Source organism: Populus nigra, chromosome 7 (assembly GCF_951802175.1).
Source record: "Populus nigra chromosome 7, ddPopNigr1.1, whole genome shotgun sequence".
Classification (NCBI taxonomy): domain Eukaryota; kingdom Viridiplantae; phylum Streptophyta; class Magnoliopsida; order Malpighiales; family Salicaceae; genus Populus; species Populus nigra.
Window position 1 is genome coordinate 4,064,119 of NC_084858.1, and position 61,390 is coordinate 4,125,508.

Consider the following 61,390-nt stretch of genomic DNA (forward strand, 5'->3'; position numbering starts at 1 on the left):
AACATAGTCATCAACATAGTCATGGCCTCGTCGGATAGAAACAAGGGCGGTCTGATATCTCCCCACTCATTTCATTGAATATTCAAACCCTTTATTAATCGATCCCTCTACTTGCTATTAAAGTTGATTTCAAGTCATGAACACATTCCACGTTAAATAATTTTAAAAAATATATATTAATATATAAGTTTGAAAATAATTACCATTTTAAAACTTAAATCATTAAGACGAAAGTAAGATTTAATTACTAAATCTAGCTAATTCTCCCATCAAATTACGTTATGATATATGATCTTCATCTTCTTCTTGTTTAATGGATCGAATTAAACGAAAGAATGGGTTAATTTAAACCAATTTCAAGTAATTTTTTCATCAAATTATGTTACAATACATGACATTCGTTTCTTTAATGGATCGGATCAAATGGAAGAAAGGATGGGTTAATTTCAACCAATGTAAAGCATTTTGAAAGTGATGCAGATCATAATATTTTATGCATGTAACCTGACAATAAAATCGTCAATCAGGTTACTTATCCAAATGGGGTGTCTGATTAGGTAAATATACAGTATAGTTTGGAAAAAGAAACACGAAATCCAATGACCTACAAGACAAGAAAGAAATTATTTTACTAATGTTGTGTTGAAAATGCATAAGCCAGGGACCCAAAAGGAGCTCTTAGCCTCTAATTTACAGGTGATTTGGGTTCTGATCGGAATTTTCTGTAACCTGAATGGTGGTTGAGAGACGTGTGTGAACCATGGAAATTAGAATGAATGAAAGTGTCCTTCTAACTACAAATGTTACTTAATTTACAACAATTTTATCAAGCAATTGATCCATAACTTTGATAGGTCACAAGAAAGGAATTAATTTGTCGGGCATAAAAGATTTTGGGGGCATGGTCACGCCAAAGATTTCATGAGTGAAACTGTCAATTAAAGAATCTTGGAGTTTTTCTTTGTTTGTTTGTTTGGGATTGATTTTAATTGATTTTTTTTTGTGATTTTATATTATAAGTCAAAAGTGTAATGAAAGTTGATCAGTATTGATTTAAAGCTGTGTTTTTATTGAATTAAATATTGTTTATTAAGATCTTAGCCATCCATTTCTTTTTGAAAATTTTAAATTAAAAGAAAATAATAACCATATCCAAGAGGCAAAAACTTACATGGCGAAGAGGTTTGATCGAGCACTTGTTAATAATGACATTCTCCTCTTTGGAGGCAATGGCAGTTTAACATCCTTTTTGGCTGGATTCTTGGATTGGAGATATTGCCCTTTAAAAGTAGCCTTCCCCAGGTTATTTCTTTTGACTTCTTGTCAATTTTCTGTGGTTGTTGATATAGAAGCCAGTGCATGTGTCCAGAGGAGGCCCTGGTATATATCACACCTTTTCTTTGCAGATGACATTCTCCTCTTCTGCAATTCTCAAAATTCGCAAGTAATTAGACTCACGAGTACTGTGTTTTCTGACTTTTGTAGTGCCTATGGTCTTAAAGTTAGCAATGATAAATCGCGATTTATGTTCTCCAAGAATGTTTCAAGAAGGAAAAGGGCAATGTTTACTCAATTTTCTTCCATTAGAATCGCAAGTGGGCTTGGTAAGTACTTGGGGTTTCCATTTATACAGGGCCAGGTGAAAAGAGCTGATTTCAATTTATTTTTTTGATAAGATTAGCAGGAGGTTAGTGGACTGGAAGAATAGACTCTTGAACAAAGCAGGGAAACTGACCCTAGCAAGATCCGTTACGCTACTATTCCCATCTATCCTATGCAGAACTATTGGCTTCCTCAAGCAACTTGCATGGTTATTCATAGGGTTGTGCGTAACTTTATATGGGACAATAGGGAGTCAGGTAATGCTTTACACCTGGTCAAGTGGGAGATTGTTACATGCCCTAGGAAGTATGGGGGTCTGGGTGTGAAGGAGGCTTGACTTTCTAATGTGTCTTTGTTAGGGAAATTGATTTGGAATATTTTGAACATCCCTCATAAACCTTGTAATGATCTTGACTCATAAATATTTACGGAAGCAGGATTTATTTCATCAGCATCGGCATTCTTCGGGTTCCTATACTTGGACTTCAATCTACAAAGCCCTCGGGTAATTGAAGAATGGATTCATGTATAGGATTGGCAAAGGGGAGTTGTCCTTTTGGTATGATAATTGGTTGGAGGAAGGAGTGTTAGCTTCATTGATTCCAACAGTGAATATCATGGATACTGAGGTACATGTGAAAGATGTTTGGCAGGGAGACTCAAGGAACTTTGGAAGTCTTGCAACAAGTATTCCTGATGATTTGAAGTTTCGGATTATAGCCAACCCAATTCCTAGCAGTACGTACAACATTAGAGGATTGTCTTGTTTGGAAAAGTTCTGTTTCGGGTGAATACAAAACACAACTGGCTTACTCTTGTCTATAGTTCATTGCTTGAGGGATTGTTCGATGGCTAAATTAATATGGGATAGATCGGGCCGGGTTTGGAAATTCTTCAGGCTTTAATTGTACTAATATAAAAGGGTGGATTATTTCCTTTTGCTTCTGCAGATAGAGCTCATTTATTCCTAGCTGCGCTAGCTGTGGTGGATATGGTGACAACGAAACATGGTAGTTCTTGGTGGGGATTACACAGGTGATGATTGGTTGATGAGGAGAATATACAGGTTGGCAGATGATTGTGAGATGACAGGGGGAAAGTCTCTTATGAAAGCTGCTAATTTGAATATTCTCGTTTCATGGCAAAGACCGGCGCAAGGGTTTTACTGGATTTGCAGGAATTGGATGTAGACTTCTTCCGGGATTGTTAGCTTTGACACATGGGCTACAACTAGCGTGGAGTTGGGGTTATAGACAGATTCCTTATAATTCTGACTCCAAATATGTTATCCGGTTGCTGTCTGCAGGCCATGCTAAGTATCACAAGTATAGAGTCATTCTTGTTGTTGATATCAGGGAGCTGGTGTCAAGGAACTGGGTGGTCCGAATTTCCCATACATATAGGGAAGCTAATGCTTGTGCTGATTTTATGGCAAAGTGTGTTGCAAGAGGAGCAACGGGTTTACAAGTCTGGTTTGAGTCAGCTTCTTTTCTTTCCACTGTGCCAATAATAATAATAACAATAGCAATAATAATAATAAATAGATCATAATATTTATTCATTCTTGTACACCAGCTACCTTGAACAAATTTCTCCTACCAATATATCCTTCACTCTTTGTGAGGATATTCAATACATTAGGTGGCATTGTATTGAATAATACACTTGAAGAAAGTTCTTAAACCACGTGAGCCAGCAGCTAAACATAATCCTGCCTTGACAATGTTGGTAATAATAATAATAATATTGGTAGTAGTAGTAATAATAAATATAATAATAATAATAATAATATTGCTTCAAAACACAGTGATATTTGAAATTCCAAGAACAAATTAATTCTTGGAACAAATAAACTAGCTAGCTGCCGGTAATCATCATCTGAACACGTACTTCACAACCCCTGGAATGTGGATATTAGTGAAGTAGTCTTCCCAGTCAATTGCCTTGGGATCAAAGTAGAACATATCGGTCTCTATGTTGTTCTCTCCTGCTGCCATTCGCAACTTCTCTGTGTTCATGTCATCAAAGCTGCATTCGAAATGTGAAGATCGTATGTCATAAGAGTTGTATGGATGAAAAGGTTATTTTTGTAGAGTAAAAACAAGATTAAATGTCTACGTACACTCCCCTGAAGAACAAGTATGGCCTGTAAAGTTCCACTAATTTCATCACGAATTTGATCTTTCTATTGAGATCAGTGTACACGTTCTCAAAATAATGGCAAAATGCGATATTTGCTAATTTTAATCCCTGTATAAAAAAGAAAAAATTATATAATTAACATAATAAATCAAGAGATTAATTGGTAGGTAGGTAGGTATTGTTTTGATATCTTGAACAAACCTTTAGCAATAGCAAGTATCGAATTGCCATGTATCCGTGGAAGTTAGCCATGCTGCTTAAAACTTTAACCCTACCAACCTTGACAGGCTTTCCATCCTTGCCAATCCAAGGTTTCTTGGTGAAGTAATCAAAGCCAAAATCTTGAAGATTAGTGTATCTCACGGGATTTCTCACAGAGGACCCCACTTGATAAATTGCATCGTCGAACGGTCGATTAGCATGAGCTACCATGGCTACAACTATGGCATTCACCACCATGTCTGCTGGTATCTGCACAGAATCATGTCTCAACAGTTCCTTTTCTTTTCTTTTCTTTTCCCTCTTACCAAATGGCTATTTATTCAATCATATCAAGAAATCAACGACGAACCAACAATTAAAGACTGAAAATTGGCTTAACTCACCACATCAACTATTCCTGTAATATCCCCAAGAAAGCATGTTAGCCTTCCTTTTCCATAACCAACAGCTAGGCTATCAATAGTTCTACAAAATAAACAAATTTAACAAATTACCGCTTTGCTTTTAGGAAGATTAATTTTATCCATAAACAAGAATGTTAAATGCAGCAGCATAATACTAGATATGTACCTGATACCTTCAACCCAACCAGGGAAAGGTTCTTTCAAAGTACTGGTTACAATGGTGGGGCGTATGATGACTACAGACAAATTTTCCTTCAGGTCTCCCACAAGCATCTCTCCCATTGCCTTTGTAAATACGTAAGTGTTTGGCCATCCATACACCTTTGCCCTAAGTGCCATTAATTAATTCTGTCAAATGTTGATCTAATTCATTGCACATGCAAATTTTGGGAGGACAAGCTAATTTGTTCCTCACATTTATGTCAAGAAATATATGGACGTACGTAGTATGTCAATTTCACTCCTATCTCTATCCCTGGCACTGCCATTACTCTAGTTAGTTCGTTTGTCTTATATATATATATATATATATATATATATATATATATATATATATATATATATATATATATATATATATAATTTATTCATATGGGGAATAGTGAAAGCTGAGATACCCCCAGCTTCATTTTCCAATTGAATTGGGGTGGGTATAAATATAAACAGGTACTGCAACTTATACCCACCCCAATTCAATTGGAAAATGAAGCTGGGGGATATCTCAGCTTTCACTATTCGATCCCCATATGAATTAATATATGGTTATGGATCCTTGTCATGCCTCATGAAATTATCATTGTTAAGAAAAGAAATCCTCCAGTTAGATTTACGAGTTTATACTTTCAATTACCCTCCCCAGCTGGAACTGTTGCGTTGTTCCCATTTGATTCTAAAAAAAAAATGAAAAAAACCAGTGGCCTCCACTTCGGTTCTAACTTTTGTTAATTTCACTAGTTTATTTTCAAGAAATTATAAATCTTTCTATTATTTCTACTACAATATTTAATAATATAAGGGTTACTTTCATTTTAATGGCAAATCTGGAAATTGAAATGCCAGATAAATCAAAATACTATATGGAGGACTATATATGCTTATGAACATAATACCATAGAGTGATTATAACTAAGGGTTTGAAAAATATTTCATGACTAACCTTTCGATGCCCATGTCTTTCATGGCCTCTTTAATTGCTTCAGTGGTGGCTCCTTCAGCTTGGAGCTCATTCAATTTCTGATCAACTAGTTTCTTCTCTTCATCGATGTCTAATCCCGAGACACCGTTAAGTGTGTCACCCCTGCCGTATGAAGTCTCAAGTATCAGCCCTGTCCTCTCCCCGGAAACATAAGCTGAAAAAAATACCACGTCCCATAAGGTTGACAACATGCTAATGATTATAATCCTCTAGCTTCTTAGCAACAATTAAAATTGAAAATTATACTAGCATAAATTATATATTAGCTATCATATAGTATGCCCAAATTATTAGAGGAAATTAAGGGTATCGAAATGATGAAATATAAATACTAACCAGTTGATACATGGACAAGAACCTTTAGTTTAACACATTTCTTGGCAAAACATAAGACGTGCTTAGCTCCCATTGTGTTGATGCCAAGTGCAACATCGTATCTATATTAAATATCCAAAAAAAAACAGAAAATCAACCACTTTGTTTTTCAGTCTTTGTTATTTTGGAGAGGGACAGCACAGAAAATAAAATAAAATAAAATCAGCCAATGGTTCTTGTCTACCTTTCATCAAAATTGGTTGTTGCAGCTAAGTTAACAACAACATCCAATTGACTCAAAATCTCCTCCCTCAGATTCGAGTCTTTCACTCCCAAATCATCATCGTAAGAGATGTCACCAGGGACCAGTACAGTCTTTTTGGAGATAAAGGAATTTAGATCTGCACCCCATTTTTCTTTTAGGAGTGTAAACAAGTCGTTTCCTAGAATCTAAGAAATAAAACAAGTTAGGAACAATTTCATGACAACGTACACAAAAATAGTTATCAGCAAATTAACTTGTAGCTCGTTCCAAGGTTCTTAATGAATGAACGACATCAGATGTTCACTTTCTCATACTGTTCACTTCTTCAAGTAATTACAAATAACTTGAAAAAGATATAGGTGCCCAGTATAATGGTGTTGGCCTAGCTAAATGAGTCCGTATATATGGGTCCGTATCATCACCATCCATTTCTATGTTCAAATACTAGGAAAGAGGACATAAAACTTGTAAGGTATATATATATGGTATAGTATTTCCGTATAGTCTACTAATTAAGTTTCCTTTCCTCTCATTTTTACTATTTCTTTTGCCTTTTATTCCCTCGGCAATTATTGTATACCTCATTTTGCAAGCGTTGCGAAGCAGATTTGGCGTCAGCAGCTCTTAAAAGGAGGTAAATCTTCTTCACGTTTGGTTGCACTCTTAATATCTTCTCCAAAAGAACTGCATATATTGTAAGAAAAGTTAAAACCATCCATGATTCCATTACTCAAAGAGAGAGAGAGAGAGAGAGAGAGAGAGAGAGGAGGAAGGTATCTACTCTTTGCTAGAAACCCAGTTGCACCCGTGATCAAAATGGTCTTGTCCTCAAGAAACTGAACAACACTCCCAAACTCCATTGCAAGAGAGAGACAGAGAGAGAGATGGAAGTTTGTGTGCGTGTGTGTGTTGAAATGAAGATAAACACAAATGAGCTTGCAAAATTCCAGCACCTATATAAATGAAGGGGGGAAGGGGGGTGGGCATTTTGAGGTAGAGTGCACGAAAGTAGCTGCCGTCTTAATTTTTCTTTGGTAGATAGCTTAATTAATTTACATGAGGTTGTACCAAAAATGCAACGAGCATTCACACAATTATGACCCACTTTCGCCTTTCACATCTTTGGTTTATTGCGCGAGGTGTGGTCGCCTTCAAAACCCTTCCATGAAGTACGTACAAGAACTGAAAAAAAAATAATGGTCATATTTGTAACAGCAACCACTATACTACTTTACCATAATTTTCAAAACTGTTGCTAGCCATCCTTTGAAGGCCTCTATATTAGTGCTGATAGCGAGCAGTTGATCTTGCCTCAGAGATATGGGATGATTTTGAATTAATGGCATGGAATATGGGGATTTATATATGAAAAAATATTTGTCAGGTTTATTCTTTTTTGGTATAGTTAATTTGATTTGATTGGAATACAGTAATAATATGTTTTTTTAATGAGAAAAAAAAATAGATTATGATGATTTATATTATTCACTTCTTCAAAGGATAGAAGTTTCTGTACGTTATGCTGGGTGAAATTTACTTTGTTTATCAAATGGTCTCCTAATATGAATATTAACTCTTGACAAGTATGACAAGTGATTTTCCTTGGATACCTCGTCTTATAGGTATGTTAAAATGAAATGTCGATCCAGCTTTAAATAACAAACCAGGACCTTCAAGAATTGATTGTATTCTCAAAGATCATGAAGGAAAATTACTTTGTATTTTGTTTTGCTCCACATATATATATATATATATATATATATATATATATATATATATATATGAAGTTTTGAATTTGAAGTTTTGACCATTCCAAAAGCTATGCTTTTAAATATTGAATTTTGTCATGCTTCTATAAATCATATGGGGGAGTTCGGTTCTTACAAATCTTGGTACTTTTATTAAAGAAAAAAAAGTCCTTCCGTACACTTAAAAACCCATGTCTTTTCTTGCATCTCTTATAACTAGTTAAACTTCCCATTCTTCAATAATTAATGTTGGGGTCCGACTTTACATGACCTACCTATATCTATCTATCTATATATATATATATATATATATATATATATATATATATATATATATATATATATATATAGAGAGAGAGAGAGAGAGAGAGAGAGAGAGAGAAGCAATGGAAACGTACCTAGGGCAAATAATAATAATATTACATGTGTCGTTTCTCACCGTATATGGTTTGTTTTTGTAAAGGCTTTCCTTTGTAGTTGTAAAATCTGGCGGGTCAATCTGGGATCCGATCTGACGGGTTAATTAAAGATTTGACCAATTCAAGATTAAAATCGGTTCAGATTAAAAAAAACAAGAAAAGAAAAAAGATCAATAATTATTTTTTTTCCAAGTATTTGGATGTTGGATAGTTTTTTTTTATATTTTTTAAAATTATGTTTTATTTGAAAAAATATTAATGTAATTATGTTTTTTTGAATAGATTTGATATAATGTTGTCAAAAAAAATTAAAATTTTTTTTGATATATTTTTAAATAAAAATACTTTTAAAAAATACGTTCCATGTAATATCAAAATACAAGCCGGCTTCTAGAATGATCTCACTTCTAAAATCTATTTTAATATCAGAAGTCATCAATAGAGGAAGAAGTACCAAACTGTACGCTCAAAAGGCACAACTTCGTTGCATTAAAACATTTCTCAATGCCTTTTTTCCTTTTCTTTTCTTACATCACAAGAGCAAAACTCACTCACAACAATGAACACCCAGTTGGTCAAACAATCTTCTTCTTATTCGATTGGAGTACGTACTTCCATTTATTTGTGATCCATACACAAAAAAGATATTAATTTTTTATCGTTAATTTCCAAGGCAAAGAAGGTTGTTTACACCCTCGTGTCCTTCATATTTATTGGCAGAGCAGAAATGAATTTTTCAATCTTACATCACATGACCATCAACTTATGTTATTGGAGCAACAAGGAAAATGGAAGCAATATTGTGTTGGTATTGGCTAAAAGGTGAAGATATTTGGTTAACACGACAAGTCTGGGCCCATTATTGTTGTTGTCATCAACATATGCCATAGATGTCCATTCACCAAGACCAGTGGCTTTGTTAATGTAAACTCTTCCTTATTAGTAGTAGGATTAGGTGAACAATCCCTTTAGGTTTTCGGTGGGATGGTAGACAGCAAGCCTATAGGACATTCAAAAATACTCTCGCGTGTATGTCTACCAAGATCTTAGATGCATGAGAGGAGGTTGGCTCACCAGTTATGTTCCATTTTACTTGTAAATCTGAAATTTGTGGCAGGTTAAGCTCATGTCTGCAAGAACAGGATCCAGCTTATCAGAGTCAGCTTCTTCATGTATAAGATATCATTAACAAATGGTAAAAGCAAACTCAACAGTCCAGTTTCTTTTCATTGTTAGAAACTTATGGATGACTTTATTGCATGAACTCGTCATTGCATTGTTAGGTTGGCGTGTCTGATTTGTTTTTTCCAATCTGCAAGTTAGCAAGTCCATGGGTAGGAAGCTAGGTAATTTCAAATCATTAACCGCCTAACCTGGTAACTTAATGGATAAAATGAGTTCAAATTTCTGGAGAGATTATGAGAAAATAATTTAATCTTAATATTCAAAAACTGAATTCGAAAATACCATCACTCTGAAAACTATAAAATGCACAAACACAGCCATTTCCATGGTTCGGCTATAAGAGTTTAATTCGATATAATTAAAAGTAGGCGCCGCGCCCTTCGAAGCTCAAAATATGAGAGGGATTAAGTTAATGGTGATTTCGTGCAGAAAACATTAACTCCCATCACATGACCTATTTAAGATCCAGCCCGTAAAGAAAGGAAATTTTGGATGAGTTGCTTGAGTGATGTATCCCTCAGGTACCTACTTGACTATACCTCCACCGCCAATGTTAGACTCAATGCAGGGGCTAAAACAGTGGCAGGGGCCATGAATGCGAACCCCAGGTCATATTCCAAACGCCATACTAAAGTCAACTCACTGATCTCATGATGGAAATTAAACGTGAAAGAAGAAAGTGCCAAAGGGAGGGGGACAAGTACGACCTGTGGGATCTAGAGCTAGCTAGCCAAATAAGCAAAACTGAGCTGAAAATACAAACAAAAATAAAGAAAGCAGATATATAAGCTGAAAACAAGAGAACCTATCTTTGCAATCCGAGAGACGGGAGTTTCTAAATGAAGATCTAATCAACATGATGCCTGTACTTGTACATTGATTTCAGAAAGCTAACAAGTACCCCCCCCCCCGCCTCAAAAAAAAAAAAAACAAAGTTAGCTAACTGAATATGTGATTTTTTGATACATACTCAGGTGCAGCATAAAAGAAGAGCTAAGATATGCACCAGCGAAATCAATAAAACGAGGGAGCTTTTTCTTCTCTAATACCATGTAAGTTTGTCTTCTTTTGACCAATATGTGGATGCCAAAATGAATTATGAGCTATATATGTACCTATATCCACTTATGCAACACCATGTGTCAGTCTGCTTGTGTTTTTAACATTAATCCTATTGGTTAGAAGCAGAATTCAAGAACCAGCATCTCTGTCAAGAGAATCCGGAATAACTTGATCTGTTACCACCGGGCATGTATCTACTTGATCATTTGCCAGCAGAGTGCAGTCAGCTTCATCAGTTATAATGGGGGTAGGGTCCTCGTGATCTTTTTCTGGCTGGGCAGAGTTTGTATGATCTATTGCTTGTGGGGTTGTGTCCATTTGCTCTGTTACAGGTGGATCACAATCCATTTGACTCGTTGCTTTTTGAGATGTAGTTGGTAGCATGGGAGTTTTTTGGTCAAGGTTAGTTTCTGCACTCTCATATTCAGATAAGAGGTCCATGAACTCATTTAGCAAACGTTGGACTTTTCTATTTGATGCCATTGCCGGAAGAATATCTTCTCTTAAGAGTTTATGCTTTCTCATTCCCTGCAGAGATCAGACTAGCACTTACAAAAACAATACCAAGAAAAACAAAATAAGTAACAAAAGGAAATAAACTATGGAAAAATGCCCCAAAAGGATTTTTGTGATGCAGGCTTTTAGAGAAAAAAAATTCCCTAAATTCAGACTGAAGCATTAAGTTTCGATACATATATAAAAGCAGAAGAGGAGTTGTGATTTTAAAAGCAACAGAATCTGAATGTACAATGCACAGAACCCATCACAGAAAACAACATGCAGAGAAAAATATGGGATCGGGCACTGAAAATGGAATACAGAAAGACTTACAAGCACACAAGGATCCCAAGAAACAGTTTTTGCATCTGAAGATGTAGATTCAGCCATCCCAGTAGGAGGTCCAAGAAAACTCTCACAGACTTCTCGTAATCGAGACTCATCTGCTTCTCTGCAACCAAAGTTACACTCATGTGAATTGAATGGATAGATACAACCATGAGAAAGGCACCATATGTAGCAACTGTCATTCATAAACATCAGGGAAAAATAAACAAATAATAAGTCTACTACAAAAAGAACACCTTGCAAGGAAGCGAATGTAAGATAGAAGGCACTGGCTATATTCATTAGGGGACTTTAAAGCTAAAGAGGATTCCAACTGAGCCTCCAAATGAGCACGTGTCTGCACTCCATCATCCGTCACTCTGAAAACAGAACCACCGCATGTGAAGCAATAGAAGCTAGATGCATAAATCATAAAATATGAACTCCAGAAGTAACATTAAACAATTGAAATGTTGTGCTGATTAGTTGGAGATTTGGCAACTAATCAAGGAAATTAAATGAAATCCTCAGAAATTCAAGAAATTAGGAATGTTAAGATAGCCCGAGTAGTTGCCATATATTTTTGTCTCCTTTTGTTCATTGTTTTTTCTTAGTAAATTACAATAATCCTCAGATATCATGGACCACTTAAAAGTTAGAAAACCCTCTCCATGTTTAAGAAAGTATTGCATAAACTCCCTTTTGTACCCAAAATGTCCATAATTACTATTTAAATAAAGATAGTTGATTCAAAAAAACCTCCAAAAGTTAGAGAAAGGAAATAAAAAAATTGAAATGATTATTTTTAGTAGATAAATAAATAGTATTTATTTCACTATTTAATTTAAGTCAATTTTGGCTTGAGGTTTTTTTAGTATTCTTTCTGTAATTATTTTTTTAAAAAAAATATACAAAGGTGCTTTTGGGTATAAAATTGGGTTTCTATCAATATTCAAATTTTTAAGTTGGCTTGTGATTTTATAGTGCTCCGGGGAATATTGTGATTTACCCTTTTTTCCTTGTCAAATAAATTCAGCAGCAAGCTAGCAAAAAGTGTTACAGAGGCTTTAGAGCAATCTTTTTAGTTAACATATTTAAAGAAATCTAATTCAATTAAAAATTCAGATAATAAAATAAACATTGTAGATATGGATGAATACCTGCTCCCACATGGTTTTCTGGCCAAAAACTTCCTGACATCCACCTGCAATGCAGCTAGCTCACCACTCTGAATCGAACCCAAGTTCCAGGAGCCAGCAAAATTTGATGCAGGGAAGCAGTCATCTGCCACTCTTAGCCAACACATAAGACTCATGTCAAAGAGGAAGGCATGACGTGTGGCCAAAACAACAAGAGGAGAACCAGATTTTGATAACTTCACAGATATAACTTTGATTGTCCCTGAAAGAGAAAGGAGAACACAATAAAGCATCCAATTAGAAGCGCACACAAAATTGACACCCCACGGGCTGTAAAATGCTCCAAAAAGACTTAAGAGCAGTATCTGCTCTGAATTGTGCTCAAGTATTACATTATTATAAAATATCTAACCTTTTACAGAGTTTGGGTCTGAGGTAATTAGAGATGCCAAAGAATCCTGAAGGAGACAACTCCGACTAAACAAATCCCATACATACAAAGATCCCTTCCTTGTGACCAGCAACAACTTCCAGCACTCATCACAATCAATAAAAGTTGCTGCAGATCCCATCATCATGGTTGGCATGGCACGTCTCCCACACTTTGTGTAAACCTTCTCAAACACAACCAGAACATTTATACTATAAGTTTTGATCAGCTTAAAGAAACCTAACATGATATGAAACATAACTACCAAAAAAGGAACTACATCTACAACCAGGATGTCAAGAATCCACCACACCCCTTGTGATTTTGATGAAATATGAGTTGAAGCATCAACCTCAAGTGTTTCATTACTGGTGTATTTTTCATAAAAAGAATGTGCAAGAGATCGGATTACCAGTCTTAAGGGCAAACAAAAATTAAGAAAATAAAAATTACAGCTTATGACGTCCACTAGAAGGTAGATATTCAGAACTTCCATAATCTGTAGTGAATAGGCAAGACCATTCTGATCAATCAGAACTCTCAAACTGTTGTGTTTCACACCCAAGACTGTCACAACATATTGCATCAGAATAGTGAATTTGAATTCAGGTCCCCCAAATCTGAATTCACAAGACCACAATCCAATTCTCTCAGTGTGGTCAATATCCCTAATCTGGCTACAGAGTTTCCACTATTGAGATGGGCAAGTTTAGGGACTAAATTCTTTAATTGTGGCTGCATTACCTTCACATACGAGCTCTAACCATTTGATCATCTAATTAAAAAACTTATTCGAAAATCAGCAGTTCCTTCTCAGTTAATTTGAAAAATCCATAGATGTTGGGTTTGTTAAACAAACAGGCTAGCAGTACAGTTGATTAAGAAGATTCCTGACACATACTTGAGTATAAAAAAATATGTTTTAAACCAACCAGCAATCTTAAAACGCTCCAATGATCACCTGAAATCCACAGAATCATTCTTCTTGTGATTAAAAATTTATGCTACTTAAATCCTTTTCATTCTCTGGACAAGAGAACAAATCTTTGTTATAATGCAATGTTCAGAACAATTCAAAACTTAAAACAGTTGAATAAAAAAACAGTTTTGGGCCATTTGCAAAGGACGAGGTTCAATTACCTGTAGGCATCCATCTTCACAACCAACTGCCCAGAAGTTTGCATTTCCAGCTAAAACAGTAACTTTTCCTGAGATCCTATCAGACCAGAGAGTTTCAGCCCCTCTTGTGCAAACAATTTCTGTTTCTTTCATCATACATGTATTGCCCACCCCAACAATGTCATTTACTGCATGTTCTCTAGGACAAGCTTCCAAGGATATTGGTATGGCATCTTCTCCTATTTTCTTATCAAATACCCTGATTGAGAGAGGGGTGCTGCAAGAACTGGAGGAACTGGGCGCCTTCACACTCCCAGACGGTTCCACATTGATGCTTCCATCCCTTCCCGCAGAACCTGGAACCTTCTCAATAACAAGGCTCTCAGTAACGGTAGCCCTTGCAGTGACAACAGAGCGCTCTTTTAAATCAGAGCTTCTGACGAGTGTTCCCCTGATAGAACTCTCTCGCAAGCCACCATCAACAGAACCTATTCCATTTTCAACCTTTCTGCGATCAGATGACACACGAGGGAAATCAAGAGATTGAGACTGGGCCCCACCAGTCATTGTTTCTGGTTGATTAGGCACTCCTACAGCTTCTGGAATGATCCTCTTTCTACCATCAGCACGTCTGTATTCTCTTTGTTTTACTGGACTAGAAATCTGGGCAGGAGTTGGCACTTTATTCAATCCATCACCAGTGGCTCCCCCACTATTCTTGCCACCGTCAACTTGAGGCTCAGAAGTCTTTGCAATGACCCCCAAGTCAACAGAAGGTTTTACAGGTATCTGACTTTGCTGAATATCCAATCCCACATTTTTGTTTGTTGTTTCTTTGGCTGATGCTTCGAGCAATAACTGTGCAGCACTCTCTGCTAGGTTTGCCTGTCGACCTCTAACATCACCATAACGACTTCTTTTTAACTCATCAAGTTCAACATCGCTTAGCCTGTGTCCAAGTTCTTTAGCATCAAAATGGAAAGTAGCCACCGAACCATCCAAGGAACATGCAAAAAGTGAATACCCATCAGGACTCCTGTTAGAAAAGAAGAAAGATCAAGTAGATGAAGGAAGAACCACAAAAATGGAATACAGGGGTTAGAATCACTACAATAGGGAAAACAGATCTATAACAATACGATGATATCTTTTCTGGAAATATCATGTTTACCAGGATAAATCTACAACACTTTGAGTAAAGAAATGCTTGGCCACAAAAAGAGGACGCGGACTTGCAGTAGTCCATACAGTTATAGTGCGATCTTGACTCCCAATTGCAATAACATTGTACGGCTGTGATTCTTTCCCTCCAATCTTTGAGGCCCCATTAGTCCACCCAACTTGTGCAGCTTTCACTTCCTGGGCATTGGCAAAATTCCTTCTAAACATTGAATGGTTAAACTTCACCACAATAATGGGGGCATTGTGTCCTAGGAAATCAAATGTGGCAACCCATTCCCCTCTCTCGAGAACAGGTGCAGAATGCCTTGGCTTCTGGAAACCATGAGTCGTAGTTATAAAATGACCACAGGGGGACCATCCTAGGCGCCTGAAAAACGTAGATCCAAGCTGAAAATAACACACTAAGTTTAGTAAATAGGAAAGATGGAATAAAGAAAATCCACCACTAGGAAAATAACTTACTGATTTGGTCCAGTGACCATCTGTTCTGTGAGCCAGACTCCAGTCACTTGTCCGCCATATAATAACCGTCTTGTCATCGGATTGACTTGCTATGAAAGAGCCAATGGGATCCCAAGTAACTCCTTTAACTAGGCTAGAGTGACCTCTGAGAACAGCAGTGCAAATGCCATTGCTCATATTCCAGACATGGATGGTGTTGTCCAAACTCCCGCTAGCCAATATGGAGTCATCTGGAGACCAATTAAGATCCACCTACTTTAGGCATGAAAAAAAAACTTCCTGGTTAAAAGGCACCCAGTGAGACCATGAGAAATTACACTCACAAATTAAGAAGAGAATTTAATCACATAAAATTGATAAATTTAATCACCATTTATTCTTTTTCATTTGTGTATCCTAGCACATGGAAGCACACTAATGCTTTAAGGGGGAGAGCCATCCAAACTAGTCAAATATAATATATCTATATATTTACACATAGTTATGCATGCACAAATGTATGTGTGTGTTTTCAATAGTCAATATTTATGAAGGAAAATGACAGTTTTTTCTTTTTTCTTTTTCTTTATTTTTATTTTTTGAAGAAAAAAACAAGAAACTCGATTTCAAAAACAATATGACTGAATGATTTCAATTTGTGTAGCGCTGAGTATATGTTTGTATTTTTGTGTTCAGGAGCCAATGTCTTGCTGTCCTCATGATTGAAATGAACTTGTTTCTATCTGATGTAAATGATATGCTGAGTGGATGAATTCACTTTCATATAGTAAGTGTGTGAGTTTAGACAATTTATTTTTCTAAAAAAGGTAGCATGAAACTCAATTAAGAAACATAACAAGTCAATAATTTCACTTTCATGTAGTGTCCAAACTTTCCGGTAGTAAAAGCAATTTCATTACCACATCTGCAGTATGCCCTCTCAATGTCATTGCAACTTTCCAATTCTCAACATCAGGAGGTTCTCCGCTGCCAAACTCTGTGGTTCCTGAACCAGGCTTCCGTTCATGAACTAAAATAACTTGATCATCTGACCCTGATGCAACATACCGACCATGCTTAGCCCACCTAACACAATTGACAGACCCGAAGTGGTCGCGGAGAGTTGCAAGCAGCCTTTGTGTTGGTTCGTTAATTTCCAGGTCCCGGCTAACAGAATTCATGTTCCATATCCGAACCTGCATATAATTAGTGAGAAAGGTAGATGTCATAATTAAGTACTAATAGAAATTACCTGAAAAAATTTGACATGAGTGACAAATGACTATAAGAACTGACTCAAAGGAACATCCCCTTTAGATGGGAATCTTTGGTCATAATCATATGCAGTGCCACATCCGGGCACATCAAAGAAGGTGAAGCAATGTTAAGCAGCCACTTTTTCAAAAACAAATGCCTCCTCGATGATGTATTTAGGTTAGAAACCAATTTCTTATTAATCAATAAAAATGCATTACAATTTACCAAAACCCATGAATTAAATTGTGAAAGCAAGAACATGGAGTTCCATGAAAAATGCACAGAATATTGCTACTAATAACACTCTTTTACCACTACCAAGTTGACATATTACTGTGAAAAATTATGGGTTGCACTTCATAACAGCTACTCAACGAACTCACATTTTGAGCTCCAGAAATTACCAAAATCCATAAGAATAAAAACTTTTTATCATGGTAAGTAGGCGACTTGAAAACAATAAATATTAGTTACCATGAGTTAAATCACTAAACACATTGCTATATTGATTAAAGCCTTAAAGTTAATAAAAAAATAACAACTCTGATTTCCTATTCCCCTACTTACCACACTCATGCTCTATACCGAGATGCAACAACTTAATGAAATATCTAGATTCAAGGCATCTGGCATCTACTAATGTCTCATCATGTACTTTATCGTATATATAAATTCAATAACATAATGTCACTCAACAGAGTAAACCATGGAAATCATACACAAAGTTGAAAGCAGAAATGAAATGGCATAACAAGTTTTTTCTATTGCTTTGAAAATCGTCGACTCAAAAATCATAACAAGTTTAGAAAATCAAAAGGATAACAGAAATTGAAGCATGAAAATTTCCTTTAAAGGCTAGCTAGAAACTAAATTCATACTAAAAGCCTGTTTGAAAGTGTTGTAGAGATTGCTTTTCAAAATACTTTTTACTTGGAAATGCATTGCATCAAAATAAATTTTTTTATTATTTTTTAAAATTCATTTTTAACATCCGCATGATCAAATCGATCCAAAAATACTAAAAAAATTAATTTGAAGCTAAAAAAAAAATTCAAAACTTTGTTGGACCGCAATGTGAAACAGGGCCTAAACCAAATACTTCAAATACTTCTTTCTCTTCACCCACAATCACCAATATCTTAACTGCAGCTTCGCTCCATGAGAGAGCAACTACTACAACCGACAAATTTTCATCAAATATTTGATTTTTCACACTGCAACTTGTGAGGCAGGTTTAGCTTCATTCAGCAAAGACACAAATTCCTAAAATTTAAAAAGTACAGGAAAAGGGAAGAAAGAGCGCACATTCAGCCAAACGAAATCCAAAGCATACAGAAATAATGGAAATTTGAAAAAGAACGGTGCATTGCACTATATTGCCAATTTTAATAAAGGCATTACCTTAAACTGCATTAACAAAGCCATACGAGTCCATGCTAAGTAAACTAGTGCAATTGTGCACAATTAACCAAAGATTTCACTTCTAAGAAACCCTAAATGATGACAAAGCAGAAGGATTTAATTTCCTATTCTTTAATCCTGGAAACAAAACTGAGCATTAATGATGAGAAAGAACATACCTTGTGGTCACCTCCACCAGTAGCAAACCTATAGCCACCAGGCTGAATATCAATGGAGAAAATTTGCATTCCTTCATGCCTAACCCAACTGGGTTTCTCCGCAATCATCTTATATTAGTGTTTATCTAACCCAAGAAGCAATCTTTTCAATTTGTTTCTTCAAAACCCGCCAAAAGGGCATCAAAGTTCATTACTTTTTCAATACTAGAACCCTCAATTACACTAAAGAAAGAAAACCCAGTTCGCAAATGAACACCTACTTCATTATAAACAAACAAAAGACTTTGTTAGGCTAATTGTAGGTGTTTCAACAAGAAAAGACGTGAACTTGATAGAACAAGAAACCTTCCTTGAAATTTCCGAGTCCCTATAAAACCCTAGGAGATTAAAAAGAGAGAAGATCGAGAAAAGAACTTCTTTTCTCTACTAACGGTCAAAATTTAAAAGCACAAAATATTGCTTGAGTGTGCGTGAAGCACAGAGAGAGAGAGGGAGGGAGGGGGGAGACGACTGTTAAAGAGTACAGAATTGAAAGAAAAAGCAAAAAAAAGATTGTAAAGAGGAAAAAGAGAAAAATAGGGTTTAGATTTGAAAAGGACAGAAAGAAAGAACGGGGCTTTACAAATTGCAAGTTGTGTTCAGCGTTGCTGTGCCTTTTCTCGGTGCACCATACTGTCACAATTTCTTACAACCCATCCAAAACTAATGGGTATACTACATTTTAGCCTCAACATATTATAAGTATTTCATTTGCATCCTTATATTTTAATTGTTTTAATTTGTTTTATATTCTTAAAACAAATTGAATCTTTTCACATATGTTAAATATTTTTATATTATTTTTATTTTAATTCTGATGAAAACTATATGCTTCTAGAGCTATATTTTAACCCTAACTAGCATCCAAAACTTAACATTACCCTATAAACTTTAATTACCAAAGGAATAATTTTTAGGTTTTTAAAATCTTAAAATAAAAAGAATAGTTTAAAATATTTTAAAAAAATCATGAATAAACTCTCTTCCTTTTAAACAATTTTAATCTAGTAAACTTTTTGTTTCATAATTTCCATGTTTTTTAGTGTATGTTATCTTTCTTTTATTTGTTATTGCATGACAAGTAAATTAATGCCTTTATATTGAGATAACATATACATTAATTTTATTTGTTCTGTCAAAATTCTATTTGAGATCATAACTATTATTTTTTCAATTTGAGTTCATATATATTGAAAACTGATCAATTAGTAAGAGAGGGACCTAATTGAATCACACCTGATAGGTAGAGGGTGTCCTTGTAGCTTCCCAAGATCTAACTTGGCAGAATATTTTTCCTCGAGCATAAAACCAGAGATGTCACACCTTGTCATTCTGAAGACATGAAAACATGACTTTAAAGACCCTTACAAAACCTCAGATAAAGCAGACCTCAAAAACTCTTAGATCCCGCTTCAATCTGCAACTCCACACTCACCAGCCTCTGCTGCAAACCCATAATGTTGCCTTGAAACCCCGGCCAGGCTCTAAACCTCCAAATTTGTCAGAAGCACACCCTGTGTTCTGTAAAAGTCCGCAACAAGACCTTGTGTACCACAATCACTTGCTTTTTCAATGCTCTCGAGAGAACAGAAACAGAGGGGTTGTCGATCTCTTTGTGGGAATTCATCGTTCGGGTTTTTTTATTGATGGGTCAACTCTTTCTTGTGTTTTAAAAGCTTGTTCGTTCTTGTTTGATCGAAACTTTGGTATTCAAGTGCATAATTATAGTTTAAAGTCTGGTTTTTTGGAGGATGTTAGTGTTGGTACTGCACTTTTGGATATGTATTTGAAGAATGAGAATGTTGAAGAAGGGAGGAGAGCTTTTGATGAAATGGGGGCGAGGAATGTAGTTTCGTGGACCTCATTGCTCACAGGATATGCACAAAATGGATTGAATGTGGAGACATTGAAATTGTTTCTTAGAATGCTAGTGGAGGGCATTAAGCCAAACCCATTTACGTTTTCGGCTGTTATTGGCGCCTTGACAGATGAAGGGATGGTTGAGGCGGGAATTCAGGTTCATACAATGGTGATAAAGAATGGATTCGGGGTTGCTACGTTTGCTAGCAATTCTTTGATTAATATGTACTTTAAGTCAGGGATGATTAGAGATGCTAGAGCTGTTTTTGATAGCATGACAGATAGGAATGCTGTTAGTTGGAACAGCATGGTTGCTGGTCTAGTAACAAATGGGCTCCATTTAGAAACTTTGTATGTGTTTTACCATATGAGACATGCTGGTGTAAAGCTCACCAAGATGGTTTTTGCCCCTGTTATTAAGCTGTGTGGTAATATTAAGGAATTGGGTTTTTCCAGGCAGCTTCATTGTCAGGTTTTAAAGAGTGGGTTTGAATATGATAAGAATATTAGGACTACACTGATGCTTGCTTACAGCAAGTGTGGGGAAATGGATAATGCTTTCAAGATATTTTCTGTGATGAGTGATGAAGTTCGAAATGTGGTGTCATGGACAGCCATGATTAGTGGGTATTTGCAGAATGGCATGGCAGAACAAGCTGTTAACCTGTTTTGCCAAATGAGTAGGGAAGGTATTAAACCAAATGATTTTACCTACTCTACTATACTTACGGCTCAACCTGGTGCTTCTCCTTTTGAGATGCACGCACAAGCCATCAAAAGAAATTACGTCAAGTCACCTTCTGTTGGAACTGCACTTTTAGATGCTTATGTCAAACGAGGGAATGTTGATGAAGCTTCAAAGGTTTTCCAAAGAATAGAGGAGAAGGACATCGTGGCATGGTCGGCAATGATTTGTGGATATGCTCAAATAGGAGACACTGAGGGTGCTGTTAGGATATTTGTACAAATGGCAAAGAAGGGGATTAAACCGAATGAGTATACCTTCTCTGGTATCATTAACGCATGTGCAGCTCCTACTGCAGGAGTAGAACAAGGGAAACAGCTCCATGCCTGGTCAATTAAATCAAGATTCAATAATGCTCTGTGTGTTAGTAGTGCTCTTCTTACCATGTATTCAAAGAGAGGGGACATTGAAAGTGCATTTGAAGTTTTCAAGAGGCAAAGGGAGAGGGATTTAGTGTCATGGAATTCTATTATCTCTGGATATGCACAACATGGCTATGGAAGGAAAGCTCTTGAAGTATTTGAGGAGATGCAGAGGCAAAACTTGGAGATGGATGGTGTAACATTCATCGGAGTCATTTCTGCCTGCACGCATGCTGGACTCGCAAATGAGGGTCAAAGATATTTCGATATAATGGTTAAAGATCACCATATTGAGCCTAGAATGGAGCACTATTCTTGCATGGTCGATCTATATGGCCGGGCTGGAATGCTTGTAAAAGCCATGGAAATCATAAATGAGATGCCATTTCCAGCAAGTGCAAATGTGTGGCGAACTCTCTTGGCTGCTTCCTGTATTCACCGTAATCTAGAGGTGGGAAAACTTGCAGCAGACAAGCTCATTTCTCTGCAGCCACAAAATCCAGCTTCATATGTCCTGCTAACAAATATGTATGCTTCCGTAGGAAACTGGAAAGAAAGAGCCAAAGTAAGGAAATTGATGGAGGAGAAGACAGTGAAAAAAGTAGCAGGGTACAGCTGGATTGAGGTGAAGAACAAGACCTACACATTTTTGGCGGGTGATGTTTCTCATCCGCTTTCTAATCAAATTTATGCAAAACTTGAAGAGCTGAGTTGCCAGTTGAAGGGTGCTGGTTATCAGCCTGATACTAGCTATGTGTTTCAGGATGTTGATGAGGAACACAAGGAGGCTATTCTCTCTCAACATAGTGAGAGGCTAGCCATTGCTTTTGGATTAATTGGCACTCCTCCTGGAACTCCTCTCCAAATTGTGAAGAACCTGAGAGTCTGTGGAGATTGCCACGCTGTTATTAAGTTAATATCAATTCTAGAAGGCCGGGACATTGTTGTCAGGGATTCAAATCGATTCCATCACTTTAAGGGGGGTTTATGCTCTTGTGGTGATTATTGGTGACATCATATTGGGTGTTGGTAACCTCCATTGACAGCCTGAGGTCAACAGTACCATAATCTAGGCCAAGGAGCCACATTAACTTTATACACTGCGTAAACTTTCAGAAAAACAGAAACATAGGGTTGCATAGTGATGTTTACTCTCTACGTGACAGCTTTGTGGTAAAAAGGCTTTGAAGAAGAATTTGACAGCTGAATTCATTTGAGCATGTTCTTTCAAGAGTAAGAGTGTGGTGTGATTGCTGTTCACGTCCAAGTAAATTGATGGTTTGATCAATTTTGAAAAGAACATCCACCGATGGTGATTATATTGGCAGAGAAGTAGAGAATGCTGATTTACGATACACTTTGCGTAAAAGAGATCCTCACACTAACTGGGCAAGTGGCTCCATGAAGTCGGGTGCGTTTTACTGTTCTAGCAACCAAAGCCCCATAGCATGTGGCAATCAACTTTGGCTGGCCAGTCATCATTCAGTAATCACTTTATGCTTTACTGTCATTCATACAATTCATTCAAGTACATACGAGCTTATCTATATCTACATGTCTGCACATAATAGTTTATTACGGTTAAATTTGCCTTTGGGCTCGTTCATGGTTGTTTCTTGTTAATAAAAAATTTTACCATGGTTATAGAAATTTTGAATGGCCATCATTTGTAATGTATTTGCAATGTTGAACGGTTATTTTCAGGGATGATGATGACACCGTGGGCCGAATTTCTTGATATTTATTTAGTGAGGAATTTAAATATTTATAATTTATTTATTATTTGTTATTATTTATTAATTAATAAAAAGTAAAATAGTATGTGGTTGATGTATATGTATATTAAATGATAAAATAATAAATATTATTTATATATACTTGTTTTATGTCAATATTAAGATATGTATACATCATGTTATATTTAAAAAAAATCTAAATACTCTACAAATATATTTATATAATATAAATATATATTTCAGTTAGGTTCAGGCATGTTTTAGATTGAATTTAATAATATTTATATTCTATTTATTATTTATTAGGTTCAAAAAACACCTATCCATTCGGGTCGGGTTGCTATCTCGGATTAAATTGTTATACCTGTTCATTTTAGAGAGAAAAAAAAGAGAGATACGATGCATCCTATAGATTCATTCATTTCTTTCAATTACAATTTTTCGTCACATTCTGGTATTTATGCCTTCACTGGACATCGTAGTTCCCTTCTTGCAGGTAAAAAAACTGAAGGCCGCCTGAGTTGAGCTGCAAAACTGAAAGGATCATGAAACAACTGTGTTGTGTCCAATGAGCTAACCAAAGGAGTTTGATGGATGTTGAGATTAGCCGACAATTTACAGAAAGGCTAGAATTTTGCCAGTCTTATTATTCTGATTGAAACGTTTAATCTTCTTGTTGGAAGTTTCCTTGAATTAGAAGAATACTACTACATTCAATCATGCTCTCTTGCGGGGCAGCCCTTCTTCTTCTTCTTTTTCTTTCTAAAATTAAAAAAATGTGGAGTATTTTAATTATTACATTTAAACAAGTAGATTGATTTTAAAATCTGCTTATTCTACTATAATTTTAAATTAAATTATGTGAGATGTAATTTAAAATAAATATTTAATTTAATAAATTAAAAAATAATTTAGTTAATTAATAAAAATATAACATAACTTAAAAAAAACTTTAAGACAATAATTTTTTTTATTGAGACAATATCAAATTAGATTGATCTCAATCACCTTATAACCTGAATCATGAATTTTAATAGTTTTAATAACTTTGTTATTTTTATAATTTATTTTTATTTAATTTTATGATAACATTAGATACTTTCAAAATCTTATATCAACCCTAAAAAATATGTATTTGAGATCATAATAACCCTATAAAATATAGAAAAAATAAATTATAAATTTCATTTCTTAACCAATCCAATATTGAATAAAAATAAAATAATAAAAAAAATATATCAAATTTAATGGATAAAATCACTAAACTTGTAAATGGAATAATCCGTTAAACTCGCAAATTTTTTTGCAATTATTTTTGTTTAATTAATTTTTTAAAAAAATAAATTATACCACAATGCTAAAATATTTTTTTAATACTAATTTAATATTAAGATAATTTTTTATACTACAATAATTATATAAAGATAAATTAAAATAAATTATCTATTCTAATAAATACATTTTATAAGAATTAGATTTAAAAAAAAAAAACCATAACGCTCTAATCGGTGCAGAAAAACAGTGTTTTCCCACGTCTTTAGCTTTATATATAATTTTTGGCAAACCAATAAAGGTTGTTGACTGATAAATCAATCACCCTCTGAAAGGAAATTATCACGATGATTGATATATTAACAATCCAGAGCACTTTCAGACCATGGATTCTAACTTTATGTGTAGTCGGATATCCTTGCTCCATGTGAAAGCCCCCCAGCTAGAAAACTTACTTCATTCTATGGCGAAAAGGGGAGTCTTCTACCCTAAGACATCTCCATCTTTCATGGATTTGAGTTCAGTGGGTGCTTCTGCAGCTCTTTAACCTGGCCTTGCCATGGTAACTGACTGCTCCGACGAGCATACATGTTTGCTGCCACTGCAGAATCATGCAGACAGAGACGTTATTGATGTCCCAGAAATTATAATCAGCTGACTTCCATTAATTTGTTGCCATAGACGGCGAAGAGTTAAGCACAGAACGCCACAACAAATAGCTTTTTTCTTTCATCGGTGCCCCCCCACTTGGCTGATTCTTTGAGCCCCTGTCAATCTTTAGCCATGGCGATAAAAAAACCTTATCCAAACTCGTCACCTCCTTTTCATTTCTGTTCTGTTCCCCCCTCATCCATCACCTTTCACTCCTACACGCCACCTGTACCCACTCATTAATCACCAGCTATCTCTCATCACAATAAAATGTCACCATCAGAACTGATATCCAAATCCCCATCACATCACGCTGCCACCTCATCCTTATCCATATTCTACCAGGTCCCTTCCACTCACCGTCGGATATCTTCATTCCGGCCCTTATGATATTGTAACGGCCAGGATTACTCTATTTCTAGCTCCTGAAGTTACCAGACAAACCTTCCTGTTTGCACGTGATAAATCTTTCTTTTTAAAGAAAAAAACCAACTCCTCGCAGCTACAAAGACAGCGTGCATTTGCCGCGTTATCAATCTTCTATTATCCGGTTTGTTTTGTGTTATGAAAGAATTTAAAAATATATATATAATTTCTATTTTTTTATTTTATATTAATCTTTTTTAGATATTTTCAAATTTATTGGTATCAAAATTAAATCTAATAAACAAATTATTTCAATATATTTTTAACTAAAAAAATATTTTGAGAAAGAACTATTACACAACTATCAAACAAATTATAAGTTTGCCCATAAATTAATATTAAATTTAAAATAATACAATTGTGAGGGTGTTATTTAAAATAATTTTGATCTAGAAATATCAAATTAGTAATTATTTAAATATTTTTGTTAATATTATTAACATTCTAAGTATTAAAATCATCTAATAATTTTTTTAAGAAGTATTCACCTTTGAAAATGTATTTTTAAAAGCCGATACATAAATCTCATCTAATTACGATATTAAGAAAATATTTCACATGAATTAGTGTATTTTTGCTATATCCAAGATTTAAAATAAAAATTAAGTTAAAAAACCGCATAAAAATGTTCAAAATTGGCATATTATTATTATTAGAAATAATTATTATTCTCTTTCTAAAAAATCGTCTTCAACCAAAATCATCACGTACGAACAAACAAACGGCCGTTGACGGCGTCGTCGAAGCCTACGCGCCTGCATTTCACAACGTTGACTGACGGTGGCGGTGTGAAGGAGTTCGTATGTAGGGGATTGACAGTCCGGAGGTACGGACCGAACCACTTGTTTTGCATGTAACGGTTTTTTCTCCAAGGAGGCAAGGAGAGTTCTCTGCTCTTCAAAGATCTCTTAGCGGCGTCACTTATGCTCCTCACGATCGTCTTCAAATCCTCACTTTTGCCTACGAAAACACGAGGAAGATGGTGCAGAAGCTTCAAGTACTGGCTCGTAGGCCTCGCGATCTCGAATTGAGAAGCGAAATCGAGATCCACTACGTAACGGTTCTGCAATGCGGAGGATTTCGATTGCACCACCACGTCGATAAACTCGTAGCTGCCGGCGGTCAAGCCGCCACCAGAGGACTCCCATTTAGTCTTGCAGATCGCTGCATTGTGACCTAATTCTCTCAAAAACAACATCACTTTGCACCGCAAAACAGGTCTTTGATGATTTCTCAAACACGAAAACTCCTCCATCGCTTTCGAAACATGAGCGAACAATAAATTATCGTTACTGATTGATCTGATCATGTCTACGACGAAGTCAGTACAGTCGGCGACTAAGTCGACACGCTCTGAATCTGATCCGTGACCATTAGTCGACGCGTGAGCAAAACCGGAGTCTTCCTCTTCAAGAAAGCCGTGAACTAGGTCAGACAGGCAAGGTGAGTCGTCATGATCAGCTGAGTGCTCACTCCCGCTACTAAAGCAACTGAGTTGACAACCAATGAGTCGAGCTTTAGCTTTATCGTCGAGGGGGTCAGTAACTCGTTTCGCCCTTGCAAAACCTGACATGTTTTTCAATATTATTTATTTTTGTTTTAAAAGGGTTTTACCCTTTAGGTTTTTCAAGAAGTATTTGTAGTATTATTTACATAAGAAGAAGAAGAAGAAGAATTAATGTAGGGTTTGAGAAGCTAAGCATAAATTTAAGATTTAAGACAGCTGGGAACATGGAGGAGGAGGAGGAGGAAGGAACATGTGATAAGGTTTAAAAAGAGAAAAGGAAGAGATAATTTATTAAGAAGATAAGATAAATTAGTTTTGAAGAAGGAATTTTCCTGGGGATATTCGGTGGAAGTGTAAGTAAAATATTGGGGTTGGTACCTTTTTTCATCTTCAAAAATGGTTTTGAGTTATGGGAGAGGATATGATATACGACTAGGGAGGAGAGTTTGGCAAAGCATATCCAACGGCACCTAGGGTAGTTTATTCGATCGAGTTGCACTCAGTAGGTGAAATGGATTGGAGGGATATGATATTTCCCGTGGTTGGTGGGGTCGCGGAGGTTGCCATGAGTTTGGCACGTGAGTTAATGGAGAGGGTCTAGGATAAGCCTGCCTCTTCAGGGTAGGGAACGGTGAGGTGTGGGGGCACGTGATTAACAATGTGATTATATGCACATGTAGGATTTGGTAATAATTAATTAGGGTTTAAGAAAGAAATAATGGTTTGAATGATTAATTATGGCTGTAACAAGACATTGAGAAAGATGTCCAATTTTTTTTGTCAATGAATAGGCATTTTTTTCTGATGACTTTTCAGTGTTGAAAGTTGAAACATCTGATCTGTTTGTCATTATTGCTGCAGGAATCCAATGTTTTCTGTAAGATTTGAAGATTGCTGCAACTGCTGAAAGTTGCGGGCAGGACATCGAGGTTCCAGAGATTATGTTGTGATTATTGGATCGCCCTCCAGTGCCTCAGTTGATACCGGGGACCAAGCTGCCAAAATATTCAGACAAGGTGCTGTAATATCTCGCTGCAGATTGCTATTAGAATTCGAATTCGAATTGGTAGACCAAATCACACGTTAAACATTTCATTTCTTTCTTTTCTACCTTGTTCTGTCATCAACTTCAAGAATTACACATGATTTATAGATTAACTTGATAGTGTCCGAGTAATAGCATTTGATCCTTGGCTTCTTGTGCAGATTTTGGGTTCAAAACATTTGCCTGTTGGAGCAATTCTTGCTATTGGTTTCCTGTAGTCAGAGAAGTGTTTAGTAGTTTTCATTTCAGTAATGTCACCTTGAGGCTTTCTTTTTGTTTATTTTTCTTTCCTTCAGTCATGAATTCTTTAGGCAACAACCTAAAAGACTGATCACTTTTGTGTCTGCGTATATGCCTGAAGCTGTTGTGCTGCCTGCTTCTTCACCGATTATTGAGCCTGAATTACAAATTGAAAGCTATCATCCTTGACAGTTGGCTCGATCACTACCATTCCTACACTTCCACCTAGTTGTACTCCTACAGCCTTTTGTCTTCGAATATCAGTAAGAATCTCAGTTGTGCGCATGACCACAATCTTCGCTTTAATCTTGGCAGCGTCTGGAGTATTATCCTTGCAAAAGCAGGGAGTCTTACCCTACGTGCTATACCCTTGAAAGGGAGAATCTTACCCTCAGACATCTTCTCTCCACCTATTACGGATTTCAGTAAAGTAGGTGTTTCTACAACTTTAAGCAGTCGGACAATATAAAAATGCAGCATAAATTGTTGGCCTTACTATGCTGACTAACTCTTCGATGAACAAATATCATTTCCGCCACTTCCAAGTCCCGCCGGTGAGAAATTGGCATGGCCGGGATAATTATAATATAGTTGATTGATAGCGGAGTTGTTGCTTTGATTGCTACATGATTTTGCAGACCAGCTCCGGTAACATCTAGTTACAGTATTGACTGTGTTTTGGGAACTCATTAGGTCTCAAGTTATCCAGCAAGGATTAGGAGTAAGTTTTCTCATTTAATTTCACTGCACATGAACCAGCTTGATGCAACTCTGGTTGAAATATGTAAAACTGATACGTCCTAGAAGATTCATTTTAAGCTGCTTAGATTAGAAGAAGTGCAGCTTTAGGCATTACCGGATTGACAAATTGAAGTCAGTTTGTTAAAACGAATAGTACTTTGATGTTGGACAATTTGTTTCATAGAAATGATATATAGCCTGAAATTTCTGAAAAATTCATGCAAAGAGAAGAATTTCATGATCATTTAACACATGAATTTTCTTTAAACTGATTATAAGTTCCGATAAAACCCATCGTCTGTGATAGGATTTCTCAAATACACTGCCCTGGTGAACTCAAAAGATATGATAGTATCAGCATAGAACTCTTGTCTCTACAATGAAAGCACTTGAAGAGCAATCGGACTCCTAACCTTGTGAGCACCATTGCTCCAGCTCCAAACACAAAATTTCCATCACTAGTCTTCAGAGGCTTAAAATCTATCCTGAAAGACATATTTTCGCCTGTCTTTGTGAACTTGAGCTGGGCAGGTGTAACTGTAACTTGAACACCAGCTGGATCATCAGCCTTCACAACATAAGCAGTCGGTCCTGTACAATAACAAGTAACTGTTCTATAAACTGGTATGCTTCCTTTCATGTTGGACACACCAATCGAGGGGTAGTTAAAGTCAGATGATTGTTTAGTTGGATTTTGGCAATAAGTGGTCTGTCCTGTGAGGATTTTCAATTGTGCAGGGCTTGCACCAATACTGCAGAGAAAATCAATGACGTCACTGGAAACAAAACGGTAAATTAGTCCTGGGGTCAATGCTGCTAGTGGATTTATGTGTCCGGATCCGAAGTCAAAAGGTGTAGCCTGCCTGAGTGTCACTTGGATATCTCCCAATCAGTTTCCGAGTGTTATCCATGACTATAGCTAACAATGAATTCAAGTAATAGATGTCAGATATGCAATATTTTGTTAGTGAATTGAAATTCTTCTGGTAACTTTTCAGTGCTGCGACATCTAACCGGTTGTCATTATTGCAGACTTTATAGCTGCTGGACTCCAAGAAGGCCTGTAAGATTTTAAGATTGCTGCAACCGCTGAAACATGTGGGCAAGACATGGAGGTTCCAGAGATTATGTTGTAGTTGACTCGTCGCCCACCCGTGCCAACAGCTGATACTGAAGACCATGCTGCCAATATATTCAAACCAGGTGCCGTAATATCTGGCTGCTATTAGAATATAAATAGTTAGAAAAAATCATACTTTAAAAGTCACACATGATGTATAGATTACCTTGATAATATCCGGAGTAATAACATTTGGTCCTTGGGAAGAAAACACGGTCACTTTTGGTGCTGGTTTTGTGTTCAAAACTCTGTGTGTGGAGCAATTCTTGCAATTGGATTCCTTTAGTAAAAGTATGCTTAGTTCTATTAGATTAAAGAGTTTTCATTTCGATAATGACATTTCCTTACTTGGGTTTTTCTTTCCTTCAATCATGAATTCTTTAGGCAACAAGTTAAAGAACTCACCTTTGTGTCTGCATATATGCCTGAAGCTGTCGTGCTTCTTCTTGACCTATTAATGTGCCTGGTATTACAAACTGAAAGCCAACTTCTTTGACAATTGGATCGATCAATTTCATTCCGGCACCTCCACCTAGTTGTACAGCTACGGCCTTGTCTTGGAACATCGGTGAGAACCTCAATTGTACACACAACAATCTTGGCAGGGTCTACAGTATTGTCCTTGCAAAAGCTGACAGACAAAGAATAGATTAAAAACCAATCCTTTAAGAACAAGCTCAAGTCACAGATCTTGGATCTGGGGATGTATCAATCTGGTGAAGCTTTATTTTACTTTCACTACCAAGTCGGAAGGTATTATTTACATGGAATATCATGGTGGGAAATTTTTTGAGTTTGAAACTTACATTGACACACTACTATTAATTTGTGCTTAAGCTGTTTGGGCTTCTAACCGAATTCATCTTAGGAACTGGTTGGTTGGAAAAACTGGTCTAAAAATTAGATAAAGAAGCCTTTTATAAAGAACATGGAGATTAGTTCATGAGGTAATCAACGAATGAAGGATTCGGTGTAGCATCCGACAGAGTCACTGCCAGATTATTTTTGCTCACCAACATCTGAGCTACCGGAAGAAAAAATATATGATACGTGACATGTATAGGAGTTGAGATAATGTTTCCATGAATATTGAAGTTTGACTTTTCATGAAGATTTGAAGCTCTAGCAGTAACACCCGGTGCAGCTGCATCACCTCCAGCTATCAAACCGTATGGGGTTTCCATTTTCAGAGGGTTCAACGAAAAACCCTGAAAGCACATCAATTTTTAGAGAGTCCTCATTAATACATATATTTCTTGGCCCTCATCTTTTGTTTTTTTTTTACCACAGGGAACCGAGATAAAAATCATGATGGCATTAGTAAAAATCACCTTCAAAACTTGTGAATTTCCAAGATAAATGTTTGAGTCAAATTCCCGGTCCAGAGAACTAGCAGCAACAGTGAGTATCCAAGGAGCAACATTAGCTGCAGTCTTTGGGGAAAATGAGTTCCCTGCTGAACACGACACAACTATTCCTTTCTTGAATGCATGGAAAGTTCCAACAGAAATTGCATTTGTAAAGTAAATTAGCTAGGGAGGGTCAAGGCCAAGGGAAAGAGATAGGATATCGACTCCATCATTGATTGCATCGCCCATGGCAGAAACAACATCAGCGTCACTGCACAGGTTAAACCAACAAGCCTTGTAGATGGCAAGTCTGGCATATGATGCACCACCTATTGGCTCTTGCAGTGCCTCTGGCCATCCCAGATAAGCTAACATTAGGCACTATAGCTCCAGCTATAGTTGAGGAAGTGTGGGATCCATGGCCATCACTGTCTCGTGCTGATCGGAAGAAAGTGCCACCAATATCCTCTAAAGGCCCATTTTCGGCTTCAAATCCTTTGAAGTAGAACCTTGCTTCTATAAATTTTCTGCAATTTCCAATCCAAAACACGTTGTTCTCATAATTATCTTTCATTGAAATTCTGGTAGCAATCACAGCACAGAATCGAAGGCATATTTTTTTATCAAAAAAGTGTTATAAATCAACTTCTGTGCCTTATGATTGGCGATGATTTAAAAATTGTGTTTCAATATAAAGGATGCTGGTATATTGGGGGAAAAAAATTATAGATACCTGTTGCAGTTATCTGATGTAAAATTTGTCACCAGCAACACATTCTCCCTTGAATTTTATGGGCACAGCGCCTAAGCCTGTATCGCTGAAGCTCTCTGACTCAGGCCAAGATCCTGCAACAATAAATGAACGATTAGAATTTTAAGCTCTCTTGCCCGTATGAGAATTTTATATGGATAGATAACTTGTGTTTATAGAAAGACTCATATAATAGTTATCTAAATAATTTTTAAACTTGAAATCATTAAGTTATTTTATATAGAGAGTATTATGTTTTGATCTTGTTATACGTTGTTTTAATCAAGGGTAATAAATAGATAAATATTAGATATAACATGAATTATAAGAAGGTATTTAAGTAATTAAAAGAGGATTCGTTTCCCAAGATAAATTAGAAAAAAAAATATTTTATTTGTTCCCAAATAGTATTGATTGTAAATCCTTATGCAAGATAGAATGAGATTTAAGTAATTAAGAGAGGATTCATCACTCTAGATAAATTAAAAAAAAATATTTTATTTGTTCCCAAATAATATTGATTGTAAATTCCTGTGTAAGGTAGAATGAGATTTGAAAAGAGTTTCAAATTTTATTCAAATAATCAATGATTATAGTATTGAGAACAAACATGATTTAATAGAGTAGACACACTTCTTGCTATAATATCTAAATCAGAACATTGTTGATGAAGGGATAATAATTACACTGAAAAAATAATCATTAAAAAGTTAAGTTAAAAAAATTAAATTTACAATTTTCGCTCCGTGTATGTGCTCGAGTAACCAAATAATGATATCAGAACCATCATTAGCCAATTAGGGTTGTAAATTACATGTTTTAATTGTTATTAACATTAATTTAAAATTAATTTTATGTGCAAAAATTAGTTTTCCCAGATTTTATTCTCTCATGTTTTTCAAAAAAAAAATTGTTTGGTTAATATATGTCGCGATTATGAACCATGACATTTAATTTATTACCGTGTTTCTGAACCGTGATAAAATTATAATTAATGTCGCAGTTATAAAACATGATATTATTGAAATGTCGCATTGATAAACCACAACATCCTCAAATTGTGTTATTTCGCCCAAAAAATTTCATTTTATGTTAATTTGGTATTTATTTGTATTTTGTGTGCTAATTACTTTATTTATCTAAAAACAATCAAGTAAAGACTTGATTGAGTGAATTCCTAAAATTAACTTAAAATAATATATATGATATTATTTAAGAGGTAAATTGATATATTTTTCATTTATAGAGTTTTAATAAAAAAAAATGTATGCCTCTTATTTTCTAAGATGAGTAGAGCACATTATAAAAATACAATAAAACACAGGAAAAAAAAGAGAGTTAATACTCAAATGTATAGTAATTCTTCTCTTCTAAAAAGGTTTAGGAGATTTTTTACTAGTAGTTCATGTGGATTATCATTAAAAACCGGATATTTAGACGACTTGTAGTTTACAAGAACTCAACTTTAAAGTAATTATTTAAAGTCAAAAAAATATCTTATCGCTAGGTAATTTTCATATAAACTTTAAACAACTCTAGATTTATCTATTTAAGTTCTTGAAAGTCCAAAAAAAAATTAAAATTTATAATTTTAAATATGCGTACGCGCGCATGTGTAGAAAACTGATAATTTTTTCATGTGATGGCCACAAACATAAGAAAGGACTTGAGAACACAGTACCTGCAAGTTGCTGAGCTTGCTCTTCTGTTTGGATGGCTCAAAAACCTTTGAAGCTTTTATAATGGTGAATTGCTGCTTCCTTTGCTTCATCAAAACTGAAAATTGGACAGATTCATCAGCATTCAGCAATCATTACACAGTAAGGAAAAGACACTAGAAAGCTAAATGAGTCACCATTTTAACCTAAATGTTTCATCATTTGCATAAGCAAGAGACATTTATAATGCGTTTTATTGAGTACCTGAGGCATTGAAATGCTATCGGAAACAGTACACCGTTACCTTTGTCTTCCTTAGTGGCTGTGACTCCATGCACTAATGCAATTGTGATGAATAAGAGAAAGGTAAGAAAATGGTTAACTCTCGTCATTATTAAGCAAGCTTCTGCAAGCAGTATGATAGAAAGAAAAACTATAAAGTGGTTCGAAATATGGGCTCGCAACATCGCACATGCCTTTTTATAGCCTGTCGAAATTCCAAAGAGTTAAGATTATGCATTATATTAACATTCTAAAGCCGGCTACTGATAGAGAGAAAAGATTTGCTTATAGGAAAGGTGATATAATCCAGTTAATACATTCAAAATGCATGTTGCTCCTGAAGCCGGCTTCTGTTAGCCCAAATATTTCCTTAGCCGGATACCGATTTCGACATTAACAAAGATTATTTGTGTGTTTACGCAAGGGCCATTTCTACTTCACAGAAGTTGGTCTTGACAGATACATTTTAACCACAAGCGTCGACTATGCTGACATGTTGGATTCTGGATTCTGAATTCTGAATTCTGAATTGTTCTCTGCATGATTTGTGCACTGAAATCCAGCGTGTGTGAACTGGTATGATAAGCAACTGGATTGTACGGAATCTCACTCATCATATAGCAACCTGGAGATATTGATTGGATGATCAAGGAGGTTTACTGTCTCTATTGCATTTCAGGGGTTGAATTTCGAGTATAGCACTCGGGGAATCTTAATCTTTAGAATGCACCAAATTAATGTAAAGGGTGCATCCTTAGAATTTTAATGAATAAATTACTTAATCTTTATAAGCTGATCCGTGAATCCATGATTTTCAAGCTCAAAAAAATCTTATAGTATTATCTAGCTGTCTGTGATGTTTGAACTTCAGTGAAACATGCACATCACTGTCATTTTCTCCTTCTCTCTTTTTCGATAGATACCAAGTTTTAGATGCATGGTCCTGCTCCTTATCTCGGCGAGCTCTTGTAATAGAACAGGCTTACCAAGTGTTTGTTCATGTGACTTCCATCCATTGGCAAACAAGGGACAGCAAAGTGTTATATCCACATAACTGCTGCTGCGTTTATTGAACTGCTGCTGGGATACAGCAACCACAGGCATAGAGTCTTTCTGTTCTCAGTTTGTTTTTTTTTTTTCCTCCTTTTTCCCTGACTGCAGAGTAAAACCGCAACTACAAAGGGCCAAAGAATCATACCAAGACAAAAACATACTGAGTTTTTCGGTAAGTAATCAGAATATCACATCAATAGAAACTGGGCATAAGAGGAAATGGCCTTAACAGAAAAAAAAATACCCAATTGATTAGGACTTTAGTGTAGAGACTTTCGTACCTTTCAAAAAAAAACTAACAAACAGAGTATAAACAGGTTATTTGTGTATTTTCAAGTTCGTTTGTTTTGTAATAATTAAGTTCATCAGGGTCGAGTATTTTATAAATAAATTCATATCCTTGAAAGCAAAAATAAAATAAAATAAATAAACAAGGGTATTTGTATCTTTTTAGCTTATTTTTTTTGTAATTAACATACTGAGATTATTTGATTTTTTTAATAATTTAAATATTAATTAAAAAAAAATTGTTTCCAACAAGACACCACGTGTGCCGATTGGATTAATGGTTGTGCTCTGGTAAATTTTTTTCTTATTCTCTCTTTTTTTTCCTTTCCAAAGAATACAGATGTCCTTTATTTGTTTTTTGCATTCAATTTAATATTTATTCTTTTAGTTTTTATTTGTTTTGTTTTTATATTTTTATTAAAAAAATTTTTCATTCTTGTCCCTCGTCATTGTTAGATTTTATTTAAGTTTCAAATTTGATCATCATTTTTTTAGTTGTTGTTTGTTTGTTTTTATCACTTTTCTAATTGAATTTTGTTTTTAATTTCACCATTTAATATTTTATATCAAATTATTTTTTATCAAGTTTAATCTTTTTTTTTAAATGTCATTTTTTGTTTTGGAGAGGCTTTTTTATTGAATTTTTTTTAATTTTATCTCCTACATTTTATTAATTTATAATTTTACTTTGTTATTTTTAAGATTTGTTTTCTATGGTGTTTGTTTCGAGCTTATTACTGGGATCACAAATTTTGAAGATTAACATAGGTTGATTTAAATCTATTTTTAGAGTTTTTTTTAAATTAATTTTTTTAATTTTATCCTTGAATATTTGATTCATTGAGAATTGATTTTTATATTTTTTTTTACTTTTTTTTCTATGAAGTTGGTAGATTAACCTGAATTGATACAAGTTTTTTTTCATTATTTTTTATTAATTTCACCTATAAATATTAGGTTATTTTATAATGAAGCTTTATGATTTTATTAAGTTTATTGTCAATAAATAATCTTGATTTGACATACCAACTAAATAAATTTAGTTTGGTTGTTTTTTACTTCTTTTTTTTTTATCATTGTATATGATCCTATTCTCGGATTTATTTATTTATTTATTTTACATTTCACGTTGAAAAAAATTTAAACCGCCACAGCATTGCATGGAATCCTATCTAGTTAAAAATCAAAACTACAACTTAACTCTTCAAAACGAAATAAGAAAAATAAATAAATATACAAAACTTTTTCTTCGTTGGCGCTCATTTGGCTGATTATAGGCAATGATATGCATTTACCTCGGCTGTCGTTCACCTCACCTAACCTAAGAATAAAGGTTAAGAGCATCATTAAGGAGGAGGATAGCAAATGCACTCATAAATACGCTACCTCCCACCCCAATAAATAAATAAATAAAATTACACGGAAGCATGGCTCCCAGTATCCTGCAATTCGACCTGCTGGTAAAAAAGCATGATTAGTAAGCAATATTGCATGGCAAATATAAGTTGGCAAGTAGCATGGTATATTCCGTCCACAAATCTGTGGCAATATTTCTGAAACTCTTCTTTTTACACAGTTTCAAACAAGCAAATTCAGCTATTCCATCCCAATACAAAGAGAAGGTCAAGTCACCTTCCCCAAAGTTAAAATAATTATGTGGATCCAGTAGCAATAACTAAAATACAAATAACAGCACGGGCCATTGTGTCTCTATGTCATCATCTACATTAACCTTCCTCCCCAAACTCCTTTGTGAATCTTTCATGGACGCCTAGATCAGCTTTGCTCACTGTTGGCCTTTGTCTTGCTAGGACCTTGTCAAAATCTGTTTTCATTATGGGGGGTGGAAGGAGCTGCAGATGTAGTTATCAGCACCGATGAATTTTGTTACTATAACAATAAGCAGAAAAGACAGGACATCAAAATGCACACATCCCCACTTGTTATCTCTCAAGGTCTACATATATTTCCTTACAAACAAATGAACTTTTTGTACATGTTTAGAAAGAAAGAAAAAGAAAGATCTTTGATTTTAATTTCCATCTCCGATCCAAAGCATGCCCAGAGCCATTGCTTGATGCAGTGGCAAAGATACAAGTTCAAGTGTTATGAGCAGCCATATCATCAAAAAAGCTGTAGATATGCCTAATCCTATATTCTCCCTCTTAACCCAAAAAGGGCAATAACAGATCTTATTTTAAAGCATCTACGCATACCTTTTTTGCAAGTCCTTTTGCTGCAAGCTCCTGCATCGAGATTTGGACAGCACCAGGTTGCTTCGGTCCACAAGGCACCCACATATCATCAGGATTGTTGATGAAAAACATAGCATCTTGGGTTTTACGAACTGGTTCAAAGAGGACATCTTTGACCTGAGAGGGGCAAAAATAGAGCACAAAGCATGGCATCAACCACACAACCATTGTGACCAAGGAAAAAAATTAAATAAAAGACTGGAGGGGCAATGTGCTTACACAAACAGAAATATCTGAACCTGAAAAACCCTCTGTCCTTTGAGCCAAACTTTCAAAATCACTTCCAGTCAAGTTGTGAGGTGTATCCCCTAGATGCACCTGTGCAAATAATTCAAGGCACAGCAAAATCCCATAAAATATGTAGCTCACATAATGATGGCCTCGTATCGAAATATTTCTCACAATAGAGTAACACCATTACAAAATCAATGACAAGACCTAATACCTTGAACATATGCTGCCGAGCCTTCATATCAGGTAGTGGGATATATATGCGCTTATCAAAACGTCTCCGGATGGCCTGTGCTCACTACTGATTAGAAACAGTGCAAAATAGTCTTGCTGATTCAAAATTAAACGCCAAAAATATCTCAGAACACCCCCCTCACCTGATCTAGAGCATATGGAGTATTTGTTGCTGCAAGAACAAGAACCTTCTGATCGTTGTTCCCTACACCCTATATATCAGGAAGACAAGGTCAGACTCCTTCATAATAAAAACTGAAAATATGGTTTCACAAGCTGTTATTCGGATTTTACTTTACCATCTTGAATTCAAGGAAACAATACATACTAAAACTAACTTATAATCCATTGTGTTGAGTTTATCTTAATAACTAAAACTGACATAATTAAAATCCACTCAATCTATCTTCTTACTTCCACACCACTAAGGCCAAAAACTTCTCTCAACCAGAATATTTAACAATTGTGTTGACAATTCTCTCACACATAGTCAAATCAAATTTTACATTATGAAATGAAAAGCATTAATAATTGCAACTGAAAGAAGGTAAAATGAGTAAAAGGGTAAGATGAAAGCCTTATAATAGCATAGGAGATCACATTCTCCTTCACCTCCTTCCAACACATGAAAACAGATACCTGCATCTGCACAAGAAGTTCAGTCTTTATACGTCTCGAAGCTTCACTCTCATTGCCCTCTCCACGTTGGCCACACAGGGAATCTATTTCATCAACAAAAATGATTGAAGGAGCACTTTCACGGGCCATTTGGAAAAGGTTTGAGACAAGCTTTTCACTCTCACCCATCCACTTTGAAACCAGATCTGAGGACGAAATGCTGGGGGGAAAAGGTTTCAAAACCAGCATGTTACGGTCTAATTACAAACAAACATGTGAGATGTTTACACAAAGGCAAGAGACATGAACAGCTGCAGCAACACAGAAGATTGCTCCCTCAGGGGTGGGAGGCAGCCATGCATGCTTGAAACTAGACAGGCTAAACATCAAACTGACAAATGTATATCTTGAGGCAGGCATATATAAAGGTTTATTTTGTGATTAAAAAAATATATACCTGAAAAAAGTGGAGTCTGCTTCAGTTGCAACAGCCTTGGCCAAGTATGACTTTCCAGTTCCAGGTGGCCCATACAAAAGAAAAGCCCTCCAAGGCCGTCTCTTACCTAAAGAGAGCAAATGGAGGATTCATAAATTTAGCAAAACAAAACAAGTCAAAGTTGTGAATCAAAATGTTTACAATTTAAATAGAAGAAAGGAAGAAATAGCAGCAATAACTTAGTAGTTCCATTAAGCATGGCAATAACTTAATAGTTCACAGAAATAAAAGAAAAAAATTACAGTAATAACACATACAATAACATTTCTATGCCCATATTTTAACTGTTATTCACAACAAAAACACGTCAGATATTCAAAAGCCTTGACATAATATGTAAAGTCATAACCAAGTACAGAGTCACATGGATGCTCCACTTTACAATAACAAGAAAAAATGATAATGATAATAAAATAGCCCAACAATATGAGGTGATAAAGAACATGGTTCACTTAATTTCCTTTCAGGTAGAATAAGCAGTTCATGGAAGCCAGATGAATAGTGCTTCCATGGGCAATTCATCAGAGAAGGTCTCCCATGTCCACCACATTCAACTTATGTGTGCTCGCATGCATTGGTGAGGGCATGTGTGTGTCAGTCACATTCAAAGTAAGTATTTGTGCATGGGCGAGTGGCTGTGTGTGGGGGCATGCTTGCATGCAGAGGTAGGTGAGAATCACAAGCATGCGTGTGGGCATGTGCTTGTGTTTGTGAAAGATGTTACTAGCTTCTTAAAAAGACTCAATATTTCAGGTCATAAGATGGAGCCAAAAATCCCAAACAGTGAAACCAGCAAAAAATGTACTTTCTCATTGATGATATATCAAACATAATATGAATAAAAATAACAGGTTAACCAATTAATACTGATGGCCAACACTGCAATCTAAAGATCAAAATAAAATGCAGCATGGATTTCACTAGTGGAAGGTTGTCCTAACAAAGTAGGGCGACATTTGACAGCAATGATAGGCAAAGGACGCTGGACTTTTGAAAAGCCAATGATGGAACTACCTCAACAAACTAAAGATAAAACTCCCTCAAAAACTCAAAATTTCTTTTCCCTCTCATCATTATCTAGTTCAGTTATGTAAGCCTATGCAAAGACAAGCAACCTAGAAGAAATTATAAATGAGCCAGCTTCATATTGAGCACAATCTATTATAGTCTCCTATTACAAAAGTAATCATAAAACCAAACTGAAAGAAAAATCAAAATACTACAGCATGCATATGAGAATTTCCAAGATCTTTCCTGGCATGGTTTTAAACTCCACACCGTTATAAATTCACGGCAAGTAGTAGTAGTCAAGAGTGGGACACCAATAATGGTTTTAGAAGAGAAAATGGTGATGATAAAGGTAGGAATGATATAAGTACTTGTTTAACCATGTATAAGATAGTGATCTTGCTGGTTAAGTGGTAGGAAAGAGGTGTCAATTAATGAGCAATAACTAGTTATCATGGGAGTTTTGGCCATGATGAAGGTAGCTCAGCTGAAGCAAATTTTCTCTATTCAGTTTTAGAAGCAGAATAAAATTAGCCTAATTCACTTAATTAAGTTCCAGAAGCGAAATGAAGCCTGTCTCAGAAGTAGCCAGACAGTGCTTCCATAAGCAGTGGGGGATTTTCCCCAGATGAGAAGCAGGTGCTAGACATTTATAACTCTCGATCAAAATTTGAATGTATCATTCATCATTTATGTTCTAAAAAATACATCAATTCACTTTCGTTTACATGGAACAAAAAATACAAGGCAACTCTATCACAAACATGAAACTGAACTCTTTTTTCGCTCTATCTAGATCATAACAAAAGGTCAATGGCATTCTCATTCACAGCATTTTAAGCACAAAAAAAATCACTATACTTGAAAAAAAAAAGATAGACAGTTACGGGGAGAATACAAATTATCGAAATAACTGCATAAATGACAGATTATAAATATAGAAATCATATTCCCGTCAGCACAATTCAATAATCACTTCATTAGCCGGTTAATAACCACACCAACGCAATTCTCACGCAGCAACAAACGAACCCAATTCTTTAATCCCCACTTACCAGATAAATCACATACTAATCTCTAATTAATCAATCACAGCAATCCAATCCAATCGACAAAACAAACAGCACAATATCAATCACACTTTGCTTCCTCCTAAAAAACCACACAAACACACCAAGTTCCCATCTTTCAACCGCGATTCATCAAACTCAAAAAAACCGAAATCAGCATAAAATAAAATAAAAACCACCTGTAAAAAACTGAGGGAACTTCACGGGCAAAATAACAGCTTCTTGCAAAGCCTGCTTAGCACTCTCAAGACCAGCCACATCATTCCACTTCACATTAGGCTTTTCTCTCACAATCGCCGAATTCAATCCAGCTCTCAACTTATCCTTCTCCGGATCATCCCCATCCTCACCATCTTTCGGCTTAGTCTTCGGCCTCGTCGCAACGGCAGCATCCCCGTTAGAACTAGGCCCGGGACCTCCTTCATCAAGAACAGTCTTGATCTCCTCGGCCCGGCGAAGATACTCGTTGAATTTCTGAGTGATAGCTTCACGAATTTTAGGGTTCTTCTCGTATTTCAAGTGGGTCCTGAAGTATTCAAGCGCGTTCGTGTATAAAGGAAACGCCTTTGAGTAATTCCCCGCATTGTCTTCCTGTACCGCTTGTTTCACGTACTCTATTGCTTGTTCTTTGAAATTGCTGTACATAGCTATGGTTTGATTTAGATTTGATTTATGAGAGGATTGATGATGATTGCATGAGAAAAAATTTGATTTTTTGGACAGATTTTTGAAACCCAAGAAATTAGAGATTTATTGGGTTGGATTTTGTTAATCTGAGAGATTGGGAATGGGATTTTGAGAGAAGGGGGGATTGGAAAGGGAGGAAAGGGGAGAGGGGAGAAGAAGCCTGTGAAAGGAAGGAAGCGCGTGTGGAGGAAAAAAGAAACAAGAAGGATCGAGGAAAGCTCTTAAGAAATTGTTACTGACATTGAAATGGCAAGAAATTAAAAACAAAAACAATTAAAATGATATTTCTTGTGTAGATAACCCCTTTGAAAAATTGCTGGCATGATCGATTACAATAATTAAAAAGATTCATCAATTGATGTTTTGAGGGAAATTCTAATATTATAGCATTTGTTTTTCGAATAAAATACAACGAAAAATGATATTTTATCATGATATAGCTAATATTTATAGTCGTTTAACTCTATCATCAAATAAAAATATAAACTTTATATTTTATACAAGTAAATAATATTTAAAAAAAATAACGTTCCTGTCATGAATTTACAATAATTCAGAGAGGATGAGTTCGTTGAGGCTTTTATTATAAAATAATTAAAATTATTATGTTCAAAGAATTCATTATATGAAGATTCTGTTGAAGTTTGGTTGCTAAATAGAGAACTTATATAATGTTATCGGTATGCTTAGATAAAAAACATCAAATATTCTTCTTCTTCTTCTTAACTAACCACTCAAATGAGGGGTCGTGATAGAAAGCAATGCACCACAAAAATTTTCAATGTGATTTAAATAATAAAACCAATAAATTTTAATGTCAAATCTCTTATTTCATTATGTATGCAACAAGTAAATTAAAAAAAATAATAATAAAAGAGTAGTAGTAGGTTTTACTATGTCTATAATACTATTTGGAAAGTCATATCAAATATCAAGGGAGGCCATAAAAATCAAGTGACGGAGACATTTACTATTAAGTGCCTAGAAGATTGACCGTGTTAAGTATTTTTTCAGAGTATATGTCTCTCAAATTTGGTATCAAAGTCTACTAGGTTTCTCTTGTGTGTGATCATGACATCTTCTTCTTCTTCTTCTCTTCTTCCTTTTTCTTCCTCTTTTCATCTTCACCCTTCCTTTTCCATTCGAAAGTCTATATCTATTAAACTCGACTATCTCTATGAGGTTAGCCTTTTAGATGATAATCAAAAAATCTCTGAAACAGATCTTCCTGTTGTAAATCCTTATAATGCTTTTGTAAAAAAGTCTCCTTCTGTTATCCGCAATATTAAAACTCTCATCAAACAATCTTCTCGTGTGGCTAAAGAATATGTTCAAACTTCCTCTTTTGACCACCATAAAAATTCTTCCACTTCTCGCGAATAGTTTGTTACTCTCAAAATTTCATCTGAATTTCCAGACCAGTGGATTTTTCAAGGCTATACACATATTCATTTTGGTGCTATGAAACTAACCTTGTCTTATCATGGTCGTAAAGGTTTCCCTGCTGCAGCAAGATTAGCTCTTCTAGATACCAGATATCTAGAGTATCAACATGCATGCATTAAAAGTCCAACTGCAGATTACTAGTAGTGATCAAGTTTTAGACACCTATCAAGCCACTCTTCATTATCAAATGGCTTATAGGGTCCAAAACCATACTTTGATTTAGTACTTCCTGTTTCAAATGTTGTTTTGTTTAATTCTGTTGATATTAATCAAAGAGCCACCTGTATTCATTTCCCACGACAAACCCCGAAAGAGAACTTACAAAAGTTACTCCCCTCTTCTTAGATTACCAATTATGAAAAGCTGCATCAAAGCTCTATCCCTATACAATCCATAGAACCCGAGTTCACCAAAAAAGCTGATTGTACTATTGAAATCATCTTCAAAAAAGGAGAATCTTCCACTTCTTCACCAGGAATCTTTTTCTCCTCCATCTCGATGATGCAACCAGCTCAAGATCCTCTTCCGGTACCTGTAGAATCCTTCTCTAAAGACGATCTCCTCGTCTATTCTTTCTCTTAGGACAACCATGCTTTTTGGGACACTTGTAATTATGACAGTTGTCGTAATCCAAACATGGATAATAACTCCCCCAAGCAAAACAAAAAATCTTCATGTAAAAAACTGAAAGACAAATACAATCAAGGAGACAGAACAGTTGACGCTTTGGGACAACCCTTCAAAAAATTTAACTATCTTGTCAAATATACTCCCCTCTCTTGGGCAACTCCAAAACCAGTCCCCATGTATCAACTTACAAGTCCTTATGCTGATAATTTTCCTGCTTTATAAGAACAAGTCAAAGACAGGGTTCGAACTATTCCACAAGTTCACAACCCTCAAGGTGTAGATGTTGATGGACGCCCTAAACAAGTCACCCCAGCCGAAGCAGTTCTCAATTGGCAAAGTCAAAATGCAATCGCCCAAAATTACGTTCTTCATATAATTGAATCGATGGTTGACTTCGTTCAGACTAACCTGAAAAAAAATAACAGTCTTTGTTAATTCTAGAATTCTTCATATAGAACAACTGTGTGCTGAAATTCAACAAAGGATCTCTACTATCTATAAGTAGACGCCCTAAACAAGTCACTCCTTCAAGCTTCTAATGGCAGATATGTAGACCATCAGAAGAAACAAGAGATTAAGTCTCTCAAAATACAACTCAAGTCTTTTCAGGCTGAATTAGCCACATCCAAATCTAAGCCTTTACAATTTCTTGAATCTCCACAAATCAGGATGACCTTCTATTATCCAAACCCGTATTAAGCTAAACATTCTCCTTCCTACAATCCACAACCTCCACCTACAACACTTTAATATTTTTTAGATTAAAAAATTATTATTTAGAACAAATTAAATATCTAAGTGAAGTTTTAGTTCATAAAATTAAAAACCTCATGTTTCTTAAGAAAGGCATAATTTTAACATGTAGAAAAAATGATATTCTTATTCAACATATTTTATCTCTATCAAACATCATTAATCCTTAACATCAAACCAAAATTGTGGGTGTAATGCACTTAATTAATTTTTATTTTACAAAATATTGTCTTTTTAAATTTTTTATTCCGAATCCACCTCACGAGAAGCTTAAGGATTCTATTTTTTATCCCGACAATACACGAAATGTTTTCGGAAAGTAAATTCGGAATTGGTCATGCATAAGAAAAAACTTTGCACAGTGAGTACAGGCGTCATGTTATGCTAATGCTGGCGGCGGCGGCATAGAAGCGAGGAGAGCAAAACCAAGAAATGGGAAAGAAAGAAAAGAAACAAAAACAACAGCAGAAGACTTCTCGAAGAGGAGCTTCTTATTATAGAAACGAGGAAGACGAAGAACACTATGACTTCAATAACAGCTACTCTCAAAGTTTAGCTTCTTCTTCTGTTTCTGATCAAGAACCAGAACATGATGATTCCAACGAAGAAGAAGAAAAGGAAGAAGTGGAGGAGGAGGATGCTGATGATAAAACAGCATCAAAGAAAGACATGCCTTCGAAGTTTCTTCTTTACCAACAATCTGTACAGGTAAATCAATCAATTATAGTTGTTTGGTTTTTTGAGAGAGTTAAGGCTTCATTGTTATTGTTATGCGAGTATTAGACTAGGAACAAAAGGAAAAGAACAAAACCCATCAACCTATTTTTCTTTGTAGCGCTGCATTTGGTTCTTGATGGAATGTGGATGACAAAGTAGAGATGCGGGAGTGAATTTTTATGTCTGAATTTGCAGCAATTACGAGTTGAAATGGTTGTATTAACTTAAAAGGAACGATACGTAGAATGACATAATTATGTTTTTGGCTATTAAGTGTCTGCTTTTATGATTGTAAAGGTGGGATTTTAAGGATTTTTGTGATATGTGGATGCAGTCACCCAAAGGAGACATAAGCTACTTGCAGAAGTTCTTTTTGCTGTACGTGGGTGGGAGGTTGCCTCTTCATCTCCAGGAAGATTTTTGTGGCACTGCCCTTCTTAGGTAACATACTTGGCTGCACTGCTTTACCATTTTGTAGCCATTCCCCTTTATCTTCCCTTCTTTTTGATGCGATTCATTAGAAATTAAAAGAACAGAATGACATGAAAATGCGATAGAAATAAATTAAGATCAACTGTTCCACATTTTTCAGGTGCCAACTCGAGTTTTCAAGTAGGGTTCGGTTATTTAATTCTAATTTCAAAAGCAAATGTTAGTTGTTTGTAGAACAACTAAGAGACATTGCTTTCCTATTTTGTAATTGGATATTTGGAAGGGGGAAATAATCACAATAGCAATTATCTTCTGTCCACCCATCAATTATTTGATATTTTCATAGTTGTGAAATCTTAATTTGTTATAATTACGAGGGAAATGTCATCTTCTGGCTGGTGATATTGAGATGCATTTGTCTCACAGAAAAGTTTTCTTGGAAAATGAGTTATTTTTTTGCCGCTACTCTTAAAGTGATGGAGGTGAGGACATCAACAATAAGGTGGTGGTGGTTGTCATGGTAGAAGTGGTGGAGTGATAATGGCGACAATGTGATTGTGTTTAGGACAGACAATGAGGTGATGTTGTACTAGGAGTGGTGAATTGATGTTTGTAAGATTGTGGTGGTGATGGTAAATGGTAATTGTCTTTGTTGTGGCATGATAAGGTGGTGATGGTAGCATAAGTGGTTGAAGATGGTAATGGTGGACAGTGGTGGCAAAAGTGATAAGGTGGTGGTAGCAAGGGTGATTATGGGATGCTTGTGTTTGTTACAAGCTAGCAGTGGTGATGGCAGCAACAACAATGATGGTGGTGCTGGTGCTGTTGATGGTAATGATGGTTGTATCAGTAACATGACAGAGGAAGTGATGATGTCTGCTGTGGTGAAGTGGTGGTGATTGTTGACTTGTTGTGATGGTGGTGATAGCAGTGATTGAATTGGTTGAAGTGGTTAGGTAACGAACCGTGAGTTGGTAGTTCCTCAGAAACTAATTGTTCTTGCTTCTAAAGATAAATTATATTCTGTCAAAAGAACTTTATTTTCAGATTGAAAAGCAAATTCTTTTTGTTAACCAATCTTTCAATGTGAAACAAAAACTGAAAGATACAAAAATATTTTCCCTGATACATGCATTCTAAATTGCTGCTAATGTGATGCATTTCTTAATGACTATAGTAGGCTAGCAAAAGACCTGTTACTTTGTTTTGTTTTCCTGCGTTGGTTAAAGAGTTGTTTTGAATAAAATGACTGGTTTACACAAGATGTGTCCGCAAGCTACTTTCAAAGGCAGTGCTAAGCATGCCTTCACAACTTTATTCTTTTGACAGTACAGAATGGCTTCGCAATGACTCAAGACGGACTGCTGTAGGAGTGGATTTGGATCTGGAGGCACTAGATTGGTGCATAGAAAATAACATGGATAAAGTTGGAGCTGATGGATATTCTAGAATATCCCTCTTCCATGGAAATGTCTTGCAGCCTCTTGAGGCCAAATTAGTCAATTTTGAATCTCAAGAAATCATCAATAACATTAGATCCAAGGATTGCAAAGATGACAGTGAAAGCAATGAACTAAAATCTGCTGTCCAGGTGGGCTCCTCTACTTCTACAGATGATCTGTACATGAAGAGAAACGTTCAGCTAGTTCCAAGAGATATTGTGTGTGCTTTTAACTACAGTTGCTGTTGTCTCCATAAACGAGCAGAACTTGTTTTGTATTTCAAGCATGTTCTTGGTGTCTTGTCCAAAAAAGGTGGTATATTTGTAATGGATTTATATGGCGGTACGTCATCAGAGAGCAAGCTAAGGCTTCAGAGAAGATTTCCAAATTTTACGGTAAATATTTATGCTTTCAGTACCTAAATGAATTTGCAACATTAATTGGAGGTTTGTAGGTACAAATTTCACATGCATCAATTTCCTGTTAGGGAAAATTTCAGGATTTAAAGGATGTATCTTTTAAATAACTATCATGTAAGCTGGGTGATAAACCTTTATGCTATTTTGTAATAGACTACTACTTTAAACTGATACAGGAGTGATAATACGTAGCAGGCATTTTCAATTCTTAACGATACCTTGAAACAAGCATTCTGACCTTAGTTAATGCTCGTCATTAGGAATCTATCTGAACAAAAAGTTCATTTTCTGAATTTATAAATTTATATTTCTAATCATAGATTTTTTTTAAGCCGGTTCGTTAATCTAGTTGTCCATACAAATGAACATCCATGATTAGTGCATCTTGCCATGCTTTCCTAACTATTTCCTTTTTACTACTGAATTTTTGTAGTATTTTCTTTCTTTTTGGCTGAATGCAGAAGTGAAATTATATATCATAGGAATCCCTGAACCCCTTCAATTGCAGGACTAAAGACATTAGCTGCCAAATTTCTTTTGGAACTCCAAACCACAATTTTTTTTATTTACGGCTTAATTGCAATTGACATGTGTAGTATATTTGGGAGCAAGCTGAATTTGATATCATTGGGCGCAAAACAAGGATTAGCCTCCACTTTCATCTCCAGAAGCAGCAGAGAAAACTTCGCCATGCATTTTCGTACAGTTGGAGGCTGTAAGTTGCATTGTTTTCCCACTGAAATGTGCAGCTAAAGATTTTCTTCGTTTTGACACTCACATTGATATATAGAATTCCTGCTAATGATTCTTTATGCTCCCAGATGGTCATTGCCAGAGATCAAGGACTGCTTGGAAGAGGCTGGATTTCAATCTGTCCATTTTTGGATTCGGCAGATGCCAGACACTGAAGCAAACAGGAGAACAGAAGGGTTTGGTGCTGGACGAGACATAAAGTATGAGGAGGTCAAGGCTTTTGAACAAGAAGATGCTTGGAATGCTTATATAGTAGCTGTTGCAAACTAAAATGGTGGCTCCATCTTTTCTTATACTTGATCTTGGCATGCTGTTTCTGTTGATCCTACTATCATAAGAATTAATATGATCTCACAATTTGGTTTTAGAGTGCTGCTTCCATAGCCATGATACTTTTTTTTTTCTTTGCATTACAAAATGCAGAAGTTTTTTTTATTGGTAGCAATTAACTTCTTTTAGTACTTTTGGAGCAGCTCCTCAATAGTTTCATTGTACTTGTGGGACCGTTTGGGAGTGAAAAGCTCAACCTCACGCTTACACCCTCTCCTCACACTCATATGGACTGTTCTAGATTTTATTTGGATTTGGGCTTCTTCTCTGTACAGGATTTGGATCTCTTTTTCCTTCCAGGACTTCTCTTTACTTTTATAAATACAAATATCCCTTTTTTTTACATGAAAAAAAATGCTAAGAAAAAAGAGAGAGAATCAATTGGTAATTTAAATGATATTAATAAAAAAATAAAAAAATTAATAAAAAAATAACAACAACAAAAAAAAAGATAAAAAGAATTCAACCTGAGCAGTATTGAAAAACCCAATGTTGACAGCAACAAAAGTAACAAAACATCCTATTTAAACTAGGGTAATTTGCAAACTTTATGGTCATGGTAATAAGATAAGGATAATTTTATAAAAAAAAGAAAGAAAAAAATAAAAGATTAATTCCTGATAAATTAAATAGAAATATGATAACCATATAAAAAGCAAAATGAAAAGAAAAGGGTTGAAGCACAATCTATAGCAAATAAAATGTTGTAGGACAAAAATTAAGAGAAAAATATATTTAAAAAAAGGTTGAAAAAACTCGATTCAAGTCTACACGGGTCAAGATACCTCAATTGTCTAATAATCCAATGTTAAAAGATGATAAAAAAAAATTAATATATATATGTGTGTGTGTGTGTGTGTGTGTGTGTGTGAATCAATCATGTTAACACTAGGACCATATGTACAAGATTAAGATAACCTAGTAGAAAGACAAGGAAAAAAAATATAAAGACCAACTTCCAATAAATAAAATGCTGAAGAATAATTTTTTTAAAAAAAACTTGTATTAAACTTTGAAACTAACGACTCTGGTCATGAACTTGAAACTAATCTCATAGTAAATAAACTATAAAAAAATAACAAAGCAGGACTTTAAAAAAATTAAAAATAAGAAAACAATAGCTTAAAAAAAAAACTAAAAAAACCCAGACGAATCTTTTAAACCTGGGCAAAGATCTCAAACTCACAACCTTATTAAAGTGAATTCAAAAGTTTAATTCTCAATTAATTTCAAATTAATTAACAAAAGTAAATCCAATAAACAACAATGACTTGAAAAAACTCATGTCATTTTTTTAAACCAGTGAAAATTTCTAGAGAAAGAAAATATATAAAAATAAATTTAAAAATTTATCTCAAACAAAACAAATAGCAATCGAACTAATAAGAATTAAATTTGAAAGCTAAAAAATTAAAGAATGATGAAATAGAAAAGGAATTCTAATATTATAAATTGTTTAAAAAAATTATTTCAAATATTAAATGGTTGAATCAGAAAAAAAAAATTTAAATAATTAGCCATAAAACCCAACAAATAATAATAAATAAAAAGACTTGAAATAACCTTGTCATTTTCAAGATCAACAAAAAAAAAATCCACATAAAGCAAGATTTTATTGTTTTTTAAAAAAGGTCTAGATATTGAATAAATGATAAAGGATAAAACAAGAAATAAATAGCTCAAAACAAGAAAGGAAAAACTAGACAAACCTATGATAAACCTCTTAAACCTAATTAAATATTTAAAATTTAGAACTCGTTAAACTCTAAAATCATTTCAATCAATAAGCTTTATTTACTAGCTAATTTTAAAAACTTATTAAAGCATATATATATATATATAATAAGGAAAAAATTCAAGGAGTAAAACTGTAAAACAAAATTAATTTTAAAAAAACTCTTAAATAAAACAAATAAAAAAAATTCAGGTAACAAGTTTGAATGATTAAAAAATTAAAGGGGATAACATTTTAATTTTACAAATTATTCAAGATTAAAAAAATTATAATAAAATTAACACGCGAGAATCTTAAAAGAAAAAAAGAAAAAAAGTAGTAATCCGCGTCGAAGCAGCAGAATTTTTGAAATACATGTCGCCCAGGATACTGTGATGATTCCAACATCGCTAGCGGCGACTGTATAGCCCCCACATGTTGCCAGCGGTGCGAGGGGCGGGCGCCATTAGATTTCATTGACAAAATATCTCATCTCTCCATGCTTGTTAGAGAGCGTCAAATATCCTCGAATCATAGGATATATAATTATCAAACACTTGTGCAAACAACACCAAAACTCAATTAGCGACTAGATCAAACCAGAATATTGACAGACAAAATAAAATAAAAAAACTGAAATCAAATCTAGATTCATAAAAAAAACTATATCCAGAAAATAATGAAAATAGATATTCTTGGTGATTTAACAGGAAAATCATCAGATCTCGTAGAATAGCTATATATATATATATTAACATGTGTCTTCGGATCAACTTACATGCATCTCAATTAATTTTATAGACTCTGAAATTAACGACCATGTAAATTTCTAGTGATCATCATATTAGCAACCAAAAATTTCAAACATGAAATCATAGATAGAATAAACTCTTTGATCCTAAACTCTTATCACTCTATCAGTGTTGTTTTATATGTATCTAGAAAGAACAAGAAGGGGAGAGAAAGGAGACCCAAGAAGAAGAAGAAGAAGAATTATTTTTTAATTTCAGCATGCAAAACTGAAAATAATTTTACAATTACGAAACAAATAATATATTTACAACAAAAACAAACTCTATCAGCTGCACAAACATGTAAATATCAGCAACTCTAAGCCCGTTTGGCTCTGTGGCTGCGGCTGCGTTTTATTTAAAACGCAGTGCGCAGCTGTTTGGTTAAAGAAAAAATTGGTTTACTGTTCATTGGGCCCCACTGAATTTCTGCGTTAGCAACGCACGAAAGAAGAAGCAGCCATTTCTTACTTTTTTTCCACTGTTCACGTTAATTGCACTGTTCATTGAACAGTGCAATTAACGTGAACAGTGCAAGTGATGCACTGTTCACTTGCACTGCGTGGACACTTTTTTTTTTTTTTTTTTTATATAGTGTGTTAAGTTTTTTTTTTTAACATTTAAAAAAAAATTAGTTTGGAGTGAATTTTATACATGATAATATTTTATCTAATTTTATTACACGCTAAAAAATTATGAAAACTGTAGTTCTTGTCGGATGAATTTTGTACGTAATGGAATTGTAGATAGTTTAATAGAACAATAAATTTTTTTATATATAAAGTATGATTTATTTCATGATGTTACCGCAATAGTTAAATCCACAGTATTTAAATTAAAAACCATCAATATTAATATATATTTTTTAAAATTATTTTATAACCTCAATTTCAAAAACAGTTTTAACCAAACACATTAAACTACTTTTTCTTCAACCTCAATTTCAACCACAGTTTTAACCAAACACCTATTTTTTCAAACCAACCACAACTAAAAGTACTTTTTATAAAACAACTTTTTTCAAACCACAACCACAACAGCTACCGCAATACCAAACACACTCTAAATCACTGTCCAAAAAAAAAAAAAAGCTATGTGATGCCTGGAATGAAACGCCCACTAGACTACCCATTGGTTTGGTCCCCTCCAATCTTAATCCTACAAACACTTTATATTAAAAAAAATATACATGAAATGTTTATTGTAGCATCATCTTTCTCCAACGCGTAAATAGAAACGGTCCGAATTGAACAGCCCCGCCTCCCTATAAAAAAAAATAAAAATAAAATTCTATGTACTATTCTTGGTGGTGTTTGGCAGCGTGCTTTTTTAAAATTTTATTTTTTTTTATTTGTAGATTATTATGAATTATTAGTATTAAAAATAAATTTTGTAAAAATAAAAAAATATTATTTTAATATATTAAAAAAACAAATTTTAAAAAAACTTCTACGCTGTCAGAAAGACACCCACTGTCTACTTACACCTGAGTAAACGTGTCTTAAACGGCTTCTCGAACAGTTTCAACTTTGACGGCCAGAATTAGAAGAAAAAAAAAAGCCATTATTTAACGCGTATAAAAAGAATAAACCTTTTGTTTAACTCCAAAGAAAACAGAAAGGGAAAGAAAAATAAGAAAGGAAGACGAAGAATCCTCTCGGAGACGGGATTCTTATTCCCTTTCCCTTTCCACGCCAGAATTTCTTTATATAAATTTTCGACCCCTCTCTCTTTTTTTCTCTGCCCTTTTCTGTTCTCTCCAATTCAGAACCAAAACAGGTAATAATAACCTTATAATTTTGTTATTTTCCCTCATCTTTCCCTGCCTTTTTTTTACTTTTGAAAAAAAAAAATTGGTTATAAATTACTTGTAGCCGAATCTGGCTAGTTTCATCGTTGTTGTTGTGTTCTTAAATCTTGGGTTTTTTGTGTGTTAGATTAAAAAGGAGGTAATCAAGAAATCTTGAAAAATAATGGCAGAAGAACAACACAGATGCCAAGAACAACGACTCTGCGTAAACAACTGCGGTTTTTATGGGAGCCAAGCAACAGAAAATCTTTGTTCTAAGTGTTACCGTGATCTTCATCAATCACAGCCCTTGAATCATCAGCTGCTAAACCCATCATCATCATCATCGGCTGCTTCTGTTTCCTCCTTTCCATCCCCAGCCGTTGATGTTCTAAAAGTCAACACCAACCAGAAAGCTCCTGTTGTGGTGGTGGGAGATGATAAAAAAGATGAGGTAAAGGCAGGAGAGCCTGCGGTTGTGCAGCAGCAGCAGCAGCCAAGCAGGTGCTTGACGTGTAGGAGGCGCGTGGGGTTGACGGGGTTCAAGTGCAGGTGTGGTATGGTGTTTTGTGGAACACATAGGTACCCGGAACAGCATGATTGCGAATTTGATTTTAAGAGTTTAGGGAAACAACAGATTGCTAGGGCTAATCCTGTTGTTAAGGGAGAGAAACTCCAAAAAATTTAACGGGTTTTCTCCTTATCGTGCAATCTAGGAATGAATTCCGCAGTGTTGCCGGTCTCCGCCGGCGTTGGTGTTGGCGTTAGAAGGAAGTAGTTGTCGTGGGTTTGGTGGGGGTCGGGGTATTGTCGTTATTTTATGGTTTGTGTAAATTGCAAGTATTCAATGATAAACTTTTAGCATTTTCCTTTTTAGAAATAACTCATTTTGCCGACATTTTATTTAATAATTTGCCAATATTTTTATTTTATAATTCTGGGTGTTTCTTCAATAAAGGTGTGAATATATAGGTGGAATGTGAGAAATCTTAAAATAATTAAGAAGTAATTATGAAAGAGACAGATGCTTCCAAAAAGTGTAATAAAAGAAAAACAATTATTAATATTTTTGTAAAATAATTAGTAATATTGTTTTATTTTATAAAAGAGAGATAATGACTTCTTGAATATTCTTAACCCTTTTTTTTTTCGTACCGTGATTGGGAGAGCAGGGATCTTAGTTGATAAATCTAAAGAATGCTTTTAGATGGGTCCACCGTGTGCCTGCCTTAATCTATCATAATATGCTAATTAACTTGTTTGTTTATTTTTTTTTATCATATCATCTTATTATATTTGTTTATGTGAATTGAGCATATAATCTTATTATTTGTCTTTTAGCATTAAATTATTTATTTCCTTTTATTTTATCATTAAACATCACCCATACTTTTTCAGATTTCAGGGTTTTTTAATTAAGTGATTGAACTGTTTCATGAAAATGATTTGTGAAAATTATTTTTCAAATTTTCACTTTGGTTGATGTTTTTTTATTTAGTTGGGATGGTATATTTTGATTTTAGAGTGTTGTTTTGAGGTTGCGTTTAATAAATATAATTTCAATTTAAATTTATAGATAAATTAACTTAAAGTTGTACATTTCAAATTTCAAATATAAGTAAAAATATTAAAAATAACAACTTTTTTTAAGAAAAAAATATTAAGATAACAATATATTGTATCAACCTGAGTCAATATCTATTCGGGTTAATTCACGAAACTCGCGACTCGAGTCATGAAATTGAGATAATTTCACAGAAAACAAATTGAAACAGGTGACAAAACTTAATTTATAATCAACCAAATATTAAAGATGTTGAATGATGAAATTTTAAAAAAATAAATTAAAAAATTAGACAAAAAAAAACTCGATTCAATTGGGTAAACCCTTCAAACTCGTGACATGAGTCATGTGACTGAGATAACAAAAAAAAAACAAACTATAATAAATTATGAAGTTTATTATCCAATAAATCAAATATTGAGGGATGAAATTAGAGAAGAAAAAAAACATATTTTAAAAAAAAAACACTATTTGACTGGAATGGGAAGACCAGAATGGAAACGAAACATTCTAGCTAGAATTTGAACTGAATTTCTGGAATGGGTCGAGATTTTGAGCAAGATGAAATATGTATCCAATTTATTATGGTTTTTGAATTGAAATGAGATATACTGCTATTTTATCTGTTAGATTTAGTTTTTATTATTTTGATTGTTATTTGTTGTATTTGAAATAATTTATGAAATAATTTTTTTTTTATTTTTTTTATTTGTTAGATTTTATTTTCATTCTTTTTATAAACTTAAAAAATATTAATAAATTATTTTCCAGCTTATTTTTCATGACATAACCAAACATTAAAAAATATTTTTTTAACTCATTTTTCATGACACTTCCAAGTATCAAAAATTAATTTATTTTTTAGAAATTCACTTTCCAAAATAAAATTATTTTTCAGCAAACAAAAAGCCCGATTCTCTCACTTTAAATCCTAAGAGTTAATCTTTTATCTTAGCAACATGCAAGTTGGTTTTAATGATTGAATTAAAAAAAAAATACATTCATGTAACCACTTATTTATACATGGAGTTTTAAATAGGGATAAAATGATACATTACTAGATTCTAAAAAGGAAAAAGAAAAACTACTAGGTTTTAAAAGGGAAAAAAAAAAAACTAAAACGTAAGAATTGAGGTGTTGGGTGAAATTTAATTCATGGGTGTTTTTATCTTGAAAAGGAAGAAAGTTTTTATTTATTTATTTATTTATTTATTGTGTGTGCTTATTTCCGTCTACTAGGTCCCCATTTCACTTTTTTTTTCTCATTGTATTAAATGATAAATAGTTTAAATAACGTATTAAATTAAAATGCTTCTTATTTTATTCTAAAACAATAATTTTACATGGTAAATTTAAATATTTTAATTTTGCATGGTGCACTGACAACAAAGTTGAAATTGAAGGAACTATAAAATTTTGAAGAGAACAGCAAGTACTTTGTTTACGCTTTGGAATTGTAAGGAAACTAAGCTAGCCTACCGAATTGTTTCGGGTGATCCAAAATCTTAGCTGGATTTTAAATAAATAAAACTCTAGTGATTTGTTGGATCAACCATAAAACTTAGGTGATCCACCATATCTTGAGTAAGATATATTTTTTTTAATAAACTTAAAAAATATAAAATTAATTTATAAACATTTCACCTTACATGTTTTTTTAGCATATATTTATATAAATTGTTTAATAACTTTTTGATGTAAAATACTTAAGTTATATAGTTCATATCTACAAGAAATTTTTAATATAGAATAGTTATATAGTTTACATCTACATTAATTGTTTCTTATTTTTCTCACATGAGATAACTATATATAACCTCTATCCGCATGAATTGTTTCTTAATTTTTTTTTTATTTGAGATATTAAAATTTCAAATATTTTTGTTTTAAATTTTCATGGTTGAGCCGGGTCAACCCGTGTGACCCGTCTCCTCAACCGGGTCAACTCTCAAGTTGGATTTAGTTTGTATTTGACATTGTGATAACAATTATTTTTCATGGTGTTTTTTTATTTTAAAATACATCAAAATAATATTTTTATAAAAAAATATATTTTTAATATAAGTACACTAAAGCAATTTAAAAATATTAAAATAATTAATTCAAAATATTCTTTTTTTATTTTAAAAAAGCACGGTCCAAAAAAAAAAGCACGGCCTAATAACCATGGTCTTCGGTGGCGTCGTGCCTCGAGCAATGATGATCATATATACTGCAAGTCTTCTGCAAGATTTGGGAGTTTTTTTTTTTTTTTTTCCTAAATATCATTCAAAAAAAGGTTTCGAGAGCCAGCTCAATTGACGGACAAATTTTGGAAAAATATAGATTGAGTGCAACTCAAAAAATTTTAAAACATAGTTTTTTTTTTTAAAAAAAATATTTAGTTGTAATGATAAAAATACCATATCTAAATTTTTTAAACAAAATTACTCTACTAATGATATACAGATTAAAAAACAGTTTTATCTATTTTTTATTCTTGATATTTATTTATTTTTTAATTAATTCTCCATAGATAAATATGAATCCAAATTTCATCCTTATATTTTATAAACAAAATTATTCCCCTAATGATGTATTTGATAAAAAAATTTCATACTTTTTTATTCTTGATATTTATCTATATTTCAATAAGTTCTCTATTATATATTTTTTTCTCTCGAGATTTTTAGTTATTGAAACTATTGATTTATTAACATCATTTATTCTAAAATCTTATTCATAATTATTAATTAATCTAATAGGTTAAAGAATGCTAATGAAATTTAAATGGATCTCTAGTAAGAATAAAATTAAACCAGTAAATCAATTGTTTTGATTTATAAAAGTTAAGTTTTATTTTAAATATTAAATCAAACTAAAAAATAAAAAAAATATTAATTAGTTTCCTTGTCCATTGAATTACACTTAATAATATATTTTTAACTCGTACTCGTTTCCTAGATTTGGGCTTCCCGTTCATGGCTCACATATCTTGCCTACGAGTCATAGAATCCGACGATAGACATTCCATTTTTATCCACAGATGAATCAGACAATATTCATAGTAAGACTAAATGAAAAGCAAAACGTGCAAGTGTTCACAATCTCAAAATACATTGATAATTAAAGAAAAACAAACATTGCACACCGTCCAAAGACTTTAGAGATCGGACTACGTATTTGGACTTTAGAGTATTGGGTGGTGATCTCATAGATGGAGGATATTAAACAAATTATTTATTGTCGGTGGCAGTGAATATTCTTGTAAGAGTGGAATTCAATAGAGTAGTATATATTTTAGAATAGATCATATGTTTCTTGACTGATCTTTTTTTATTTTTCTTAGGGTTATTATTCTTTTTAAAAAAGCAATCTCGCTTAAAAGATTTTTTTTGCATATTTTTTTTTATATAAAAATAGAGAGACTCGTGTCATTGTACTATTACCTCTTTTACTTGTATATGATTCTTCATGGCCTACTTAACTTTCAACAAACTTCTATTTGATAGAGTATATAATTCTTTCCACAAGGTTCACTCCTTTACCCCACTTATCAAGTCCTCAAAAACTATTGGATCGATTAATTCCTTGACCTTGAGCATTTCCTCATCAAACCGCTTCAAATATGTTCGTGTGGACTGTGGACCCATCATCTGCCTTGGTAACCCCATGTAATTCTGTGAAGTTTCTTGTAGCTGTAGCTGGGTTGTTTATGCTAAACCTGCCACCAACTTGGTGCAAAAATCATCAAAGCTTATAATGGAGTCCGACTTTAGATTATTATACCATGCACGTAATGACCCTATGAAGGTTGTGGGTAAGATCTTACACATGACATTGCTATCCTGGATGACCAATTCTAGGCTGCTCTGTATGTTCTGTGCATGTTTTTGGTCACTAAAACTGTCATAGTTGTCCAAAGTCATCTTGGTGGAAATATAGTTATTGGAAATGTGAGTACGTAACAATTGTCTTGACATGAGAGAATCTCGTATTTTATGAGGGGTATAAACATCTTCATGCATATGTTCCATGCAGACTGCTTCCCTTTCCTTTGTCTATAGGATTATGAGGAGCTTGATGGATCTGGTGAGAAATGACAAGACCAATGACTAGCCTTTATTTTATGGTGGTCAGATGAGTGTCAGGAATACTCGCAATTATTTACGGGTACTAAGTGTAACTTGTGATTGTGGAGCTATAAAAGAGGGTGCTGTTGCGGGTGTTAAGACGTGACAAAGATTAATTTTGCCCCTAAGCTGCTAACACAACCTGGGTAAGGAGTTGCATTTGATCAATGAGATGTTGGATGTGTGGTTGGGCAAAAGTGTTCATTATGGCAGAGAGGTCTATCGCATGTCTTATTCCAAGAGGATCTTAATTATATGTCATTAATGGTTATTAAAGATGTTGAAAAAATAATATTGGAAGAATAATTGATGGTTTTTTGATTGAATCCCTGTAGAAGGAACCTATTGATGATGTTTTAAAATCCAAAGTGCATAGGAATATGTTTCTTAATAGTTGGATTATAGGTTAATTACATGTTCTAACAAAACAATTTATTCTCCATTGTTTATAAAACTTGTAGCTTGTTGTAAAAAATCTATAACCTGCAAAACAATCCTTTTTGATAGGGTGTGAGGACCCTCAAGTGATAAAGTCAGTGACCTTTAAGTAAAATAATTATAATAAATGAAAGAATGCACATTTATTTTTAAAGAACAAAAGTGTTTGTTATTAGTTTTGATATGATAAATGTTCTGAAATTAAGAAGGTATTTTTGTTAATAACAGAGATTATAAACCTTTTACCTGGGTTCAAGGAGTATTTATAACCCATGAACCTTGTTTTTTTCTTGAGTGACAGGGATGAGAAATTATTTTGTCATGATAGCATTAATGAGTGATAAATCTTTTACACATGCATTAATAAGAAGCAAATATCTTTTACACATGCATTAATAAGGAAAAATATCAATGTCATTAACATGTTATGTTAAAAGTCATAAGAATAAACGATGAAGCCTTATAACCCAACATGAAGCCAATAATGATCTCCAATCTTTTTAGTCTTTTGTGTTTAGCACACTATCAAACCCACAATCAATAGGTATGGCAATGAGTTAGAGTCATGTCCACTTGGGCTTAACATATAACCGAGCCTAAAGGCATTGGGTCTGCAGGATGCCAACGTTATGCTTAATTAGGCTTGACACGCATCCAAGTCCAAAGTTGAGGGACCGGGAAGGTCACCAGACTCACACCTAATTGGGTTGACATGTAACCAAGCCTAAGAGGGATGAGTTTGACAGCTCGCTAGATCGATGACCAATTAGGCGCAGTGCACAACCAAACCCAAAAATAAAGGATCTGACAGCTTGTCAGACCCGCGTCTCATTGGGCTTGGCTTGCAACCAAATCAAAGAACGTTGTGTTTGATAGCTCACCAGACCTATGACTATTTGGGCTAAGCTTATAGCCACACCTAATAGCATTAAGTTTGGAAGCGAGCTAGACTCATGTCATTTGGGCCTGATATTTTATTAAGCTAAGAAATGTTGGTATTGACACAAGCCTCGCCCACTTTTTAATAAGCTATCACCCTATTTTTGTGCCTTCTAAATAAAGATTTAGTCTTAAAATTTATTTTTCATAAAATACCAAAAATACTGATTTATCAATATTTAAAATTTCTAAATTAACCAATTCAGTGACTGCAATTTTTTATTAGCAAAAAACTTATCAAATTCAAAAAAATCATGTCCTAAACCGTGAACCATAGTTATTAAACCCAGCCCGGGGGTTGACCCGGCCAAGGGGCCAGGTCCCAAGTTTCATAGGTCAACCCGGGTCAACTTGGATCAACCCAGAAAAATTAAAAAAAATTAAAGTTTTAATATTTCATATGAAATAATTCATGTAAATAACTAAATATAGGTTATACATATTGTAAACAATGAAGTTGAAAAGAATATTTTAAATTTTTTTTATCCCATATTAAAAAAATATTATATTAAGCTTTTAAGTTAAATTATTTAAACCAAAAAAGTTTTTTATCCCACATCGAAAAAACAAAATTTTTTTCTTAGGAACATAGAGTATATATACTAATAGGTTTCAAATCCCACATTGAAAAAACATAACTTCTTTCATGGGAACATAGAGTATATATACGAAAGGGTTTCAAATCCCACATTGAGAAGATACTATGTTATCCTTTTAAGTTGAAGTATTTAAACCAAAAGGTTTTTTATCCCACATTGAAAAAACATGATTTTTTTCTTGAGAACATAGAGTATATATAGTTATATACTAATGAGTTTTAAATTTCATATTTGAAAAAAAAACCCGGGTCTTGTCCGGGTTGACC

The 61,390-nt window shown here is 34.3% G+C and overlaps 7 protein-coding genes and 1 pseudogene across 11 annotated transcripts; 3 read left to right on the top strand and 5 right to left on the bottom strand.

Moving 5' to 3' along the window:
- Positions 1–3,130: 3,130 nt before the first annotated feature.
- Positions 3,131–7,108, bottom strand: LOC133698883 (fatty acyl-CoA reductase 3-like). 2 transcript variants are annotated; one of them, XM_062121984.1, is made up of 10 exons: positions 6,927–7,106; positions 6,726–6,829; positions 6,125–6,330; positions 5,902–6,002; positions 5,527–5,719; positions 4,537–4,698; positions 4,350–4,431; positions 3,946–4,215; positions 3,725–3,852; positions 3,131–3,630 (listed from the first exon to the last, which is right to left on the bottom strand). In XM_062121984.1, the coding sequence occupies exons 1-10, from the start codon at positions 7,003–7,005 to the stop codon at positions 3,477–3,479; spliced, it is 1,479 nt and encodes a 492-aa protein (XP_061977968.1). In that variant the 5' UTR covers positions 7,006–7,106; the 3' UTR covers positions 3,131–3,476. The 2 variants fall into 2 exon arrangements, with proteins under 2 accessions (XP_061977968.1, XP_061977969.1); XM_062121985.1 differs by lacking the exon at positions 3,725–3,852 and having other exon boundaries at positions 3,492–3,630; positions 6,927–7,108.
- Positions 7,109–10,265: 3,157 nt separating this feature from the next.
- Positions 10,266–19,196, bottom strand: LOC133699769 (protein HIRA-like). Of its 3 annotated transcripts, XM_062123211.1 has the most exons (10): positions 18,533–19,196; positions 16,616–16,891; positions 15,717–15,968; positions 15,244–15,641; positions 14,094–15,108; positions 12,936–13,137; positions 12,545–12,785; positions 11,642–11,764; positions 11,391–11,508; positions 10,266–11,087 (listed from the first exon to the last, which is right to left on the bottom strand). In XM_062123211.1, exons 1-10 carry the CDS (start codon positions 18,638–18,640, stop codon positions 10,689–10,691), a joined length of 3,132 nt encoding a protein of 1,043 aa, XP_061979195.1. In that variant the 5' UTR covers positions 18,641–19,196; the 3' UTR covers positions 10,266–10,688. The 3 variants fall into 3 exon arrangements, with proteins under 3 accessions (XP_061979195.1, XP_061979197.1, XP_061979198.1); XM_062123213.1 differs by lacking the exon at positions 18,533–19,196 and having other exon boundaries at positions 15,717–15,971; positions 16,616–16,755; XM_062123214.1 differs by lacking the exon at positions 18,533–19,196 and having other exon boundaries at positions 15,717–15,995; positions 16,616–16,721.
- A 704-nt stretch (positions 19,197–19,900) lies between these two features.
- LOC133699011 (pentatricopeptide repeat-containing protein At2g27610) lies at positions 19,901–24,001 on the top strand. 2 transcript variants are annotated; one of them, XR_009843227.1, is made up of 2 exons: positions 19,901–22,949; positions 23,771–24,001. XR_009843227.1 is itself a non-coding variant. In XM_062122133.1 (1 exon), exon 1 carries the CDS (start codon positions 19,920–19,922, stop codon positions 22,548–22,550), a length of 2,631 nt encoding a protein of 876 aa, XP_061978117.1. In that variant the 5' UTR covers positions 19,901–19,919; the 3' UTR covers positions 22,551–23,317. The 2 variants fall into 2 exon arrangements, 1 of the variants encoding a protein (XP_061978117.1); XM_062122133.1 differs by lacking the exon at positions 23,771–24,001 and having other exon boundaries at positions 19,901–23,317.
- A 701-nt stretch (positions 24,002–24,702) lies between these two features.
- On the bottom strand, positions 24,703–27,612 carry LOC133698972 (uncharacterized). The gene has a single exon (XM_062122083.1). The coding sequence runs from the start codon at positions 27,194–27,196 to the stop codon at positions 26,327–26,329; it is 870 nt and encodes a 289-aa protein (XP_061978067.1). The 5' UTR covers positions 27,197–27,612; the 3' UTR covers positions 24,703–26,326.
- A 1,840-nt stretch (positions 27,613–29,452) lies between these two features.
- LOC133699394 (subtilisin-like serine-protease S) lies at positions 29,453–34,426 on the bottom strand (annotated as a pseudogene).
- Positions 34,427–37,162: 2,736 nt separating this feature from the next.
- On the bottom strand, positions 37,163–42,604 carry LOC133699262 (protein SUPPRESSOR OF K(+) TRANSPORT GROWTH DEFECT 1-like). The gene is made up of 8 exons (XM_062122455.1): positions 41,749–42,604; positions 39,453–39,558; positions 39,017–39,215; positions 38,521–38,589; positions 38,358–38,432; positions 38,132–38,230; positions 37,874–38,029; positions 37,163–37,510 (listed from the first exon to the last, which is right to left on the bottom strand). Exons 1-8 carry the CDS (start codon positions 42,212–42,214, stop codon positions 37,385–37,387), a joined length of 1,296 nt encoding a protein of 431 aa, XP_061978439.1. The 5' UTR covers positions 42,215–42,604; the 3' UTR covers positions 37,163–37,384.
- Positions 42,605–45,398: 2,794 nt separating this feature from the next.
- On the top strand, positions 45,399–49,215 carry LOC133698588 (uncharacterized). Its single transcript, XM_062121564.1, has 5 exons — positions 45,399–45,793; positions 46,137–46,243; positions 47,564–48,071; positions 48,692–48,810; positions 48,917–49,215. The coding sequence occupies exons 1-5, from the start codon at positions 45,518–45,520 to the stop codon at positions 49,116–49,118; spliced, it is 1,212 nt and encodes a 403-aa protein (XP_061977548.1). The 5' UTR covers positions 45,399–45,517; the 3' UTR covers positions 49,119–49,215.
- A 4,065-nt stretch (positions 49,216–53,280) lies between these two features.
- LOC133698565 (zinc finger A20 and AN1 domain-containing stress-associated protein 3-like) lies at positions 53,281–54,355 on the top strand. The gene is made up of 2 exons (XM_062121537.1): positions 53,281–53,462; positions 53,621–54,355. The coding sequence occupies exon 2, from the start codon at positions 53,657–53,659 to the stop codon at positions 54,158–54,160; it is 504 nt and encodes a 167-aa protein (XP_061977521.1). The 5' UTR covers positions 53,281–53,462; positions 53,621–53,656; the 3' UTR covers positions 54,161–54,355.
- Positions 54,356–61,390: the final 7,035 nt, after the last annotated feature.

Excerpts from the sequence above, each read along its gene's own strand:
- LOC133698883 (XM_062121984.1), bottom strand. The coding sequence starts at position 7,005 with ATGGAGTTTGGGAGTGTTGTTCAGTTTCTTGAGGACAAGACCATTTTG. Across the intron at positions 6,003-6,124 it reads ACAACCAATTTTGATGAAAG|ATACGATGTTGCACTTGGCA; the intron begins GTAGACAAGAAC and ends TATTTAATATAG. Across the intron at positions 4,432-4,536 it reads GGTTGGGTTGAAGGTATCAG|AACTATTGATAGCCTAGCTG; the intron begins GTACATATCTAG and ends TTTATTTTGTAG.
- LOC133698565 (XM_062121537.1), top strand. The coding sequence starts at position 53,657 with ATGGCAGAAGAACAACACAGATGCCAAGAACAACGACTCTGCGTAAAC.
- LOC133699011 (XM_062122133.1), top strand. The coding sequence starts at position 19,920 with ATGACTTTAAAGACCCTTACAAAACCTCAGATAAAGCAGACCTCAAAA.
- LOC133698972 (XM_062122083.1), bottom strand. The coding sequence starts at position 27,196 with ATGTCAGGTTTTGCAAGGGCGAAACGAGTTACTGACCCCCTCGACGAT.
- LOC133698588 (XM_062121564.1), top strand. The coding sequence starts at position 45,518 with ATGGGAAAGAAAGAAAAGAAACAAAAACAACAGCAGAAGACTTCTCGA. Across the intron at positions 45,794-46,136 it reads TTTACCAACAATCTGTACAG|TCACCCAAAGGAGACATAAG; the intron begins GTAAATCAATCA and ends ATGTGGATGCAG. Across the intron at positions 48,811-48,916 it reads TTTTCGTACAGTTGGAGGCT|ATGGTCATTGCCAGAGATCA; the intron begins GTAAGTTGCATT and ends TTATGCTCCCAG.
- LOC133699769 (XM_062123211.1), bottom strand. The coding sequence starts at position 18,640 with ATGATTGCGGAGAAACCCAGTTGGGTTAGGCATGAAGGAATGCAAATT. Across the intron at positions 15,969-16,615 it reads GAGGGCATACTGCAGATGTG|GTGGATCTTAATTGGTCTCC; the intron begins GTAATGAAATTG and ends TGCCTAAAGTAG. Across the intron at positions 11,509-11,641 it reads TACATTCGCTTCCTTGCAAG|AGAAGCAGATGAGTCTCGAT; the intron begins GTGTTCTTTTTG and ends CTTTGGTTGCAG.
- LOC133699262 (XM_062122455.1), bottom strand. The coding sequence starts at position 42,214 with ATGTACAGCAATTTCAAAGAACAAGCAATAGAGTACGTGAAACAAGCG. Across the intron at positions 39,559-41,748 it reads GTTCCCTCAGTTTTTTACAG|GTAAGAGACGGCCTTGGAGG; the intron begins GTGGTTTTTATT and ends TGCTCTCTTTAG. Across the intron at positions 38,231-38,357 it reads CTCGGCAGCATATGTTCAAG|GTGCATCTAGGGGATACACC; the intron begins GTATTAGGTCTT and ends TTATTTGCACAG.